Source organism: Thermobia domestica, chromosome 10, assembly GCF_964235325.1.
Source record: "Thermobia domestica chromosome 10, izTheDome1.hap1.1, whole genome shotgun sequence".
NCBI classification, from domain to species: Eukaryota; Metazoa; Arthropoda; class Insecta; order Zygentoma; family Lepismatidae; genus Thermobia; species Thermobia domestica.
Window position 1 is genome coordinate 243,321,352 of NC_137463.1, and position 64,345 is coordinate 243,385,696.

The following is a 64,345-nucleotide window of genomic DNA, read 5'->3' on the forward strand; positions in this document are numbered from 1 at the left end:
TCTTCTTAACAAAAATGTTCATTAATTTAAGGTTAACATTAATTGAAATAATGATATGCGTATTGCCGACGCAGTAAGATATCATATACAGTACTATTATACTTGTGTCCTACTTTTCGATTGTTAGAATGTGGTCATCCTACGATGGGCACGAGTGAGTACGAGCGAGTATTCTTTGAAACTCGATTCGACTAAAAACAGACATCTTTGAACGCGATTCGAAAAATTTCCTCCAACTCGACTCGAATTCGGGTCGAGTCGAACCAAATCTGGTTTGTAGTTTCGAGTATTCTCTTCAAGTATCTTGCATAGACAATATAGGTTATCAATGATACTAGTACTACTACTAGTACAACTTTTATTATTATTATTATTAATAATAAATAATAATTATAATTATAACAACACTGTGTTTAAACATGAAAGAAACACGGTCTGTGTTTGAATACTAAAAAACTAGTTGATTGCTAACCTCGGTAGTCGTGAATTCTAGGAGTCAAGGATATTGTTCACGAGCTTGTGAATTTGGGTTGAGGGTTTAGGTTGAGTATTCGGGCTCGAGCCAAACATTGTTAAAAGTTATAGGGCACTGGCCAAATATCTTCAAAACTGTTCGGCCCGGGTTTACAATTGTAAACAACTTGAGCAGCTGGGCTCACAGCTCACTCACTATGGACCCGAACCGAGAAGTGAGCCGAGCCAACAGCTCACCGAACCGTGTCAGCAAGAGCCTTCGGCCCAGATGAGCCGAACCGAGCAGATGGTTCATCCAACCAAGCCAGCTCGAGCCGATGGTTCACCCCAAGCGAACCGGCTCGAGCCATCGGCTCAGTTATTACTTCCCAACTGAGCTTCTTATTAAAAAAGTCTCTTGTGGTCTCGATATCGAGACGAGAAGACATGCGAGCATGTTTCCTCTAGTGAGCAACATTAAAAGTATTCCATATTACTACTTAGCTTACATTTCTCATGGCTTTCGCTTTCTAGTGGAATCAGGCCATGATTTCAAAACGAGTTAAAACGTAATAATAATAATAATAATAATAATAATAATAATAATAATAATAATAATAATAATAATAATAATAATAATAATAATAATAATAATAATAAATATAAGTATTCCATACATATAGAAATGCTTTTGACCAAGCACACAAGAAATTATATTTTGTCCATTTAGCACTATCATTCTTTTGTCACTCACAATTATTAATATTCATATAGTAAATATCTTATAATTCTTATATTTTAAAATCAATTGACAGGTCTCTGATGCTTTTATGAGAAATAAATATTTGGTTTTATAGATACTACGCAGTGGGGATGATCGTGCGTCGTTTCGGTCCTATGCCGTGTCGATCCTGTGCCGTGTCGATCCTGTGCCGTTTCGTTCCTATGCCGTGTCGATCCTGTGCCGTGTCGATCCTGTGCCGTTTCGATCGTACGTATTCTATGCATATAACTTGCACAGGCATAGAATCGACAGCAGTTTATAATTTGTAAGAGCAAAGATTAAACAGATAATAAAAATATTATTTTTTTAGGCACATGATTAAAAGTTAAATTATTTCAGAGCAGCGGCGTGAGAGCAAAACGGCACAGGATCGACACGGCATAGGATCGACACGGCATAGGATCGACACGGCATAGGACCGAAACGGCACAGGATCGACACGGCACAGGACCGAAACAGGTTTCTGAGCTGAATTGTCGGTCGTATGCCGTGTCGATCCTGTGCCGCATCCCCATCCGGGCATCATTTCGCTACAAGATCATTACCATACGTATTCTACACAGAAAAAAATCCGTTCTCCGGACAGCGGTATATTGTACAAATATACGGTATCCTCTTGCTTACTATAGAAATCAGTACGGAGCATACGTTATCCGTACGCTACATAGGCATTGCCCTTAGATGTTACATCATGCCGTTGCAGGATGTCTGACATCTAACAGTTTTCCGTATATCACATGCATATACTTAAGTTACCTTCGTCAGCTATATGATTTATACGTCCATTTGTATGTGAGATCCTGATCGCTTACATTGTTTCATCCGGAAAGTATGTATAGATGGAACACTTATACAGAAAGTATTATAAAACATGTGTTTTCAGTTATAGGTCTGTTGTACGTTAAGTTCAAAAACTACAGCAATTACGCATGTAACCAATCTTTTTAAGTACGCCACCTACATTTTTTTTTCTCAGTGTACCATTGACATATCAGTTAACTGCAAACGAGAAGCTTCCAAGCTCTACGACGTCATTAGATAGGATTTTTCTGTTTTGATATCGTCCATCAATTGTACTCTCCTCCGCCCTCTCCCTCTCTATTCTTCCACTATATCCTCCAGTACGTCCCTCATAATTCAGTTCCTTCTTAGCCAATGACCCAACCAGTTTCTCTTAATCTTCTTAACATTATCTAAAATTGTTCTTTTCTTCCTCACCATTTCTAACACCCTCTCATTCATTTTCCTCTCGACCCAACTAAATCTATCTATTCTTCTTCACATCCACATTTCGAAAGATTTCAATCGATTTTAATCGTTTTTTGCGTAAGTCTGTTTTTCTTCCCCATACAATACAATACTCCACACAAAGCATTTTATATCTTTTCCTCAATTCTTTTATTCAAGATCCTACAAAACAGACTTTTCTTCTTCCTAAAGGCTTGTTTCGACATTCCTAGTCTTGCTTTTATTTCACGTTCACACATCATATCATCACTAATAATGCTACTGAGTTCGGAAATTAGCACTTGTATTTAAATAGTATAATTAAGTTTTTTTTTGTTACAAAAATATGGGTTCACTCCGTGGACTGTGTAATATCAATTTCCCACTTTCTTGATCGCATTATGGATTCAACATTTAATAAGAAGTTCGTATAGACACATTCAAAACTAGCTACCATCTTTGGCGATCTGTAAAATGACAAAGTAAAAAATACATAAATAAATTGTAATTATTACTTATATACAGGGTGTTTGAAAAAGAATTCCCTAGTTTTAAGTATAAATTTAATTGGGAAATCGTATCATGAAAGACAATTCCTTCAAGTTTTGTTTAATGTTGGTAGACTTCAACGTGGGATCCATTTGTGGCCCTGCACACGTCGAGACGATATTCCACTTCTCGCTACGTATTCACCAACATTTCAGGTGTTACTGTCCCAACCGCTGCGACGATTCTTTCCCGTAAATGACGATTAACTGTTCTACTGACATGAAATGTAGCCTCATCAGAAAATAATATATATATATATATATATATATATATATATATATATATATATATATATATATATATATATATATATATATATATATATATAATTAAATGACATCATCATCAATTCTGTGTAGAAAGTCAGCAGCAAACTCATAGCTTTTGATTTTATTAGTAGGTTTAATTTCATGTAACAGTTGCAATTTGTAGGCGCACAACATCATACACAGTACCTTTAGGCACTCCTAATTGTAGACTACATTTGGCCAAGGACTTCTTCGGGCTCCGAACACAAGAAACACGGATCTGTTCAACAACATCTTCAGAAGTTCTAGGTCTGCCTGGTGATTTTACTTTCAAAACACTACCAGTTTCCTTGAAAGACTTTAGCCAATGACGGATAATTTTTGCTGTAGGTGGTTCACCACCATACTGGCGTCTAAAACTACGTTGCACTGTTATAACTGACTCGGTTTTCACAAGCCAAATAACACACTGCGCTTTCTGTTGCGGAGTACACATTGTTGCTGAGTTGCTCTGCACTGCATGCCTACCTGGACTGAACTGAGGAAACAGAGGGGAAAAAAAACAGCACTGGTGCCATCTCAAGGTCAAACAGACCTGCCCCAAACTTGGAGAGTTAATGAATCAAACACCACAAACTAGAATAGTGTATGCCACTTTGTACAAATTCTAGAACACATTGAAATTAGGGAGTTTCTTTTTTCAAACACACTGTACATATATATATATATATATATATATATATATATATATATATATATATATATATATATATATATATATATATGTTATAAAATTTATTGCGTCATTACTATTTGGCCTAGAGTCATGGTTCAAACGCCATTTTCTTCAGTATAACGAGCCCTAAATCAGAAATATCGGGAAAACCCGGAGATTTTTCTGAAAAAGTTTCCCCTCGAACCACTTGTGCCACTCGGGTCCGGCCCCGGTTTCACGTGGGGATCTCAAAATAAATTGAGAAATACCCAAAGATGCACACAATCCGTACGCAAAATTTCAATTGAAAACTAAAGTCGGGAAAAAATTTTGAAAATTGCCTTAAGAAAAAAAGTCACGCCCCTCCGTCCCCACTTGGCGCCTCTAACTTGATCATCCGGTTCCAAAACGCATCTGGATGTTTTTTGGTCCATCCTTGGCTTGATCAATAAAAAAACGGCTTAAATACCTGTTATAGAACCTAAATAAGCGTTCAAAGACGATACTACGCCATGGTAACAAAAGTTACCAAAAATCCTAAAAGGGTTAGCCCATGCAGGGCTCGTTCTATCATATGAGCAATACGTGTATTTCCACAGGGCAGGAAGTTTCGAGGGGTGTCAAAATCTGTCATAACTACATTATGTAAAATAAATATTTGTTGTTGGAAACAGACTTCATGATTATGGTAGTTAAATATACTAAGCTGATCTTCTATTCGAATACTACATTTATAAATCACGTTTAGGTCGCATTAGTTTAAGGTGACCTGGACAGTGCTAAAGCAAATGGTTAAACAAATCCCAGCTTGAATTACTTGATTGTTGTCAAATACAAGAACTCAATTCTCGATCAGTAGCGAACACCTATTCCATTTAGTTAGTTATCACAGTTTTGATGTGAAAACTAGTCTTGTCTTCGTCACAAACAAATTCTTTATCATTGAAAGTAGAAACATTTTTTTCTTAAATTTTTTAACGGATGTAGAAGGAAAATCAAGAAATAAACATAAAAGAGTTAGTTGCAAACTGATATATTAAGATTGAAACTCGATATTGAATTCTATGAAGAGGATTACCATCTTTCCTCTGCAGATGTGTTTGCTTTATGTTTCACTAACATAATTGAATATTACTTAAAGAAAAAAAAACAGATACAACGAGATTGTATTTGTAGTGTTTAGCCCTTTCTGAGTGCGATTGCTCTTTCCCTTTACTTCCTTGTTCATGATAGCGTAGCATACTTAAAAAATCGTGGCTTTTAAGATTTGTTCTTTCTGGAGAAAGGGGAACGGCAAATTATCTAGCGTCGGCCCTGAGCCTATGATCGAAGCAGGGACTCCTAGCACCAGAGACGAGCGCTTTTCTACTGAGCCACCATGTCTGCCTCAAAGATTGTTAAATAAATAAATGGATAAATAGAAATTCCGAATTTTTTAAATAAAAAGATTATGTAAAAGTTGCAATAATCATCTTAAGGAATTTAGAATAACTAGTCTCAAATTATTCTAATTGTAACTGTCACTTACAATTATATTGGCAGTTACATTAAACAATTGCCATATTTAAAAAATGTAAAGGTCTCTTATCATCTACTCAGGCAGATAAGGTGATTCCTTTTTTCGTTATCATCATCATTGTGATATGATGCATCATACAAACATAATTTTCTTATCTTCAGCGAATTATCTTGGGAAAGTGTTTTCAGTATTTCATCTGGGCTCTGTTCTACTTTACACACCATATGCTTATGAATGGGGAGACTGTGGTTAGCTTTTTATGTGGTAAACGTGTGGGTTTGAATAACGTATATCGACTACAATAGAAATATTTCAGTAAGAAGAGAAGAAAACGTTCAAAGACAGTTACGTAAGTATGCGTTTGTACAGATTTATTACTGTAGTAACGAAAATTTTGTACTTGATTATTTTAATCTGTAAGTTAGTATTCGTAGATTTTTCAGTACAGACTAGCTGAACCTGCGCTCTCTATACAGCGTATTATTCACATATGAGCATGAATCTTTTTGTAACTCCTCACAACATCTGTACATGTCCCTCTACAGACACAAGTGAAGGATGTCTTGATAAAAATTGGCAAAAGATATCATAAAGGGGGTATTTTTTCGATTATTTTTTCAATATTTCGCACCGTTTATAAGATTTGACCCTACTTCCGGTTAGAGTTTCTAATTCAGGTACGATCAGTGTTTTCTTTCTTTTTGCACGCAGTATGTAATGAGCAAATACTTTACACGCACAATTAATTATAATGTCAGTGATAAATGGTGTTCATTGGGAAAACACTCCAAACAATAAAGATTCATCTTACGTTAGACTGCAGAGATGGTTGTCCTTCGATTTTCACTATCATTTGGCTATGAAACAAACGCCGGAGAGATATACTAACCCTGTATACAAATGTATGGTGTTGGAATGTATAGCTCGTAGGATATGATACTCCACTTTTTTAAATTTTCAATACTTCCAGTGTACCCCTAAAAGTGTAATAAAGAAATAAGGGCTATTTTTAAATATTCAATTAAGAACTGAATAATCTATACAAAATTTACAATCGATAGGTGGAAACGGTATCCTTCTAGAGCTTGTGGTTTCTGAGATATAATTGTCAAGAAAATTGACCACAAACATATAAACTTTTCTTGACCACAAACATACCTAGCATTTTAATACATAGATCACATGCAATTTCTAATAAACGGACGGTAGGAGGAACATAATTCTAACGTTTTGTTTAGAAATCTTCAGTGCTTCATGAAAAACATAAAAATAGCATTTTCGAATTGTTCCTAGCACATAATAATAATAATAATAATAATAATAATAATAATAATAATAATAATAATAATAATAATAATAATAATAATAATTATTATTATTATTATTATTATTATTATTATTATTATTATTAGTAGTAGTAGTAGTAGTAGTAGTAGTATAGTAGTAGTAGTAGTAGTAGTAGTAGTAGTAGTAGTAGTAATAGTAGTGAAATGAAATGAAATGAAATATTTGAGTTTTACGTCCCACGGTTATGCCGATTAGGCTAAAGGAGACGGTGATGATGAGAAATGAATGAAATGGTGGAATGAAGAAAGTGGAAGGAAACGGGAGAACCCCGAGAAAACCCACGCACACGGTGTTTGTCCACCACAAAGTTCACTTGGTGGGGCTCAAATCGAACCCGGGACCCCAAGCACCAGAGGCGAACGCTCTACCACTGAACCACCGCGGCCCTATAGTAATAGTAGTACTAGTAGTAGTGATAGTAGTATAAGGGCACGGTGACTCAGTGGTAGAGCGTCGTTCGATCCCCGACCAAGTAACTTTGTGGTGGACAACATCGTATGTGTGGGTTTCCTCGCAGTTTTTCCCACATGCTCATTCCACCGATTCTTCTATTATTATTCACTTGTCTTCTTAATCATCTTCTCTCTTACCCTAAAGCAGTAGTTCTCAACTTTTGTGTCGCGACAAACTTATGTGTCACGCGGTCCCCTAAGGTGTGTCGCGAAATTTTAGAATTTAAAAATCACGGAGAATTTAATAATAATGAGTTAAAATCGAGACAGACTGTACTAGTCAACATCTCCAGTGCTAGCAATAATACTCACAGTCAGTGCTGTACAGAGTCATTATAAAAAACTAAGTGTAGACTGACTGTAAAATCCGTGCTAATTGCCAAAACGAAAATTTTGAGTAAACAGCCCAGATGTTACTTTAGAACTGATGTGACATATAGGCACGCGCATTCTTCTGGGGATTATTTGAACAACTTCCACAGTGAATACTAGATAGCCAGTTTTATACTGAGCAGTGTTAGGCACATAGGCCACATTTTTACATTAAATCGAACATTTCCATTTTTGGCACTTAGTACGGACTTTATATTCAGTCTACAATTGGTTTCACTATTATAATACATATTATTATTATTATTATTATTATTATTATTATTATTATTATTATTATTATTATTATTATTATTATTATTATTATTATTATTATTATTATTATTATTATTATTATTATTATTATTATTATAGTTTGGAAAGTCTTATGAATAGACAAAAAATTTCGACAGAGTATGCATGTAAAAAATACTAGATAACGTTTATATCAGTGAATATTGTTTACAAAACATAGGTTTTAAAGTACCAAATCATAGCATAAGAAATACCATGATTTTAGTTCCTCTGAATTGGAAATGTGAAATTTTAAAAAGATTGACATATTCTTTAAGATCGTTTTAGACTTACTGTATTAAACAATGTGAAAGTTTTATGTGATCTGACTGATAGTTTCCAATCAATGACGTTTAGAAACATTAAGCCAAATGTAATTTTATGACTGCTGTTCTTAGCTTCTTGTTGTTTTAGATGGATGGATTACTTGATATGTTTCGCTGCGTTGACAAGAAATTATTTCTACTTAACTGACTTTTATCTTCATTGTGTTTTATATTAGTATCATTCTTTTTTTTCTTACTTATTATTTATTTTTAGTAGTATTATTATTCCATCGCAATGTAATACTCTGATACCACGTGCTGTATTTTTTTGCCAAAAGCTGTTCGCGGCACTAAAATAAAGGTTATTATTATTATTATTATTATTATTATTATTATTATTATTATTAATAATAATAATAATAATTAATAATAATAATAATAATATAAATATCAAACAACTTGGACGTCCAGTAAAGAGTGTCGCCATTCATAAAAGGTTGAGAACCACTGGCCTAAAATGCATAATTCTGGTACGTTGAAACTGAAATATTTCATTTTTTTCAATAGTAGTAATAGTAGTACTCCGAACAACAACAACAACAACAACAAAACTAAGTCGATGTTTTGAGTTTTGATTTTAGAAACGAACGCACAGTTTAATACCTTGCATTCTACACTTATCAAACGACAAATGAATTCGTCTTCCGGTTGGTCTAGGTAGCCGCACTCGCACCTTTGGTACAACGGGGTCGATTCCTGGTGGGAGAACATTGAAATTTTACCATTTTACGGTGTTTCGGATTCCACCTCAAACTGTAGGTCCTGATCTCATGTAGCCTCACTGCTGAAACAGACACTAGAACCCATCAACCAATCAAACGATGGTGACTTTTAGTTCAGGCACCGATTAGGATGATCAAAAGGTGGGAGATATTAGCCTGTCCATTCCAAGATATGACAATCGTGTTCGAATCGCTCTCAGTGTACTGTCTTTTCACTGTTACTTTCATTATCCATTGTCTTCTTCAGTCTAAAGAGCAGAATCATCAGATGTAAAACTCAAAAACACAATAGCCAGGACCGGTTTTATCACACGTGACATTTGCACGGAAGAGCAAGTTTCGAGGGGCGACAAAATCTGGCATAACTATATTATTTAAAATAAATATTTCGTGTTGGAAACAGACAAGTAGTTAAATTTACTAAGCTGATCTTCTATTTGAATACTACATTCATAAATCATGTTTACGTCGCATTAGTTTAATGTCACATGGACGCTGCTAAAGCAAATGGTCAAACAAATCCCAGCAGGAATTGCTTGATTTTTGTCAAATACAAGAACTCAATTCTTGAACAGTAGCAAACACCTGTTCTATTTAGTTAGTTATCACAGTTTTGATATGAAAACTAGTCTTGTCTTTGTCATAAACAAGTTCCTTATCATTGAAGGTGGAAACAAGTTTTTTTTTTTTTTTTTAATTTAAGAGATATAGAAGGAAAAACTAAGAAATAAAGATAAAAGAGTTTCCACTGGAATAAAGATAAAAGAGAGCTAGTTTCACTGGAATTGAAAACTGATATGTTGAGATTGAAGTTCGATATTGAATTCTGTATAAAGGATTATCATCTTTCTTCTGCAGATGTGTTTACTTTATCTCTTACTAACATAATACATTATTGTTTAAAGAAAGAAAAGAAAACAGGCACAACGACATTGTATTTGCAGTGTTTATGCCTTTCTGAGAGCGACTGCCCTTTCTTTCCTCTTCGCTGTTCATGATAGGGTAGCATACTTCTTGGAAATCGTGGCTTTCAAGATTTATTCTTTCTGAAGAAAGGTTAGCCGGCAAATGATGTCATTTCATGGGGCGACAAATTGTCTAGGGCCAGCCCTGACAGTAGTTATTTAATCTCAGACTTTCTTTGATTTGTGAAGCGAGAGTTTATGGTGGGACCAGAAGTGTATATTTTTCCTTTTGGGATTCGAAATCAAATTTCCTGTTCTAAACAAAAGATTGCTAGCCATTTAGCGCGAGAGAGCTCATTTATGCTTAATATGTATTATCTCTATAATAAAGTTGATAGAATGAGAATGTGCAAGCAAACGGTAAAACTCGAGAATACACATTTATGTGATGATGTCCACGACAAATTCACAAGACCTGGAATTGAATGAAGGGGCCCAGTGCACCAGTGGCGACCATTCTATCACTGTGCCCCTATTATTATTATTATTATTATTATTATTATTATTATTATTATTATTATTATTATTATTATTATTATTATTATTATTATTATTATTATTGTATTACAGGGTGTTACTTGTGGCAAATTGAGGTACTTTCATTTTTGCATAGTGGTTATCTGTTTTAAAGCCAACCATCAATTGTCACCGTCTTCTCGTCTGTGGTTTTTCTTCTAATATATTCCTGTTGTGTTACTTATTACATAGAACGAGATGTACGTTAGAGCTATTATAGGAATAAGCAATTCTTTTTAGAAATTTAAATGTTGACAATTTTGTACGCCAATATTTTAGGAATACTCTTTTTTATTGAAATAAAAGAATAAAATTTGTGGGGGGGTTAATGTGTGTAATTTTTAGTTTAGTTGTTTATTTTTATTATTTTTTTAATTCTGACTCATGAGTAGGCATTGACAACGACGAAACAGGTAAATGCCTTTAGATCATTGATGTAGAGTTGATGTAGTAGGCCTACATTATCAGTAACAAGGTGTTTCTTTTGGTAATTTTTTGTTGCTACTACTATGACTCTGAAAAAGCTAAATGGTTTTGATGCTCGACTCGTGCTGAGCTTATGGAACTTCCAGTATTCGTGGTGTAATTCGTAAAGGACGTGTACTTGTGAATTTACTTTTTTCATCATAATTGTCAATGTATATTTTTACATGTTGACTTGCGAAAGCTAGTTGACCTCACGTCAGTGCTTGGCAACGATTTTAAAGACGGAATTACATAGCAGTTTTACAGATAAAGAGTTCATTAATTAAATACAATTTAATTTTGAAATATTCACAATTTCCTTTCGCTGTTCATTGAATATCCTTTGAAGAATATTGAACTAAAAGTACAATCACGGACAAAAGTTTAAGATGATATTGATGAGCGTCCGTGAAAATATTTTATATCAGATTAGCCATTCGGTCATTTGCGAACTTGCAACGGCCATTTTGTTACGTCGGGCACTTGTAACTGTAGGATTACTAATATATATATATATATATATATATATATATATATATATATATATATATATATATATATATCAGGGGCGGATCCAGCGGGGGCCGATCGGTGCGATTGCCCCCCAGAAGATGAAATTTTCTTATTTTATATATTAAATAAAACCCATCCCAAAAGTAATATATATCTTACTTAGTAGTTATGACCATGAATAAAATACAACGAATTTAATAAGCGATAGATAAGAAACACAAGCCACACCTGTCATAACAGACAAAACATCACATTACCCTCTTCTCGCAGCCTTTCAAAACAAGTAGAGACAATAATTTTGATTGCTCTATTGTCCACCTGTCCACGTAAATCGTCCTGAAACGGTAGGCATGGTGAATTTCTCGCCTCTTCGAGTCTTCATCACGTTGACCTCCTACTTTCCTACAGAAGAGACCCGGGTAATTCCGACAAAGTTGTAAACGATGGAATTATGAGCCGTTACATCACTCATCTACGTACAACTGGTGAATAGTAACTAACTAACTTTAGGATCTATGAAACCCAGAGGTTCAATGCTGTGTTCACGAAAGCTCTCCATTGACTTCTCTTCTTAGTTAACTGAATCCAGTTTCTACTTTGTATTCTTATTTCTACGAGACCCATCTTAATATTGTCCTACCATCTGGGCCTAAGTCTTCCTAATGATCGTTTTCTGGGTGGATTTTTAGTTAAGACTTTGAAAGCGTTCCTAATTTCTTCCATTCTGAGTACATGGCCTACCCAACTGAGCCTCCTAGATTTGATGACCCTAACAATGTTTGGTAAAGCGTATAAATTATTCAGTTTTTTGTTACGAAGTTTCCTCCATTCCCCATTTCTGTTCCTCTTGGGTCCGAATATTTATCTCAGGATCTTCTTCTCAAATACTTCCAGTTTTCGTTCTTCTCTCAGAGTAAGCAACCACGTCTCGCAACCATACAGAACAACAGGTATGATTGTCGTTTTATATATTTTAATCTTCAAATTCCTCGACAGAATTCGCGACGAAAAAAGATTTTGAACTGTATAATAACAAAAATCCCCTGCACTTTTAGTCGACATTTAATTTCTTCGTGAATATGGTTTTGGTCTCTTAATAATGATCCTAGATATGTTTGTATATTAATATTGTACATATCTTGCTATTCCGTTCCAATTGTCGCGATTGGAGTTTTGATTCCAAGTTGGCATCCCTGTCACTCTTACACGACACGGAACTCGACAATATGCTAGCGGACTTTTTGTCTTCTTTTGATGTCCCGAATCATCTCCCGGAGTTTGTGCACATCTTTCAGATTCACCCTGTATAATATGTATTCAGCCCAAAACAAGTTTAAGTATATAGGCCTACACGACTGCTTTCTTTAAATTTGATTCGTTTCAGCATATCCTTTAGATTTTTTTGAGAAAGCGCATACAAAGGAAACCTCAAATAAAACCAGTAATTCTGAGAACCCTGTCATGTGACTGACATCACTTGTAAACAGGGCCGTGCCCTTGGGGGGCGAGTGGGGCAACGACCCCGAGCCCCGAAGTAAGGGGGGCGAAAATTCGATAGAAAAAAGGAAAAAAGTAGGAAAAATTGCTTCGAATATATGTATGGGGCGCCGTCGTATACTTTTGCCCCGGGCGCTGATTTTCCACGACACTGCCCTGCTTGTAAACAAGAAAATTAGTTCGCAACTTTGCCGCATACACGAATAAACGAAACGAGTTATATTAATAAAACAAATATTATTAGAAAGAACGAGGAACAAAAAAAATATTAAACAAATATTCTTTTAAATACCTCACATAGGCAATGTGTGGTGTGATTTGATGTTAAAATTTCTTTCTCTTGTTCCTGATTGGTTCTATTTCCCTTATAATACCTTAACTCAAACTAAAGTATTTTGATACAAAATAAGTTGATTGGAGAACTGTGATCACTTTTGGGTGCTTCAGCCCAGTCTATCCCCTATAGACACCTAGACAGTAATTCACTGAAAAATGTCTAATTAAAGAATGTGAATCAATCAATCAATTTTTTGTTATAAATAAATAACAATTGCACAATATTACGTCTCTAGTATTATCAAATTCTTTGATAACAACCACTTCGCGGTATTGCTTTACATGATTTTTATCTTCTAGTGGTGCAAAATAATCTAATTAAATTTCTTACATAACCAACACTGCATTTTCAACAGATAATAACTTATTTTTCTACGAAGATGCGTGACGGAACCATTAACACTGTGGAAATATCATAGAAGAAACAAGAATTTTAAATTATCAAAAAAAGTACATCAAAAGATTGCGATCTTGGCCAATAATTATTTTTCGGATCAGAGGCCACAAAATTTTTGAACGGCCCTTAAATCGAGTTTTCCCTTTTTTTTGGTTTTGTTTACAGAATAAGCACATCATACTGATTTAAGTGATAGCTTGGGTTTGGCTACACTTAGGGATGCGCTCGAGTCGAGACAAGTCGAGACACACTCTGTAAAATTCGAGTCGAGTCGAGACTGCTCGTAAAAATCTCGACTCGACTCGAATGTCTCGAAAATCTTTCTATAATTTTTAACATTATTTTGAAGAAAGTACTTACTCAGAAACAGTCTTAAACTAATTCAAGTGAGCAGCCATGCATAGACGTAGCTTAGAGGGGAGCAAGGAAGGCAACTGCCCCCACATTTCACATTTTAGGATAGTCATCCAGTGTTATCTATAAACTGAGCTGAAGCGAATACAACACCATTTTGCTTAATTTTATGTTTTGTTTCACAGTATTAAGGTCTTTAGGCGACTAACGAGGCCAAGAGAAAGGAGGGGCAAGGAAGTGAAAAAACAGCGACCCTGGCCTGACAAAAGATACTAGGATAAACCTCAGTCACTCAGTCAGGATGGGCGATCGGAACAGAGTTCGTGGCCATGCTTCACCTTTAAAATGCTGCTTGTTAGGCATACACACTGCCCAGGGCTTAAAGTGGCTTCAGTGAAAAGCCACCTCACCAGAATGCTTATCCACAGTTATTTGCGAGAACGCAGTCAACAATGGAAGTAAATAATCCCTGATCCATGTTCCTGATCTGGTTTGATAGATCATATTAATAGTCGTTTCATAGACGGAACCAAAATATTAATTAAAAATTAATGCACAATGTTTGTAAAGTGACAATTGTTGTACACGAACTAAATTCTGACAACAGGCTGATTTGCCAGAACTTAGTGCCGAGCGTTCCGGCTCACTTTAAGCCTTGATACTGCCTCTCTACTACTAGCTGGGTAATTGTCCCTCACTTTCGATCCATGTGTTCTGAATTGATTCAAACCTCACTTTATTGCTTCTTTCGTTTTTAGACATTACATGTTCCTTTACGACGGTAATAATAATTTATAAACTGTACTGTCATGATTTCTTTATTTTTCTGTTACATCAGAAATGCTTGTAAATTGAATAAATATAGGACTTATTCAGAACATTTTTGGGGGGTGGGGGTGGAGGATCACAGAGGCAGTGTAAAATTCTGATTGAATATATCTTTAAAAAAAATGCTCATATTCAGAGATGTTCATATACCTTCTCCTTTACTGATTCTGGCTGTTTCTTAGGCAATGATCAGTTATTAAAAATTTTGTCTTACGGTATCTATGCTGATATTATTATAAAATGTTCGACTGTAAACTGTCTTTAAGTCTGAAAAAAGTTCTAGAATAACAACGGGAATGGAAGTTTGATTTTAACCATATGTGGTAATGTCTTGCAATAAATGTTTAGCCACATCCATCTTAATAAAGGTCAGTGAACTTTGAGCGTGCTGGAGAAAGGGGATGTGGTGTTCGTTGATGGTCAAAGGAAGAACAGGTCGGTCTGTTGTCTGGGATACAGGAAGTGTTTTATAAGGATAAGCAGAGACATTCAGAGCTCGGCTCTTTGTCGGAAATCTTGTGGTCCTAAATACAAAAGATATTTTACTGCTTTCCCTGTAAGTCACAAAAATAGCAACATCTGGTATTGTTGTAAAATGGAATGGGAGAATTGTAAGGTTAAAACAACGAGTCTTTTTTTTTAAATACTAATAGCCACCCTGGCACCCAAACCAAAAATAATACACTTGATTTATTCTGAAGTTTGTGTTTGCAATGAGCAAGGGCGCCGATTCTGGGGGGCCAGGGGACCGGGCCCCCAAAGCTCATATGGGCCCCCATGTATTTTTCTGAATATGTATTTTGTATTGTTATATGTATTTTTTTTATGAATATACAAACCCACGTCTGAATGCCCCCCCCCTTAAAGTTACAAAGAAATCGGCGCCCTTGGCAGTGAGCAGTTCGTTTGAAGGTTTTTTTTCGTATACAGTGGAGTCTCGTTAATTCGAAGTTGGATAATTCGAACAGAAGTCCATTCCCCTTGAAAATTGTATTGAAAACAATAGTAAAAAATCGTGGATAAATCGAACTTTTGAACCTATGTTTTGGATAATTCGAAGTAAATACAGTTGAAAATTTTTAATGTTGGACAGATGTAAAGAGAGAAATATAGTTTTAATGTGTTTTCAGTTATTCAGATGCAGCCATAGGGAAGAGCAACACAAAAGATAAATAGAAAATCTATGAAATGATAAAGATGACGGTGAGTTGGGGAAGAAGTAAAGATAGAGAACGTGTGCCAATCTCATCTTGTTTCAGAAAATTTAAGATGAATTATTGATAAAGTCAACCAAATGTTATTGATATCGTATTCCACGCAATACATGAAATTCAAGATTTATTGACCGTACAAAAACAATCAAATTTAAGCAGATGAGGTTTACGACTTCTTATAAGGAGAACAGAATATTCAAATTGTTACTGGTGTTTAATAGTTTGGGCTATTCAATGTATGTCGTAGTGTTGTACGTAAATATATTTTCCATTGTACATGTAGTTTGAATTATGTAGAGTCAGTGTCGTTTGTTAGTTTGCGTTATTCGATCACGCAAATAATAAGCTGCTTTAAAGGTAAAATCTACACCATATGAATATGTTTTAGATGCACAGTACTTTTGTTTGTTTGTTGTTATATAAGTGAAAATGAATGTTGTTGGATAATTCGAATTTTGGATAATTCGAAGTTTTTTCGTGTCCCCTTGGACTTCGAATTAAAAAGAGTCCACTGTATATAGCCTTCTCGTGTATCGGTGTATAGTGGTTTCATTTTTTATATTTTATCTGGGGTATTTGAACATTTCTCAAGTGTCACAGGAAGTAGTTGTGACTAATATGCAGTGCTCAAAAAAAAAAAAAAAAAAAAAAGGAACTTTGTTGCAATATTTTAGTAAGAAGCCGAAACTTAGCAATATTGACAGTGCCAGAGGAGATAATGAAATAGTGACTACACAATATACTTCTTGCGTTTCAGAAGATAAGAATTCAAGTGCTAGTGTGAAAACAGTGTCAGAAAATGAAGTCTCAGAAGATAAGAATTCAAATGACGGTATTACTTTGGAAACAGTGTCACAAGATGAAGTTTCAGAAGATCGTGATCCAGTCAAAGGTTGTGAAAAGGCAAAGACATTTCTGGCAGTAGGTCTAAGTCCCTTTCAACCGCAATTGAAAACGTACCCCAATAAAAATGGCCACCAGTTCCGATCTGAGTGGTATAGGCCAGTGTTCGAAGTGAAAAAAAAAAAAACAGAGGCGGTATGTTTTATTATGATTTTGATTTTCAACATACCGGCTATTTAAATATTGTCTTGATCACTGAAAAACCAGAGACGGTATGTCCTCATTACTGAAAAACCAGAGGCAGTATGGCATACCACCGCATACCGTCTCACTTCGACCACTGGTATAGGCAATTTAGTTGGTTAGAATATAACATTTCTCGAAATAGTGCTTTTTGCTTTTATTGTCGCGCATTCTCCGAAAATATTCCGAAATCTGAAGACACTTTTACTAAGGAGGGTTTCCGTAACAGGAAGAAGGTCGTAGATAAATTCGGTACTCATGAGGCAAGTAACGCTTATAAGACTTGTATTTCTACGGCTGCGGAATTCCGAAACGCACACTATTGCACGGATCAGTTGCGCGTAAATTAGATTTGCAGACGAACCAAATAGTTAACGGCAATAGAATATATTTGGAAGCACTTCTAAATAGTATTTTGTATTGTGCTCGCCAATGTGTTATCTTAGAGACCATAAGCAAAGTAACGAAAGTGAAACCAAGGGAATTTACTATAACTCTTATCGCTAAGATCCAAAGACAATGACGTGATTTTTCGGTATTATGTTAACAAAGACAAAACATTTAGATACGTTAGTCCCGAATACCAAAATCAATTTCTAGATTTAATATGCTGAGAAAAATAATCGATCGTGTGAAGACTGCAGGTATATATGGTGTCATCATGGATGAAACTCAAAGTTTGAAGCGACTGTTTTGCGATACTGTGATGAAGCATTAAACGTTCACGAAAGTTTTATCGGGTTTTACAATACAGAAAAATCACTGCGAAAGTTTGTCCAAACTGTTAACAAATGTGTTAATATCACTGGGTCTGAGCGTAGATAATATCCGAGGACAAAGTTACGATGGTGCAGCCACTATGCGTGGTCAGTACTCTGGCGTTGCAAAGAGGATCAGGGGTGTGCGGAAAACTGTCTACGATTCAAAACATGTTTGGTGTTCTGAGCAGTTGCATTCCTTCATAGAAGCGGCGTCAAAAAAGCACGCTATTTTTGAAAATGTTCAACGTCAAGGAGAAAACTTAAAGCATTCGGTAACATTAAAATCTTTGAGCTACACTAGATGGAACTGTAAATCGGAAGCTATTCGTGCAGTTTTAGAAAATTTTGGACCTGTAGTTGAAACTTTAGAGGAAATAGCACTATCAAATTTACGGTCCAGATGCGCATTCCCTGTTAAGAAATGTTCATGATTTTTAAATTTTTGTTTCGTCTTAAACTGATGAGACGTGTTCTTGAATACACGAATCAACTGTCCATGCACTTACAGAATACACGTACCAATTTTTCTACTGTGAAAAATTTGTCGCAAGAAAATATCTGCAGCCTTGAGTCCTTACGGAGTGTGAAAAGTTTCAAAACGCTGTGGACAGAAACAGAAGAAATTACAGAAACCATGAGATTCAGTGGACCGAACGTTCCGCGAAGACGAATCCCACGAGCATTGGATGGTGGTGATACTACTTCGAGTGTGAGACAGCAGCTGAATATTACAGACGCGAAGTGTATTATTCCGTTATTGACAATCTTGAGGGAGCAGATATTAGCAATAAAAGTTCAAAGAAAATGATATGCAGGTTCTCCATTCCTTGCACGAAGTGTTGAATCAACACAAGCCATCAGCAGAAAGTATCACAATTGTCAGCAACACCTACAAAATCCCTAAAGTTGAGCTGACATCAGAGTTAACAGTTTTCTCCAATTTGTATGCAGAGATAGACTGAAAATGATTTTTCATCGCTTCTAAATTTGTTTTAAAAATTGAACCTTTACGCATGCTTCCCAAACTTGAACCAAGTTCATAAGACTTTTCTAACCGTGCCTGTCAGTTCCGCAACCAGTGAACGTTTCTTTTCGTGCCTGAGACGGCTAAAAACATACGTTCGTAGCACTATGGTTCAAGAAAAATTTCGTAGTTTAGCTGTGTTGTGCATAGAAAGGTCTTACGACATGAACGTTTCTCAGATTATCGACAAATTTGATTCAGAAGCAACACTTCGAGGAAGGCGGCTGCGGCTCCATTTACAGTTCAAGTCCAGTTTCCATATCATTACATTTAGTAGTAAGTGAAATATTAACTTATTAAATCAAAATTATAAATGTGGTATTTACTGGCTAATATTTGGATTTCCTAATATTGTGATTTCCTTGTATTATTGATCAGCAGTATTTCTTTCAGAGGGTGAGCCGGGGCTTTCCCTTTATACACACACAGTCAAGTGCAAAATACGCTTCAGGCAAATTTTCAGGGAAAATCTGGATATCAGGAAACATTTGTTTAACTATAATTCCCCTCTTTACTTTTAAAATACCCTCTTTGGAGATTTTTTTCTGAAAGAAACACTATTAATGAGCTGGGGTAAATGAATATGTGGATGTTGTGCTGATAGGTTGTTCCAGGTAATTCCTTAACAACATTTAAGGCTCAGGTCAATATGAGGCATTGTGTAAAGGGTTCCGGGGCTTAAAATGGGCCGGAACGCACCAGTTCTGCGTTTCAGTAAGTCAGTATGTTGTCCGAATTCAGTTTCTGTGCTGTACTTGTCTCGCTCCAAATTTGTATATTTTAAGTTTATTATTGTCATATTTTTAAGCAGATTAATACCCTATTAAAGCACGATAAAGAACTAATCTAGAACTTTTCGATCTGCGTCATTGTGTTCCACGAAATTATTCTAGGGAAAGGCGTTCCGGCTATTGACTATAACAAATTTTAGCATAGAGGCAAAGGCTTAATTTTAGGTCTCATCCTTAAAAACTGACGTAAAGTTACGCTGGATATCTGCCTGAGTAGTATTTATATCATTCACACACTCCAACTACACAATGGTGATCCAAAATCAGAGAGGGTTTCTCGAAACTACGGTACTAAATATTTGGTTAAAACATTAGAAGCAAATGTATGGTTGGTTTCAAAAAGTGACAATTTAAGGTCGAAGACTTCCTACCCAAGTGGAAATTTGTGAATATATTTTTGTCGAAACAAAGAAAAGTTTAACGTACACAAGTGAGTAATGTATATTATATACTTCTAATTACAGCTTGTGAATCTTAAAGTCAATAAATAAAACTTGTTGTCTCTTAATAATGAAAGAAAAGAAGAATCGCAGTTCACACTCATGCCATGTAGCTGCCACCGCAAATTCAAACTTTATAATCGATTTTTATACCAAAAGCAATAATGTGAAATATGTTGCTGCTTCCAATCAAAAAGTAGGAATTAAAATCTACGCTTGGTTGAATTCACAACTTTCTGTGATAAGTTGTTAATGTATAATGCTCTTTCTTCCAAAGGGAGAGAGCATATACAACTCAAAGAAGCATAGAGAGATGTATGCTTGAAATAATCCGGAGAGATAGAAAAAGAAATACATGGATAAGGAAGATGACAGGAGTGACCGATATCATCGCGAAAATAAAAGGACTCAAGTGTCAGTGAGCTGGTCATATTGCAAGAAGAACTGACGATAGGTGGACAAAAGCAATCCTTGACTGCATCCTAAGGGAACGAAAACGATCCAGAAAACGTTGTAATACAATGTGGTGTGACGAAATTAGGAAGCAGTGTGGAGTAACGTGAAAACGAACTGCCAAAAATAGATACGTGTGAAAAAGAATTGGAGAAACCTTCATCCAGAAGTGGGTCGGCAAAGGTTGAGAATTATGTATATATATATATATATATATATATATATATATATATATATATATATATATATATATATATATATATATGTGTGTGTGTGTGTGTGTGTGTGTGTGTGTGTGTGTGTCCCCAACCACGAATGTCCCCCCCCCAACCATATGGGCCAAGGTTATGCTTATGCATCCATGTGTCTAGTGTAGCTCGAGTAAAGCACCATGACGGCTGAGGCGTATCGCACACTGCTTGCAGACTATGTTTACGCTTTCATGACGACCATGTTTCCCAATGGTAGTGGCATTTTTCGACAAGATAATGCACCATGTCACAAGGCCAGTAGTGTGATAGAGTGGTTCGAGGAACACAGGGAGGCGTTCCAAGTGATGTGTTGGCCCCCCAACTCGCCGGAGCTGAACCCAATCGAACACATCTGGGATGTGATTGAACGTGACGTCAGAGCGCATCGCCCCCTCCCCGGAATTTACGGAAATTAGGTGACCTGTGTGTGCACATGTGATGGCAACTCTCTCCAGCGACCTACAAAGGATCATTACGTCCATGCCAAGAGCATTCGCCGTTGTTATCCGTGCCAAAGGTAGACATACTGACAATTAGGTAGGTAGTCATAATGTTCTGGCTGATGTGTGCGTATATTTTAACTCGTATATTTTGTCTCGACTCGAATTTCGAGACGTCTCGACTCGAATTCGAGTCGAGTCGAGACAGAAACTGTCGAGTCGAGACAGAGACATATTTTCGAGTCGAGACACGAGTCGAGACAACATTTTCTCGAGTCGAGTCGAGACAGGCTTAAATCTCGACTCGACTCGACTCGTGCGCATCCCTAGCTACACTATATGTAGTTCTGCAGATATAAGGCATACAAGAAAATTTTTGATTGAAATATATTGGATATCTGATGCATTTTTCTTTCTATCAGGGGACACACAATTTTTGAACACTCCCTAAATCAAGTTTTCGTATTTTTTACGGAATAAGCACATCATACTGAGCACCTTAGGATTTTAAATGGCACAAAGAGGTATAAAATGCTGAGCTTGTTAAAATGAACCTTCTTTGTTTTTCTTCTGATTGGTACAAAAATAAAATAGACCACTCAAATTTATTCCTTCGATTATCTGAATAGCACAAAAAGGTATAAAATGCTGATTTAGTTAAAATGATCCTTCTTCGCCTTTTCTGGTCAGTACAAATTTATTCCTTTTGTTTACTTGATTAATTCTTTCCTTTTTTCTGCTTGGCACAAAACTAAATACTCCATCCAAATTTATTTCTTCGTTTATTTGAGTATTACAAAATTTATATAAAATTCTGAATTAGTTAAAATGGTTCTTGTTGCTACAAAAATTGAATAACCACTCAAATTTATCCCTTCGTTTGTTTAAATAGTACAACATGGTCTAGAAATTCTGAGCTAGTTAAAAATGGCATTTATTCGCTTTTTCTGGTTAGTACAAATTGATTCCTTTGTTTACTTGTGTAGCTTTTTTTCTGTTTGGTATAAATTTAACCCCTCGTTTGATTAAAGATTACAAAAGAGGTATAAAATTCTAAGCCAGTTAAAAATGATCCTTCACGTTGGTACAAAAGGAAATAGGACACCCGTATTTAAATGGCATAAAAAAGTTATAAAGTGCTGAGGTAGTTAAAATGGTCCTTCTTTCCTTTTCTTCTGATGGGTACAAAAATAAAATAGACTACTCAAATTTATTCCCTTGATTATTTGAATAGCACAAAAAGGTATAAAATGCTGAGTTAGTTAAAATAGACCTTCACTCCTTCGTTTATTTGAATAATACAAAAGCTATAATGATCCTTCACTTTTTCCAGTTGGTACATAAGGAAATAGTTCACTCAAATTTTATTCATTCTTCACTTTTTTCTGGTTCGTACAAAATGATATAAAATATGGCCCTTCTTCGCTTTTTTTCTTGCTACAAAATTAAAAAGTTATCCCTTCGTTTGCTTAAATAATACAAAATGGTATTGGAACTTCTGAGCCAGTTAAAATGGTCCTTTGTGGTTAGTAGAAATTTATTCCTTTGTTTATTTAGTAAAGAAGCAAACAAAATTTATTCATTCTTCAATTTTTTCTACTTGGTACAAAATTGAATAGGTCACTCAAATTTAACCCTTCGTTTATTTTAATAGCACAAAAAAGTACAAATTGCTGAGCTAGTTACCATTGACCTTCTTTGCTTAAGCAATTTAAATTTATTCTTTCGTTTGTTTGAGCTAGTTAAAGAATGGACCTTCTTCTGTTTTTCTCTGGTTGGTACAAAACTAATTAGGCCACCCAAATTTATTCCTTCGCTTATTTGATTAGTACAAAATGTTAGTTCTCTCCTTTTTCTGCTTGCTACAAAACTGAATAGGTCACACGAATTTAATCCATCGTTTATTTGAGTACTACAAAATGATATTCAATTTTGAGTTCTTCACTTTTTCTGGTTAGTACAAATTTATTCCTTTGTTTATTTAAATAGTACAAAAAGGTATAGAATTCTGAGCCAATTAAATATGACACTTCTCGTTGGTACACACTTTCATTTTTTCTCGTTAGTATAAAAAGTTGAGGACACAAGTTATTTCTTTCCTTCACTTGAATAGCACGAAAAAGTGCAGAAATTATGAACTTGTTAAAATGGTCCTTCTTAGGTTTTTTCTGGTTTGATACAAAAACAGAACATTCAAATTTGTTCTTTTGTTTATTTGAGTAGTACAAAAGGTACATAAATTCTGAGCTAGTTAAAATTGTCATTTTTCGTTTGTTTAAACAGTACATAATGATATAAAATTCTAAGATAGTTGAAGTGGCTCTTCTTCACTTTTCCAGTTGGTACAAAACAGAATAGACCTCCCAAATTTTTTTCATTCTTCACTTCTTTTTTCCTGGTTGCTACAAAACTAAATACTCTATTCAAATGTATTCCTTCGTTCATTTGAATGGCATTAAAATGCTATTTCTTTGCTTTTCCTCGGTGTACAAGTTTATTCTATGTTTATTTAAATAGTTAACATGGTCCTCCTTCGGTCTTTTTTCTAGTTGGTACAAAACTGAATACTTCATTAAAATTTATTCCTTCGTTTATTGGAGTAGTACAAAATGGTATAAAAGTCTGAGTTAGTTAAAATGGTCCTTTTTCGCTTTCCTTAGGTTAGTACAAATTTATTCCTTCGTTTATTGGAGTAGTACAAAATGGTATAAAAGTCTGAGTTAGTTAAAATGGTCCTTTTTCGCTTTCCTTAGGTTAGTACAAATTTATTCCTTCGTTTATTTGAGTAGTACAAAATGATATAAAATTCTAAGCTAGTTCAAAATGGCATTCCTCGTTGGTACAATTTTGAATAGGTCACTCAAATTTATCTCTTTTTTGTTTAAATCGTACAAGATTATATGCCATTTTAACTAGCTGAGAATTTTATATCTTTGGTTTCTTTCTCGTTAGTACAATAGCAAATAAGCCACTCAAATTTATTCATTCTTCACTTTTTTCTGCTTGGTACAAAACTGAATAGGTCACACAAATTTATCCGACGCGCTATTTACAAGTTATTCAGACTTAAATATTTGGCCTTTGACCTCGATCGTCAGTACTTTTTAACATGTACTAGTTGATGACCTATTACTAGATTTGGAAACAGCACCTCAATATGTGGATCCATTTTCGAGTTATTAGGTTTTAAGTATTTTGACCTTTGACCTCGATGATCATTATCTTGGAACTTGTAGTAGTTGATGACCAATTACTGAATGCGGAAACACCATCTCAATATGTGGATCCGTTTCCGAGTTATTAGGTTTTAAGTATTCTGACTTTTGATCTCGATGGTCATTATTTTGGAACTTGTAGTGGTTGATGACCAATTACTAAATGTGGAAACACCATCTCAATATGTGGCTCCGTTTTCGAGTTATTATTTTTTAAGTATTTTGACCTTTGACCTCGATGGTCATTATTTTGGAACTTGTAGTAGTTCATGACCAATTACTAGATGTGGAAACACCATCTCAATATGTGGCTCCGTTTTGAGTTATTGGGTTTTAAGTACTTCGACCTTTGACCTCGATGGTCATTATTTTGGAACTTGTAGTAGTTGATGACCAATTACTAAATGTGGAAACACCATCTCAATATGTGGCTCCGTTTCCGATTTTGACCTTTGACCTCGATGGTCAACCCCTTTGGGACATGTCTTCTTTGATGACCTATTACTAAATGTTACTCCGTTTTTGAGTTTGACCTCTGTTCTCGACGGTCAGTAGTTTGGGGACATGCTTGTGTCATTTCCGCTATGTTAAATAAGGGGTTGGGAACGAATGTTTTTATGTAATCAGTGCTATGTTAAATAGTTGTGTGTTCACAGCCCCTTTGCTATGTTACATAGGTATTCATTGTCTGCTATGTTTATAGTTAAAAATAGGGGTTGAAAAAGTGATCATAAAAGGGAATGAATACACCCCTGCTATGTTTCGTAGTCTTATATATTCTCTGCCCTGCTATGTTAAAATAGGGGTTGGAAAATAAGCCATACTCTTTTACTAGTTCTGCTATGTTAAAATAAGGGTTGGAAACGAATACATCCCTGCTATATGTTCGTATTCTCTGCTATAGTAAAATAAGGGTGGAAAAAGTGATCATAAAAGAGAACGAATACACCCCTAAAAATGCTCATAAAAGGAAATGAACACATACCTGCTATGTTACGTAGTCTTATGTGTTCGTAGTCTCTGCTATGGTAAAATGTTCAAATAGGGGTTGAAAAAGTGATCATAAAAGGGAACGAGTCCACCCCCTTATTATCTGCTCTGCTATGTGTTAAATAGTGGTTATTAGCTCTGCTATGTTCATAGGGGTTGAACGAGTACAGCCCTGCTATGTTATATAGTTGTGTGTTCCTATGTGTTCGTATTCTCTGCTACGTTAAAATAGGGGTTGAAAAAGTGATCATAAAAGAGAACGAATACACTCCTGCTATGTTACGTAGTCTTATGCTCTGCTATGTGTTCGTAGTCTCTGCTATGGGGTTGAAAAAGTGATCATAAAAGGGAACGAACACTACTAACTCTAACTAACTCTATGGCCTATGGAACCCGGAGGTTCAGTACCGCGTTCACAAAAGCTCTCCACTGACTTCTATCCTTAGCTAATTGCATCCAGTTTCTACTTTGTATTCCTATCTCTGCGAGATCCATCTTAATATTATCCTCCCATGTGCGCCTAGGTCTTCCTAATGGTCGTTTTCCTATGGGTCTACCAGTCAAGACTTTGAAAGCGTTTCTACTTTCTTCCATTCTAGCTACATGACCTGCCCACCTAAGCCTCCTAGACTTGACGACCCTAACAATGTTGGGTAAACCGTATAAACTATGAAGTTCCTCGTTATGAAGCTTCCGCCATTCCCCATTCTCGTTCCTCTTGGGTCCGAATATTCTTCTCAGGATCCTGTTCTCAAATACTTTCAGTCTATGTTCTTCCCTCAGAGTAAGCGACCATGTTTCGCAACCATACAAAACAACAGGCATGATTATCGTTTTATATATTTTAAGCTTCAAATTCCTCGACAGAATTCGCGACGACAAGAGATTTTGAACCAAATAGTAACACGAATTCCCTGCTTTTAGTCGAAATTTAATTTCTTCGTGAATATGATTTTCGTCTGTTAATATTGTTCCTAAATATTTGAAAGTATCCACTTTATCAAAAGTATTATTTAATATTTTAACGCCTCCACAATTTGCAGTATTACGGTCCCGACGCACTTCCATGTATTTAGTTTTCTCTGCATTTACTTCTAAACCCATGTCCCTGCAAGCGTTTAGTAAGATCTCTGCATTTATTTCTACTGTTCTCCTATCATCCCCTATTAAATTTACATCATCAGCATATGCCATAACCTGGTGAATACCGTTCAACTCTAGGCCCTGGTTGCTATCTTTGATTTTCCTTATGGCGTATTCCAGCACAAAGTTAAATAATAATGGCGACAACGCATCTCCTTGTTTCAGGCCATTTTCGACGTGGAAGCTCGTGGACAAAAATTTTCCTACCCGGACTTTACTTTGGGATTCACTTAAACATATCTTAATTAATCTAATTAGCTTTCTCGGTATTCCAAGTTGTGTAAGAACGTTGTATAAGGGAACGAATACACGCCTAAAAAATGCTCATAAAAGGGAATGAATGCAGCCCTGCTATGTTTCGTAGTCTTATGTGTTATCTGCTCTGCTAAGTGTTCGTAATTTCTGTTATGTTAAAATAGGGGTTGAAAAAGTGATCATAAAAGGGAACGAGTCCACCCCTAAAAAATGCTCATGAAAGGGAATGAGTCTTATGTATTTTCTGCTCTTCTATGTATTCGTAGTCTTCAGTAATTTCTGCTATGTTAAAATAGGGGTTGAAAAATAAGTCATACTCTTGTATTAGCTCTGCTATGTTACATAGTCTTATGCTAAGGGGTTGAAAAAGTGATCATAAAACGGAACGAGTAAACCCCTGCTATGTTTCGTAGTCTTATGTGTTATCTGCTCTGCTATGTGTTCGTAATTTCTGCTATGTTAAAATAGGGGTTGGAAAATATGCTCATAAAAGAGAACGAATCCACCCCTAAAAAGTGCTCATAAAAGAGAACGAGTACACCCCCTAAAAAGTGCTCATAAAAGGGAACAAGTACACTTATAAAATGGAGGTCGTAAAAGACCATGGGTGGACGGTGCGTGGGTCATAGCGTATCGTGAGACACTGGAAAATTGAGTCCTTGCTCTCAGGAGATTTTTCGTCGATTTTTCAGCTACCTGGTGTCAGGTGCCGCCCTCCTACTATTGTAAATAGCCATAGGCGTAACTAAAAGAGAGCCATGACACCAATATATATATATATATATATATATATATATATATATATATATATATATATATATACGCCCTTTCCCTAGAATACCATTGGACCACAGTTAACATTCTTTCAATTGTGAGAATTGAATTGTGAGACCAGCCCCCGCCACCCTAGCATAATGTAATTAGTTCAATGGTCATTACCAAGTGCGCTTTATTTATAAATTCACAGATTATTTCCGTCAGTAGCTTTTTCGTCCGTTGATTATCCTTTACCGCAGTGATCGTCAAACCATTAAACGCGAGCTACTAGTAGCTCGCGGGGACATTTTCTGTAGATCGTGTTAACGCTCCGGTTGACTAACCTTGATCAGTGTTGCAAATTTGGGGTAAAAGTCGCTAAATCTAGGGAATCTAGTCCGCTGACTTCCAGAATAGCTACAAAAATAATATTTGTTGTGTATTATTGTTATTTATTATTTCAGTTTCTTTTTGTTATATACAGTTGAATTAAAATTAATTTCATATTTACTAGAAATGTAAGTTTATAGGCAATAAACAAATGTAAGTTTTTTTTTAAGAGTTGGTAGTTCTTTTGGTTGGTAACTCGCAGTAGGATTTAAAACCGGTGGCTCAGAAGCTTCGTAAGTTTGGCGACCACTGCTTTACCGTCAGTTGCTTAATAGGGGAGGATGCTCCAGGGGTGTAATTATCTCCTCTCAAATTTTATATATATTTTTAATTAATAGGGCAATAGTATACCAGAGGCCGTGATTACTGTGTTAAAGCACTCAACTCTGACACGTGGGGTCCCTGAATCGATCCTAGTTCCCACCAAATGGGCTTTGTGGTGGACAAACACCGTGTGCCGTGATTTTTATCCGGTTTCTCCCGTTTCCTCCTAGTTTCATATTTCCACCATTTTCAACTTGTCGTCATTACCATCTTCCTTAGCCTTAGTACATAATTATGGGACGATAAACTCAATAATAATAATAATAATAATAATAATAATAATAATAATAATAATAATAATAATAATAATAATAATAATAATAATAATAATAATAATAATAATAAAGAACCTACCAATGAACAATCGTGAAAATCTACTTGTATCGGAGGATCTTGCCATCCGACCCCCAAGCATAATCTGAAATAACACTGCTTGAGTACAACAATGAGCAATCTATAGTACAAGGTGGAACAGAGGAGACGCGTTTTTAAACCACTAGTACTCGGCGGGATATTGAGTTTGGCAGGCAGCTCAGATAATGCAGTTTTAGTCGCTATGGGGCGTTGGAACGTAAAACATCGTGTGTTCGCGGTCGAGCAGTTCTTTAGAAACAATAATTCTGTGTCACGGTTCAACGTCTTTTCCGTTGAAAGTTTAATGTCAAACATCAAGGTACAGTCCCAGATCAAAACACTATATACTCCGATGGGTTGCAGCATTCAGAAGTACTGGATCTGTTACGAAAAAGAAAATTTTAGATCATCATATAAGATGCGATGAAGCGAACGATGTGACAGACCCAGCGATACAGCCTGTCACCTAACGGATCGTTTCGGACTAGCAAGAACTGCCCTTTTCACTCTGTCTACGTTTTCCGGAGTTCGAACTGAACGGGGAAGATCAGATGGTTTCTTTGTCATGACAAATCCAGTACTTCTGGACGCTACAACCCATCGGAGTATAGTGTTTCGATCTGGGATTAAAATTTTGACGGAAAAGACGTTGAGCCGTGACCACAAAATCATTGTTTCTAAAGAACTGCTCGACTGCGAATACACGATGCTCTACGCTCCAACGCTCCATAACGACCAAGGATGTTATAAATAGAGGATCTGCTCATATGTATCTTCATCCTATTAAATCGATGAAGCCAAAAAAAACAAAAAAAAACAGAGCATCGACACGTCTGATTGGGTACTCTTGTTTCTGCCATCGTCTGATTGGCTCTTTCTTTTCTGCCACGATTGTTGGCTCAAAACATTGCAATCCTATTGGGCGGAGTGGGCAGAGTAGGGATGGCGAAACTGTGACGTATGGCTTCAAGATTTTGTTATAAGGGCAGATTCTCTCTTTTATAAGATCCTTCATAACGACTGAAACTGCATTGTCTGAGCTGCCTGCCAACGGTCGCTCAAAATCAATATTCCTACCCGTCGCCGAGTACTAGTGGTTTAAAAAATAAATGCGTTTCCTCTACTCCACCCTATATCTAAACGTGGAAATACAAAACCAGACTACTTACTTGTTGTTTACCCTGTATTTTCTGATGACAAAGGTGAAAACCATTAACCTAAGTTCACTGTTAAACAGGGAAAAGTATTGTTCATTAGTCATTCCTTCACTAAAAAAAGTAAAATAATGTGAATTTCTTGGAGAAAAAAAGTCTGATTTTCTACTTTATAGAAAAATAAAATATAATTCTGTTTTATCAAGAAGCGGGCAAATTTCGTGGAAAAGTGGTAATAGGCTTATCGGGACTCAAAAGAAATAAAAACGGTCAACTCATAATAACACAATAGATGATAATTAATGAAAATGTTATTTTAAATATACTTTATTTATCACCGTCCATCAATTAGTTCCCTTATCATTAATCAGATGCAATCAGTCACTGCCAAGATTATTGTGATAAGTTATGACGCAGGAAAGATAATGAGGAAACAATGCAATGGGAAAATATGGCAATATTCTGTGTTTAAGGAAATTTTGTTATGAATCGCTTTTCTAATATCTAACGAATATCTCGTAAGATGGGGACTCATGGCTATTCCCCTTTGTAGTGATTCTCTATTCGTTAATTTTATGGCTTTACTCCCTCAAAAATAATATTATTATTGCCTTTCTCCAAAACAATAACTGAACTTCCTCAAGAGCACAAAATCAATCACGTTTCAGTAAGAAGATACACTTCCAAGTACAAAATATTTTATTCATAACTAGCTGAAATACCCATTCTTCGCATGGGGGCTGTATTTGGAAATTAACGCCTGTGGGAGTACCACCATTCATCTCAACGACTGCGAAAACTATGGATTTGACACTAATATAGGTCATTTTGGATTATTTTTACATATCTGGGTATCCTCCCGGTGACCCCCAACCCACAGCCGAATAGGGTGAATTTGGAAGTTAATGCGATCGGGACTGAAGGAGACTGCTACATTGATCTCAGCGACCGCGAAAACTATGGATTCGACACAAATATAAGTCATTTTCTACTACATTTACATGTCCCGGTAGTGCCTCTCCCCCCCCCCCCCCTGAGACCCCTCTGGTTCGAAATGTGAAGAAAACTCTTCGTCTTGGTCTGGGGCCTTGACCAAGGTACCCCAGACTCAAATTTGGTAACTCTTGGTCCTGCACACAGGTAGACAGACAGTCACAAGACAAACTCTCTATTTTATTTAGATTAGATTAGGCTATAATTATTCTTGTGTTACTACCTATAAATGTGGGTGTGGTGATGAATGGAGAGAATTAGCTGGATCGAGCGGAAAACGAATGAGAATGTATTAGAAATGGTGGGGAAGAAAATAACAATTTTAGATATTATTAAGAAGAGGATGGGACATTGGCTAAGAAGGAACTATATCATGAGGGACATGCTAGATATAATGGTGGAAAGAAAGGGAGGGAGGGGGTGAAGTTGACTACAATTAATGGACGATGTCGAAACAGAAATATCGTACGTGAAGATATCGAGGTTAGCGGAAGGCCGCGGAGCATGAAAGCTTCTCAGCAAGTGACTTCCCAATAATGGTAGAATGCCTATGATGATGATGATGATGATGATGATGATATATTAATATGAAGCCAGTCTATGAACTATGGTTTGTAGTTAAACTACTTAGTAACATATAAACATATAATTGTCTAGGTAGTAGACTTGCGAATATAAACCACTACATCCTAAAATTGAAAACAAAAATTACTAATATACTGCACGATAGTACTCAATAAATCACATCATCATCATCATGATCATCATCATCATCATCATAAGCAATGGTGTATTTAAGGGGGAGCTTCCGGGCTTGATCTCCCGCGAAATTTTGTTTACTGTACTATTTTGAAGTAAATAAAATACCTTGCAGAATTTTCACATTTCCAGGAATAAACTTAGTAAAGCCTCTCCCGAAACGAAATCGTAAATACGCCACTGATCATAATTATTCTGTCATTATTAATAGGTCACCTGCCGCAACTAAGAAGCTTCCATGCTTCACGGTCTTCCGATAAACTTTTCGGCTTCACGTACAATGTTTCTCTTTTAATATCGTCCATTAATTGTAGTCTCCTTCACCTCCTCCCTCTCTCTCCTGCCACCATACCCTTTAGGACATCCCTTATGACACAGTTCCTTCTTAGCCAATGTCCAAACCAGTTTCTCTTCCTCTTCTTAATACTATCTAAAATTGTTTTTTTCTCCTCCATCATTTTTAACACCCTCTCATTCGTTTCCTGCTCGGCCCAGCTAATTATTTCCATTGTTCTCCACATCCACATTTCGAAATCTTCCAGTCCTTTTTCATCGCTTTTGCGTAATGTCCTTGTTTCTGTCCCATACAGTACAATAAAGAGCTGGAAATAATATAGATCTCTTTCTACATTTCTACAAATCTTTGTCACAGCTTTTAAGAACAAGTGTATAAACAGAAGCGCAAATACTGGAAAAACTTATTATTAAGGTGGATCACTAGTTGTTCTCGGTGCTATGCTAAACACTGCTTGAATAGTGCGGCGTTGCCAGGTAGTGTCGAGTGCCAGATAATAAAGGAAGTAATCGTGCAATTCTGTTTGGATACTTACTGGAGAAATTAGTTTTCGACCTTTACTGCAATTCACAGCTAAGTTACGGTTTTCGAACTGCAACGCTAGAATCCAGGAGTTAAACGTACAAATTTGGCAAAAACGCATTATGGCGTTCTGCGCAAGTTTCTTCTCAAAATCTATTTCCTTAAATGTAAATTAATATTTAAATAAAATGTGAATCATAACAAGAAAACCAGTCAAACAATATATTTACTTTTTAATAAGATAATTACTTTAAAGCACTTTACAGTAATAAACATTTCATAAAATTGAGCACTTCTAGTAAGATCTAACAGCAAATGCCATCTTGTGTGCTCATTGTTAAACGAATCAAATATTTGATTTGATTTGTTACCTTTTTCCACATCAGAAGACACAACCAAATGAATCAGTGTCTTGTGTTGTAGCTGAAACATAACTTTATCTTATAGTACAATATTTATAATATGTAACGTTTCATTGCGCAGTAGTTAAGGGAATGAGCTAAAATATGTACTGACTTCCGGGTGGTAATCCACCTACATGAAACAGGATACGGATGAAAGATGTCAATGAATATTTGTTTTGTTTGTCCAAAACAGCTAATATTAGCAAATGCTTATTTCTGATTAGTCGAATGACTGCCCAGATTATTTAACGGGTACTCTTAAAACGCTTTTTGAAAATTGATTTTGTTAATAACTTTTAAAAGTTACTCAAAGTTGAAATATAATATTACTCTTTGTTTGTTAGTAACGTTGATTGATGTTGTTTAATTTCAGTTGTTCTAATTTTCTGAACATGACGTGGTTACTAAACTTTGTTAGAGTCATCAAATCTAAGACACTTAGGTGGACAGGTCATGTATCCAGAATGGAAGAAAGTAGAAATGCTTTCAAAGTATTAACTGGATGTTCAATCGAAAAAAAAGTCCATTAAGAAGAACTAGGCGCAAATGGGAGGACAATATTAAGATAGACCTCGCAGAAATAGGAGTACAAAGTAGAAACTGGATCCAATTGGCTAAGGAAAGAAGTCAATGAAGAGCTTTTCTGAACGGCATTGAACCTCCGGGTTTCATAAGCCATAGAGTGAGTGAGTGAGTGAGTTAGTTAGTTAGTTAGTTAGTTAGTTAGTTAGTTAGTTAACATGGTTTAAAATGTTTTTTCAAAAAAAAATCTTTTTCTTCATATCCTATAATGAACATTCTGCAGTTGGTGTAAGTATTAAGCAAAAATGTAATAAACACAACAACGAACCCGATTTGGTAATCAAGACATTATATGGTGTGGTCGGGTCCTACTTTGTCCCATGACTACGCCCCTGATGCGTAATTTTCGAGAAAATCGGACTTTGATGGCACTACAAAGTTTGGGGCGGTCGGGCTCCAATTTGCCCCATACTACACTCCTGATACGTAAGTTTCGAGAAAATCGAATTTTGATGGCGCTATGGGGTGGTCGGGCACCAATTTGTTCCCGTGACTATACCCCTGATGCGTAAGTTTCGAGAAAATCAAATTTTGATGTCGCTACAAAGTTTGTAGTTACTTGCCAATCTGATGTGATTGACAGTTTTTATTTTACAAAGGAGATTATTTATTTATTTATGAATGTGTACGAAAATATTTACTGTAGTTTAAATGCAATATTTTAAATATAACAGATTCTATTTATTGTTGTTTGACTCCTCCTAACAGTGACACACGTACTACTTGTAAGGAATGTTTTAAATGAAATAAGTAGTTTGCAATCTATGGAACAAGTAGCTTCCAATTTATGGAATAAGTAGCTTCCAATCGACGTAACAAAAGGTTTCCAATTTATGGAATAAGTAGCTTCCAATTTCTGGAATAGCTAGCTTCCAATCTATGAAATAAGTATATTTCAATCTTTGGAATAAGTAGTTTCTAATCTATGGAATAAGTAGCTTCCAATTTATGAAATAAGTAGATTTCAATCTTTGGAATAAGTAGTTTCTAATCTATGGAATAAGTAGCTTCCAATTTATGAAATAAGTAGCTTCCAATCTACAGAGTAAATAGCTTCCAATCTATGGAATAAATAGCTTCCAATCTATGGAATAAGTAGCTTCCAATCTATGGAATAAGTAGCTTCAAATCTATGGAATAAGTGGCTTCCAATCTTTGGAATAAGTAACTTCCAATCTACAGAATAAGTGGCTTCCAATCTTTGGAATAAGTAACTTCCAATCTACGGAATAAGTAACTTCCAATCTACGGAATAAGTAGCTTCCAATCTATGGAATAAGTAGCTTCCAATTTAAGGAATAAGTAGCTTCCAATCTATGGAATAAGTAACTTCAAATCTAAGGAATAAGTAGCTTCCAATCTATGAAATAAGTAGCCACTAATCTATGAAATAAGTAGCTTCTAATATATGGAGTAAGTAGCTTCCAATTTGTGGAATAAGTAGCTTCTAATCTATCGTATAAGTAGCTTCCAATTTATGGAATATGTAGCTTCTAATCTATCGAATAAGTAGTTTCCAATTTATAGAATAAGTAGCTTCCAATTTGTGGAATAAGTAGCTTCCAATTTATGAAATAACATTTTAAGATAACAAAAATTAATTTGATGATTCTGGAAAAGGCACTCTCTTCTATTTAATTATTATTTTCCTTTTCAGGAGGATATGGTGTTGTGTCTCTTTCTGTTACTTTTGTTTCATCCTTTACTACCAACGCTAGCTGAAGGTACGTATATAAAATTACTTTATGTTTCTACATTCAAGAATTTTATATAGGATAACTAACTTTGCCGATTTTCTAGCGATAGTCCTGGTTTCGGGAAAGAATGTTCCGCGTCCTAATATGAATCTGCCGGGACTTTAAAATGTCCCTACTTTCATTATTGGGGACACCGTAGCGTAGTTTTAGTGGTCAGAGCGGTGGACTCACGTCAGAATAGTCCTGCGTTCGATTCCCGACCGATGTTTCTCAATTTCCGGCGTCCACCCAGCTTTGTGAGATAAGCGAATAAAAGATGAGACAGCCATTAGGTCTAGAAAGCTCTTGATAAGTCTGTTCTACTAATGCCACATTGACTTGATCCCTAGTCTTCCGTTGTGAGCGCTGCTATCGTCGGCCACTCGCTTTCTCTCGCTTAGCAACAGCTGAATCCTTATTGGCTCAACGCGTGGGTATGTGAGGGTGTGGACTTTAGTTCGCATTTTTACCACGGCTCAAGACATTTTGGCAGCACAATAGAGACAGGGTGACACATAGCGCTGAGCATGGTTTGTTGCTAGGCTGGACATAATTCAGAGGGTCGCTAACAGATGGCGTTGCGGTAGCTCAGGCCTAGAAAGGCTATCACGCCAAGTAGTTGGTCTTTACTTTCATTATTATTTTTATAAAAGTATCGAGATACGTAAGCTATTCTCATTGTTTTATTTTGTATATTATTTCTTTGTTGAAGTTCACCGTCTCTTTTCAGAACCAAGTCTAACTGTGAGACGTGTTCTACAGTTTAAGGTGGATTCCGATTCACTGTGATGATTTCAAATTTCAATGCTCTCTCATCGTAAAAGCGAGCCCGGGACCACTTTAGAGATAGTACCGACACCGAGACTAGTCTCGAGTCTCGTTTTGTCTTGTCTCGGAATTTCGAGACGAGACGGAGATCAAGAGTAGACGGATCTTTATGAATCGAGAGGAGGCCGAGACTCAACATGTCGAAATTTGGTCGAGTCGAAACCAAGATCGACAGAGACACTTGTAATTTGAGACGAGACCAAGCCGAGTCTCGGTCTTCTCTTGAAAATTGACAAAATACTGAAATAATTTTTACTGAAAATTTATTGCATTTTAGTTTATTTCAGATAATGGAATGATCATAGTCATAACTGTATTCACAGGAAAGCAGGGAATGGGCCATTACCATATCTGAACTTTCTTTTTTTCTGAAAAAAAAAATGAAATTATTAAAACAAAAGAATTTATCTCTCTGTACGCGGGCTGTACTTCGAGATGCAACCCCAATATTTGTAGTAAAATTAAGTTTGGTTTAACTTCAGTTTATCGTCCCGTTCAGCGACGAGACTATACGAGACGTAGACCTACAGCTTAAGGTGGTACGCGAATCACATGAACTTCCTTCGAGAATCGAACCCAGGTCTCCCACGCCAAAGGCGCGCATGCTAACTGCTTAGCCAGAGGTAGCTCCATAGTAAAACTAGGGCTATTATGACTCTCCTAAACATAATAACTAAAATGCTCGTCTTATAATGACCCTACTTGTCCTAGCTACTCTTGCGTTAATAGCCAGGCGAGCTAGTGACTTTTAGCACTTTTTCCCCTTAATATCCCTAAATGTTCAACACAAAATTTAAAACAGTGGAGTCCATGTTTTGTAGCAGCCCTGTCTGTTAACATTTTCAAATTAAGTTAGCAGCTATAATCACACACAAAATTTAATGGTTGTAACATTTGTACTGTGAACGTAACTTCTGTCAAATTAAAGGAAAGAAATGAATTCGTGTTACTTCATTATCATTGAACAAACTTATCTATATTCATTAAATATTGAAAAGCGTTCCTGATGTTTATTCTATCCTTAATATTCATACTGATGCAATATTACGTAGTAAATTCTAATTACTATGAGTCGTTGTATGAATATCATTTTTTATTTTTTCCCTACAGAATTAATTTTTTAAATAATATTGTCATAATTTGTTGCGTGTTAATAATATTTGATCAATATTTACAATTTTCCCTTTATTTTAATCGGTTAGTCATGTTTTGATTTGACTAGCTTCTATTTTTGAATGATGGCTTCTATTAACTTATTACTTTCTCTCTTGGAATATTTTTAAGCAAATCAAACTTAGTTCTGGTAATAATTCAGTATTAATGAAAAGATTTCACTATGAATTATGTTGTAAGGATCCCTACCTTTCAGTGCGAGCACATGTTATCCATACAACACGTGCTACTGTTTACAATTATCAGTATAAAAGATGATAACACATAAAGTAAACAGGAAGACACGAAGCCAGCACGACGGGACCCGAGAAGGAACGAGTCATCCAGAAATCGCTTATAAAAATGGACCCGAAGAGGAAAGTAGCATCAGTTGATCACTGATCGCTTAACCTACACTGCTCCTGAGGTTGCCCTGGACGAAGGAGTATTACCTTGCCAAAATCCCTGGAGATTGCCATGAGCTCATACGATTCAAGCCCATAGCTCCTAGCCACAACCTAAACATCTGGAAGCTGCCATGAGCTAAAGGGTTCCGGTACAGAACATTTTCTTCCTTCACCTCATTTGTTATAAGGAAGATTCTGATATATTCTCTTTGTAGACACAAAGACTATTTTGAAATATTTATAAAATAAAGTAAAAATGAAATCTTTAAGTTTAACGTCCGATGCTTATGCTGGATAGGCTAAAGGAGACGGTGATGTGAGAAATGAATGAAATGGTGGAATGAAGAAAGTGGGAGGAAACGGGAGAACCCCGAGAAAACCCACGAACACGGTGTTTCTCCATCACAAAGCCCACTTGGCGCGAGCTGGGATCGAACCAAGGAACCACGCACCAGAGATCAACGTTCTACCACTGAGCCACCGTGCCCTCTAAAATAAATTAGATGAAGGGATAACCACCGAACTGAAGGAATAAATAGATTTGAACATAGTGACAAAGAAATTGTTGTTCCAGAAGGGCAACACTGTTTAAAAGATCTAATGATTATTTAGAATCTGTTTAAAAGATCTAATGATTATTTAGAATCTGAATCTATAAACATTACCTTATCAAAAATCGTTTGAAATATCGAATAAAAAGTGAATCAAGAAATGAAAATATAACAATGTAAAATATATAAGTTTTTCTTGGTTTTGGGCCTGAAAAACATCTAGAAAAGAGTAAAACATATTGGAGGCAAACTACCAATATTACATCCTTTCCACACAATAAATATTCACTATAATGAAGCTCATGGAATATTCGTTAAGTGACTATTTAGGATTTTGTTTCGGGGGGCCTATGCACAACACGTAAATAAGCACTTATATTTTTTCCTTTTCGGTACCGACAAATGTTAATTAAGTTGTGCATATAACAAATTTATTTCGGGGGGAAGGGCTTGAGCCCGATAGCCACTCCCTAAATACGTCACTGATGTACATATATAAACGTGAGTTAAAGAGTCATTTACAACAGATGCAGAGTTTAAGCATATACTTGTATGCAAACCTCATTATCCGTTACTTTTCCTCTAATTAGAGACAAGATTCGTGAAATTAAGATGAAAATAACAGATGAGCATAATTTGATTAATTTTGGCGGAGCAACTATAACCATGCCTTTTTTGTCTATAATAAATGCGTAGGCTTAAAAAATATTCAAAGTTATGAATTGCAAAGTCTTCCACTAAACAGACGGACATGCAATAATTTGACTGAGGCTTAGAATGACATAGAAGTTGGTGATGCGTTTATCCATCCTCATAAAACAGGTTGTTATATGAAATTTGAAGTTGGAGGTGCACAGGATGGAATGACATATGCTGGAAATGATACGATAAAACTTATAGATTATTATTTGTTTCCATTTTCTTCTGACAAGTAGAAATTAGAAAGGATGGAGTTATTATAGATTAAATTGAATTATCTGGAATAGCATCAACTGTAATTGGAACTTAAAAAATTGTCTAAACCTAAAGCTTCATTTTGATTACGAAAGAGATGTTAGAAAGTTAGAATTAAAAAAGGATTTTACTATTCTTTTTCCATTAAGACTGATACCCAACTTTTAAGACATTATAAAGATATAATGTAGAAGGGTAGATTGAGAAAACGGTTTCCAAAGCTAATAGTAATAATGATGTATTGCATAAATAGACTGTAACAGGGACTGGCGCAACTACATCTCATAATGGAAAATAATATTAAGCAGTATGGAAATAAGAATACCAATAATTAAATATGTGCTTAATTATTAGAGCAAGTGAAATTTAGAAATATTAGAACAGCGTTTCCCAACCGGTGTGCCGCGAGTGGGCCGCTGGTGTGCCGCCACGAAATTGAAACAAAATTATTAATTTTATAGCAATCACATTGCAAGACATAGGGATAAATGTATATTTGTATTTCACATTACTATGAATCTCTACTATGAATTTACAATTTTAAGTTTCATACTGACTTACTTTTCTGTGCATTTTTAATGTTGAAAAAAGTATTTGTTATCATTGTTATGACCATCATTGCTTCTTTATTGTTGCAGACAATTTCGTAACTTGAAATTTTAAAATATCATTCAATCCTTTCGACAAAGCAAACGTGCATACAAATTACCTACATTTGTGTTTTAAAAGTAAAAGAGATTTGTTTGTTCCTTCATTATTTAGTGATCTTCCTTCTTTGTGCAAGGTTGGATACAATTTTCGAAAAAGGAATTTTAGAAACCTGAGTCCTATATTTCATTGCAATTGTTGTCAAGTTTTAAATTAAAATGGAAAATATGCACAATGATATATCATGGGATAAAAAACAGTGATCGAACTTTCTTCTCTGTGAGGAGATCAGTAATCACAGAGAAAAATACCACTGTATTTTATATTTACAAATAATAATAATAATAATAATAATAATAATAATAATAATAATAATAATAATAATAATAATAATAATAATAATAATAATAATAATAATATCTATATGAGTGTGCCGCAAGAATTCAAGTGTGCCGCAAGTTGAAAAATGTTGGGAAACGCTGTATTAGAAGAACCGAAAATCATTTATTTATTTAACGTGTATCAATGTATTCAAAACGCAGTAACACGTTCATTCTTTGATGTAACTACACAATTTAATTCGAGACAATTCGAAATGCCAATTTTGTAATTGAATCGATGTTTGCAGATAGGGCCTACCTGAGTCACATTTTCTGAAATTTGGTTTATGAACCTTTCCATTTTGGAGAGTATACACAACTTTATGTATAGAGAGTGGAAGTGTAGAAGGTGTTACAACAGTGTAAACGCAAACTTGAACTATAGACCGAGTGCAATAAAAATCTGCATTCTTGAATTTTATTTATTTATTTTTTTTTTTTTCAGTATCTCAGAGCTAGGCAAAATGGACTTAAACTCTTTCTGCAATCACCGATTTAATTGTAACTTTCCAAACTGCTAGAAGTCAAGATCAGACTAAGGATGTTAATAAATTTTATCATTGTAAAATGAAAAATATTTATTTCAAAATTTGTCGAAATAAGGTATTTCTTATAGGAAATAGATATTTGGATATTCCTAATAATGGTTGTTTTAAGGTATGAAGATTATACAGCATTTAAGACAATAACATATTGAAACATAGAAATGTATTATGATCCAGATGAATTAATTAAAAAAATAAACCGATATATGTAATTAATTGTAGTAGAAGAAAAGCGTATCTGTAATAAAAGAATAAATATAAAAACTGTTGTAGATTTTACAAAAGCTGATACCATAATTTGTTAATCGATTTTAGTCAGTCAGATTAACTGTACATATGATTCAAAGAATGAGAAAGTGATTGAAGAATTTAGTGCCGTGCCGTGGAAAATCTGCGCCTGGAGCGAGAGTATACGACGGCGCCCCCATGCATATGAGTGAGATCGACAGACCAGCCGCGAAATGCCACCATGGTTGGTGCGAATCGTAAGAAAATTTTCAAAAACAAACCCTGCTTTTCTTTGATTTTGAACTTTTTATTGCTTTTTCCTTCCATTTTATATATGTGCACATGCAATTTCCTAACATGAGTAACACCGTAGGACCACTTCCTAAAACAGGAAGAGAATTTAAGTACATAGTAGTAAATTTTCCTCTCCCTTTTTTCTATCCTTCTTCCTCCCGAATTTTGCGCCCCTTATTTCGGCTCGCGGAGCCGTCGCCCCCCCCCCCCTCTTGGCACGATACTGGAAGAATTTTATTAAGTTGTAACGTATTATGAGTTGACTTTTACGGATATATTCCATAAAAGTCTTAAATGAAAATTTTCTATATAATGACATCTCTTAATTGATTAATGCTTTGCAGTTATTATAGTTCTTGTTAAATCAGGCCATTTATAGACCCGTCTCTCAGATGTGTTCGCGCTCTGATACCATTTTTATATACGAACATGATCTGTACAGTCTAGTTATATCGTCAAAACAACCCAACACTAACAAGTTTAGAAATAGAAGAAAGGTGTTTAGACTTCTTTAAAATATGCAACTACAAAATAAAGACAAGAATAAAAACTTAAATCAAGAGCTATAAAAACAAAGATTTCCTATATAATAATATAATATTATTATAAGATTTCCTATGTAATATTATTTTATATAATATGATAATATAATAATTCTAATTATAATATCACATTAATTTTATGAATAAAATAGGAAACCTATATATATAAAAATGGAAGTTCCTATGTTCGTGACTTAATACTTCTTGAACCTCTCGATCAAATTTTCAACATAGATGAGGTTCGGGTCTCGAATGGTTTTTATCATTTCATTATGACGATACAATGTAGGAAATATATATATACAGGGCGCAAAATTTCCGGTCACCAGGTCGTTGTTGTCGACTAGAAATTTAGAGCTGATGACCAGTGTTTAGTAGGAATGATTTCTGCCTAAACTCAACTGCTTCGCAATTTTAGTGAAAAAGTGGACCTTGTCTTATTGTTAGCAGAGTGGGCAGAATATAAACTTGTTTTCTACATCGATGTTGAATCAGACACTGAAAAAAAGATTTACAGTGAAAACTCCATTACGAGATTGCCAAATTTGCTTCGAATTGTCACATTTTGTGCAGTTTTACCTGTTGAGTACTGTTTCATTTGAGAAAGGCTTCAGCAGTCTCAACAAAGTTAAGACTGCCTACAGGAATTTACTGAAGACTGACACATGGGATGATTTGCTGACAATTTCCATCAATGGCCCTTGACTTAACGTGAAATCTTAAGATAAGATATTTTTTAACATGTATATAAATTGTCCAATTCAAAATTGTCAATTTTGAATCTAATTGCCGTCAAACCGAAGACCTAGGGGGGGGGAGGAGGAGTGGACTTCTCGCAATTTGTACGTGAGAGCTGCTGGCGACTATCATTTCTGGATTGGCGAGTGCGTCTCACATTGAAATTTTGAATAACTCTTGAATCACGAGGCCGATCTCTATAAAATTTTCAACATAGATGAGGTTCAGGCATGGGATGTTTTTAGCATTTCACTTTGACGGTGCAAGTTAGGGGAGGGAAGGGGGAGATGTTTAAAAATTATCGAACATGGCCTATATTAGTGTCGAATCCATAGCTATCGGGGTCGCTGAGATGAAGGGTAACACTTCCGATACCGTTTAAACCCAAATTCAGCCGCGCAACTTGGGGAGGATATATATATATATATATATATATATATATATATATTCAATCATAAATGACCGATATTAATGCCGAATCCACAGTTTTCGGTGTCGCTGAGAAGAACAGTGGCACTTCCGATAACGTACAAATCGAAATTCACCCGTGCGAAGAACGAGATTGAGAAAAGGCTAGTTATTAATTCGATAAAATTAGAACTAAATAAAGATTATAAAATTGAGAAATTGGAGAGAATAGAACTACGTTTAGGGAAAGCATTTTAGCATTAAAATGTTTCTTCTTCCTCTATTTACTAAACATACTGCAGATAAAATGATGGATGAGAGCTAAAAAGGGGTGCTGTATCAGCTACGTTACTGTATGTGATATTGAAGTTGGGCTTACTTCACCCGACACATTTGAGTTTACTTAGTTTACTTACGTAAAATGTTCGCTATCTTCTGTAACTCGGAACCAAGATTATACGGCATTACTTTCCTATATTTTAGTCCATCACAACTAAAATCTATAGTTTTTAGTATCAGTTTGGATAAGATTAGAGAAACGAGTTGTATACTTTCAATGTATGTATTTATAGAATAGTGTTACGTTTATATTTAATGAAAACCACAAAACCTGATTAATCAAAATGGTCACCATCTGCTACCACACACTTTTCGCACCACCCTAACAGTAAAGAATTGAATGAGATTTTAATGAAAGAACAATATTATTGTTCAAAATGTTATATTCTACAAAATGTATTACACTAGAAATAAAGTATTTTTATTCATTTAATAGATTGGAGTAATGGCGCTGTTAATGCTCCAGTGCCGAACAATGCGAACATCGTAATATCTCTTCAAGCCACAAATGTAATTGGAATAGAATTAGATGAGGGATATGCCGGAGTTATAGCTGTGTTGACCTATGATGGTAAGTACCTTATATACAATTTCTTTGATTACGTTTATATTTAATTTTCAATTAAATTTTTATCTAAAAAAATAATATAAATGTTTGTTTTCTTTAGAAAGAATTCAACGTTTATGTAACATTTAAGTACATATTTCTTTTCTTATTCTTTCTTAATTTTTTTACATACATGTGCATTTTTCCATAAATGAAGATTCCGTAATCCGGAAAATATTACACCATATCATAAGAGAGAATTATGTGTAAGTTGTTGTAATTGAAAATAACAGCTCAGCGTTCAATTCTCATGTTCCTAATTTAAAAATCGAGAAAATTAAGGAAGGTAAGGAAACATACGGTGATGATGAATAACACTTAAAACTACATTAGTTCGATTCCAGACTTAGGTCTCGACTTCTAACTATCTCCAATTTAAAACTGGGGTAAAATTTCACCCTGGATCACTCAAAATGAGTTTTCAAACTTTATAATTCTTACTTCCATTCCAGAAGTTAATATGGAATGCATCTATTAACCAAACAAGTACAGAGTGACGAACATCACAGTGAAAAAGATGGGGCAGGGACGTACAGTTCAGGGTGTGGGTTCTGAGATCCAGACCTCCCCGAAAGTCCCGACTTTTTTGTAAATTTAGTCTAATTTTAGGAGTGATTTTACAAATTTTAATTTAATTTATCCCGATATTGAATTTGGACCTCTCCCGAAATAAATTCCTGTGTACGTTGGATTAAGGGACCAATATCAATTATGGGAATTGAGCTGAGTAACAACTTGGGATAACTATCGGATCCTGTGTCAGTGTTGCAAAAATGGTGACACAAACAGTTGCTAAATGAGAGATCAAATTACTCCAATTTTTGGTGAAAAAAATCGTTAAAAATTGGAGCCATTATACTTCCTGCACAATCAACACGATAAAATACTTTCGTTATACGATTTTTGAAAATTCATAAAAATTAAAATTCCATAAAGAGAAAATCCAATACGCACCTCATTTTAACTTTGGAGAAGGGGTTGCTTCTTTCCTCCATGCACCTAACCTTCTTCCTATTGGTTCTGTATTACTTAACCCATTAGTAGTTGGAATTGTTTTTTGTTAGGGGGAAAGGGGTAACAGAAAACAGTGCGAGGTTGTGGAGGTATGGTATGCTTATATTTGAAAAAATCATTGTCGCTTGCGCTTATAAAGAAAAAAAGGAAAAAGACATATATTTATTTATTTCATTTATATATACACATTTCTGGGTTCCTTAAGCCCGTCACGTCGAGGGATGACGTCCCTCGGAGAGCACTATCTGGGGAAGGGGAAAGGAAGGAAGTGACTTGGGACGTGTATATTAATAGGTAACATTCCGGCATTATGAGAGCCTGGAAAGGGTGTCTGATATCTGACAAGAACGAAATACTATGAACAGGTGAAGATATGTCGAACTGGCCTGATCTACCACCAATTTTTTTATCCGTAACTACCAGCTGTCCAGACTAGAATTTTCAATTGCTCGGTGAAACGCATACGTTTAACTAATGATCTGGACAAACATGGAGGGTCATGACCAACAAGCTTGAACAGACGCTGATTTTCTTTTTTAAATAGCTAGAAATTTCTTGTAGCAATCGTGACAGGATAAACCAAGGTTTTCATTTTCCGGAAGTCGAATTGGACCTGGGTAAGACAGCGTTCAGAATCACATGTAGAAAAAGGGCTTTAGGAATACTTAGAGTTACAGACTATATTGCTATTTAAAACTGATCATTGCTATATATAATCAAAATTTCTGTCATCGAAAGCAAGAGCTTTGAAAAATCAACTAGAGCATCATTAGATTTGGCCAAATAAAAAGAAAAGGAGATGATGAACTAATGGAGATGAAGTACGTTCACCTTTCCTAAAGTGACAAGGCTGGTGGTGATGGATTTCTTATCAGCGGAAAATTGAAAAGCAATATCTTGGAAGTGGTTTGTATAGCGAATAGAGAACAGCAAGGCCATGTTATGAAACTCTCCGGTATATATCGAAGGTGCTCGAAAAATGTTCTTCTAACTTATACGCCAATTCCGAAAACTAGACGAATACTCAATAATTCAATTTGATACCTATTTTATATTTTTGGCTTAAATTATCTAAGCACCAGATTCGTATTTTCAGTTGCCATGGAAACCTGGTGCTCAGGAATTTTCGAGCTCTATGTATGAGAATAATGCGTATCAAGAATCAACTAAGTTTGCCCGTCACTTACTTCCTCGTGAATCCGTGAATCCACCATTGCGTATATGATTGAAGCTAAACATTATAAAAAGTGTATTTGGCTTTTATTATTCTGTGACGTAAATAAAAATACAGACAGTCCTTAACTTACGTAAATAGATCATTCTAGGGCTCTTTGTGTATGTTGAAATCTACGTAAGTCGATTTTTTTACTATAACCTGAACTTTGTTGCAAACACTGTACGACAAAATAAGAAGAAAAAACTTTAAAAAAACACTATATAATAACACTGCAATGTAAAAGCTCAATGACATAATATGCTTTACAAATACGAAGGATCCATAAGCTTATATTCTTACAATGTTGATGGTTTAAAAAATTAAAACTAACTAATTAATATAATTTTAATAATAGTTAATTCTTACTAGATCTCTCCCAAAATAGAATTTGAAAATGTAATAGTATTTCTTACTTTAGACGTAAGTAACTTACCATTTGTAAGACTTACTGATTTTTTTTAACGAAAGTTTGAATTTACCTATGTCGAATTTACGTAACTCGAGGACTGTCTATACAGTAAAACTAGGAGGTGATTCCACTTGCTGATGGACACCATTTACAGAAGTTTAACAGTGTCTTTCTACCAGAGTTCTCTCAGGTAAAATGGCATAAATACTATAATGTCAATTATGTGGCTAGATCATTGAAAAACCTCCTTATTAGAATTAACAGAAGTGCAATCGGTTCTTGCGAACTTTGCGAGGTGAATGATGAGATGCAATTACCCAACATATCCTTAGCGGTAAATGTAGAAAATTAATGTTCTACAAGTGAAGTATGAATAATATAATTTTATGTTGCGTCTTGAATAATAGTTTTATTTGTATTTATACAATTGCAGGCACTGGAGATCTTAAAATTACCAGTTCTACTGGTGCTGATGTTCAACCAATTCTTACAAAAGTAGAAGATAGTTATCAGCTAGAGATTAAAACAGAACTAGATTTTGAATCAAGCAGCCAAAGAGATGGACAACTTTCATTGAATAATAACGCTTTGATTCTTTCTATAAGTGCAAGAGACATTAACGATAACCCACCATCAATAAGCTACGTAACACCGAATTGTGTTATCAAGGTAAACAAACACCCTAATTATTATTATTATTATTATTTAACTAGAGATTTCAATATTTTATATCGTGTATCTTTATTGTTTTCTAATTTTAGGTATAACTAGCAGAATACTTGTGCTTTGCACGGGGAGAATACGTTTTATTTTGGACAAAAAGGGCTAATTTGTATTTAAACTGCATCGGAAATGTCACTCTTCGTCTCAGTGACCTCAAAAACTATGGATTTGTTATGAATATCGGTAATTTTTGATCATTCTTAAATATCTCCCTTTCTTCTAAGTTGCACCGTTAAAGGAAACGATAAAAAAACATCCCAATTCCGAACTTCATCTATGTTGAAAATTTGATCGAGGTTGGTCGTGTAATTCAATAGTTATTAATCTTTGTATATCTCTCTCTCCTCTTCACCTCCCCTAAGTTCTACAGTCAAAGTGAAATGAACAAAAACTTCCCAGGCCCAGACCTCATCTATATTAAAAATTTGATAGAGATTGGTTGGGTTTTTCAAGAGTTATTAAGTTACATAGTCGCATTCTTTTTTATATATATTGATTTTTATATATCTCACCGCCCTCTATCTCCCCTACGTTGCAACGTAAAAATGAAATGATGAAAAACATCCTAGATTCGAACCTCATCTATGTGAAAGTTTGATCGAGATCGGCCGGGTGGTTCAAGGGTTACGAAGTTACAAACATAGCCACTTTCAATTTTTCATATAATAGAAAATTACAATCCTTTTGTCATCAAGGCACTATCTTCCTACAGAAGAGGGTGGAGCTGAAAGTGAAGCTTCATTTATAATGCAATAAATTATCGTTCCAACTGTATGCTCTTTGTTCATCTCCTCAGTCATGAATACCAATATGGACTTCCTTGTGTTTGGTATTAGTCTGGGAAGATGATAATCAGTGGACATCTTCTTCCAAGTGAGGTAGTGAGGATTCACCCAAGCCTACTGGTATGGGCCTATCTGGCAAGGGGATGACGAGAACAAGATATAATGCTTGAAAGTCGAATGAATTTACATCAAAATCGAAAGATTTTTTTTAGATATTCTGTAATTGCGGGACAGCGGGTTTCAGTTTCTATATTTACCAATAAAACTCATCACCATAATTATCTGCTATTACTGGTATGAAACATGCTACGAATGAAGGCTTGCATGTACCACAGACCTCAGTTGATCTTTTCTTCTTGTCATAAACTTTTAATATTGTACTAGCCGTTAGTTTTCTGATTCTTTATCTTCCTTATTTTCCTCCTTCCATGCCTTTACTAAATTACACAAAGGAACAAATGATATTTACATCTATTTTTAATTGCTGGTATCTCTAATTATATTGTTTCCCCCTAGTATTCCTCATGGCTCTCGTTTATTTTCCATTCTAATCGTAGTAAGTTTCTCCATTACCGGATTTCCGGAGAACTTCAATATATCTTATCTCTTTTCCGTAATGTATAAGCTTCTGCTCCGCACACTGCAGTGTTCAACATATGAATCATTTTCCGTAATGCTATGACGACCCTATGTGTCTCCGTAATTCTATGATGACTCTATGTGTCTCCGTAATTCTATGACAACTCTGTCTCCGTAATTCTATGATGACTCTATGTGTCTCCGTAATTCTATGACAACTCTGTCTCCGTAATTCTATGATAACTCTATGTGTCTCTATAATTCTATGACGACTCTATGTGTCTCCGTAATTCTGTGATGATCCTATGTGTCTCCGTAATTCTATGACGACCCTATGTGTCTCCGTAATTCTATGACGACCCTATGTGTCTCTGTAATTTTATGACGACCCTATGTGTCTCCGTAATTCTATGACGACTCTATGTGTCTCCGTAAGCTTGCGGGTAATCAGAAAAAACAGCATGTGTTCGCATTTGACATACAGGATTCAAATTTGACATTCTAATATGCGGGCAATGATCTATATACCGCACTCACCCATGGTCTTCATTTAGTGTCGTATATTTGTGATGTCGTAGACACTGTGTTCTGAGCTTATCTGTGCACTTTACAGTTAAACGACCTGAGCTTCCAACAGAATATCGCGTATTCTCATACCACCAAAGTAACGGCGTACTTTACTCAGTATACTCCTCCTACCTAGGCCTACTAAGTCTCTAGATCTAGGATCTAACGATACTGTTTGGTAAACGGTGGAATGTTCCGTGACCCCCAGGTGAGCTCCACCAACAGTCATTGTGCAGCAAGGGTGAGATAACATACTTCTAAACAGACTTTCGGCACCTCTACGACCAGCTATAAGCCCAGGCATCTGCTTGTTTAGCTGCTAATGGTAACCCACTGTTAAAACTATTATAATAGAAATATATACAATTTTCGACACGAGACATTACTTTTGACGACACATTTTCGAGACATTTATCTGATAAGTTTCCTCAAGTTTTAAGAAGTATTCTGAAGAAATATCTGAGTGATCAGTGCCACGACGACGATGATGAGGTCAAAACAGCCGTGTTGCACCGGTTGTCAAATCAAGCGGCAGACTTATATGAGGATAAAATTTAAAAGCATGTTATACGATATGATAAGTACCTTAATATTGGTAGGAACTATGTAGGAAAGTACGTTAAGGTACAGGCTTTCATGTAACAATAAAAGTGTTACGTAAAGTATACTTGCTTCTTTATTTAAAAATGGTACTTATTTTAAAATCTTGCCTCGTACATTCTTCAATTTAGAGAACGTTCATGGTACCATTTGGCTTTACGGAATTTTAAAAGATCTTTGTGGTTATATATCTGAATTAATGGTAAATAACTACTGCTAATATCAATGGTAAAAATGGATATATTTTTAATTGCTAATTTTGTACTAATTTGAGGACACTGAATCCAATGTAACTGTTGTTAAATATAGCTCTTTCTTTAATTTTAGGTACACTCATGTCCAACATGATTGTCGCATATCTATAACTGTCTTCTTATAAGAATATAATTTGATAATGATTTTGCAGGATACTTTTAATACTGATACTATGTGTATAATCGGGAAATGTATATTTGTGGTAAATATCATAGGAAAAGTATTGTAAATACGAAAATTAGAATGAGTAAAACAAAATGTTGCTAAATGGACAAGAAAATTTTATTTTTGTTTTTTTGTCCCTGTTTACTGCTCTTTTGACATAAAATTTGCCACATACATGTCTTTGTCGATTATACATATATTACTAACATTATAAGAAATACTGGGCGATTTCGTTATCAAATTACAGTATATTCCTATAACAACATATTTATAGACATGCGACAATAATTTTGGACATGACTGTAGATTACACAATCTAGCATGTAAAGTGATGGTAGAGTTAGTATATTTAAGTTTGTAAATAATGGTTAAGAAACTAGAGCCTGTCTATTTCAGCTGTGCCTTCGGAAAATATGTGAAACATACTTCGGTCCAACATCGCACCTCGCTGCTGCCATCTTGCGGAGGAAATCTTCCATTTGCTTTGGGGAAAGAAATGAATGATCTCGGCTGTGTTGCCAATTTGACATTTATTCGTTTTGTCTTGGCGAGTGAATATCATAAGCTACTTAGAATGACTAACAAGACAGTGCACAGCGAAGGCTGGGAAATAATTCGAAATGGCAACCCTATCCGCATCCAACTATAGAAGGATCTCGGCCATGACAACTTGTCCCTCCTCTTTTGAGGGGGTACTGGAAAACACACATCGACAGCAGCGCCAGTAAGGGCATACTTGAAACTGAAAGGCTCTAGCCGGCCGTGTCAAGTTCTAGTTTGATTTGAGTTCTCTACTTTCAATTAGTTTGTTTCCTTTCACAAACTTCGTTGATTTTTCTTTGTGATTTACATTTAATTCTTGTAGCTACTAAGTCGGTGCCTAACTATAATGTGTAGACAGTAATATTCTGCTTTCCTACTTAACAAATGGTTGTATTCTTTCTATTTGCAGGAAAACACTGAGGGAAAATCTGACTGCGAAGTTCGTGTCACAGATCTAGACCAACAAGTTGACCAAACGTTCACCTTTACAATTAGTTATGCGGTATAGTTTTGGTTCCAATCCTAAATAAGAATTCTAATCTACATGAATAAATAGGGTAGCCCATAATTATGTATATTATGTTCGACTGACTGTAGTATTTGTAATTCTGGACAAAAAGTTTCGATATGGCAACACTGTGTAGCCTGAAAGTGAGGATAACGGTCACTGGATTTAGAACCGTTAGTGTATGCCAGACAAAAATGGCGGAACAGTTGTCTCTGGAACAGCGTTCTTATGGGGTGTTTTACAGGACAAAGTGTATCGACATCGCATACGCAATTTGGCCGAACTACGGGAAGTTATCACAAATGAGTTTTATGGGATACCAGTACAGGTCTGTCAGGTAGAGACCTACACGGGCCGAATTTTTCGGCCCGAGCCCAATCTAACCCGAATGTACCTAGGCCCGGCCCAACCCGGGTCCAAAAAGCTTTGGAGATTTTCGGCCTGAGCCCAATCTAACCCGAATGTACCTAGGCCCGGCCCAACCCGGGTCCAAAAAGCTTTGGAGATTTTCGGCCCGAGCCCGGCCCAGCCCGATGAGTTTTTTAAAATTCTTGGTCCAAGCCCGGCCCGGGCCCCATAAATTTTAAAAAGTTTTTGGCCCGACCCCGGTCCGATAAATTAAAAAAATATATATCTGGAACCGCAATCTTTCTCAAAATTTAGTATTAAACTTGACCTAACCCTCAGAAACATTTTGTAAATTCTGGTTCACAACCTGATGCTTGCCTCCCGAATGGTATCATTACCTCCTAGTACTTTGCCTGTCATCGACAGAACAAAAGCTCCATTTCCTGTAACAAAAATCTAACTTAATTGATTTTTAGCATAAAGTGAAGATGACAATATTGTTTAGCGACAGGCAAAACTTTCCCACCCCTTCTTGTCATATTTTGGGGTCAGTGAAGGTAAAGGTCACAGCTTAATTTACCGCGCTCAATTTACTGAATTTACTGCAATCCTCTATAGTGAAAGTAGAGCCGCTAAGCAACACAAACTGTAAATAGCTATTGCATTCCTTGTAACATTTTTCACGGGCATATTTCTTCAACGTTTGGCTTTATTCCAATTATCGTTTAACGAAAGTCAATAATTATTAAAGAATTGCAATTAATCGGCCCCAGCCCGGCCCGACCTGAAGAGAAATCAGTGTCGTCCCGCCCAAGCCCGGCCCGTGCAGGTCTCTATTATCAGGCTGCTTGTGACAGCGTTGTTCTTCGTCTCCAGGCGTGCATCAATTGGAATGGTGTATTTGTGGACCATGCCATGGAGAACAGAGTTCAAAATTCTTGCAAGGAAAGGCATGAGAGTAATGTATTTATGTTCAAGTTATGTTGCTAGTTTCTTCACCACAGTCTTTGAAACATCATGTACATTATTATGGGCAATCCTGTATAATATATAAAGTACATCGGGCAAGATATTAGTCAATCACTCACTCTAGAACTACCATTAGTCTCTTTAAGAGTCTTCATCCCGACGAAATTAAAATACCGCTAATTTTACAGTAATTATGTGATATCTTCAAATAGATATTTTTATAAAAAGGCCTTGTGTCCATCTTAAACACAAATTAAACATAACTTTCTTACAAGGCTGTCTGTATTCTTTATTATAAATTAACGAGAAATGTTACAGTTTCCGAAGTATATCACTTCCTTCTTCAGACTACTATTTCAACTGAAATCATAGATAACATAACATAATTTGTTACCTCTACCAATTTCTCGTTAATTTATAATAAAGAATACAGACAGCCTTGTAAGAAAGTTATGTTTAATTTATCTTCAAATAGATTAAAGATAATTGAAATATGAAACAAGAGCGCCCTAGACAATATTATTTTGCGTGAGGTATCGTTATCACAAGTCACCTAGTGGCTTTCCGCTTTCAGCTGTTTAGAAACGCGAAAATAAATGCCGATTTTCAAAATGGCTCGAAATCGAAAGCAGATAAGTGAGTCGTGATAACAGTTTCTCATGTAAAATAATATTGTCTAGGGCGCTCTTGTTCCACATTTCGATTATCTTTTATCTATTTGAAGATATCACATAATTACTGTAAAATTAGCGGTATTTTAATTTCGCCGGGATGGAGACTCTTAACGGCATTTTACTAGAATTGCATAGCTAAATGATCCATCACTACTGACACACGATCGTTTCCTGTGAACTGGAATGAATGTACCGGTCAGTTGTTTGAAAGAAAGCAGCTCGTTAATATTTGTCAATGTAAAGAAGACAGAATGATTTTTTTAAAAAAAACAGCCATTGTGTTTGCACGTATCCAGGGCACATATAGTAAATGAAGTTGCCCAATTTGTTACTGCGGATTGTTGAACATGTTTTACAACGAATATTCTAACACGCATGCAGTGTTTCTTCCAGACATGTTTTTGGGGGGACACTGCCCCCCGGAGCTCTGAGAGTGCCCCCCGGACGAGACCAAAATAATACGTCTATAATATAATAATAAATAAAATAGTTCCAGAAGTGCCCCCCGGAATACTACGTGTGCCCCCGGAACATTTTTTCTGAAAGAACGACTGCACGCATGTGAACACAAAACGTCGTAAAAGTTGTGTTTTCACAAAATGATTATCTCAGGTTGACAGCTTACGATTTTCAGATCTGGTAGGCAAAATAGTTTTCAAATTTTACAGCAATTTTTCCAGTCCATGAATGGAAGTCCATCTGAGCCAATCTGCAGAATAATATTGCTGAAGAAAATTCATATACAGTGGCGGCTCCAGGAGTTGCGATTGGGTAAAAAGAGTAATCATTTTAGACTGAAAGAAATACAAAAGTATGAACTAATACAAAAAGTTATTATAAGCAAAATTGGGTAAATCTTACTTTTAAAACGTTGGATTTAGTTTACTTAAACTTACTTAAAAAAAAAAAGAAAAAATCGTACTTCACGAGTGAACTGAACTACACTTATAATATTTTTCAAGTTTGGAATTTTCTTCAGGCTGTCGAAAAACTCATTGCAGCTTAAAGTCGAAGAGTTGATTGCTACTATAAATTCAGTTTTCATCATCTGGGTAGAACACCTATTTCTCATGTCAGTCCATTTCAAACTCATATGTGACAAAACTCTTTCACACAAATGAATTTGGCAGTGGGATGCTTAGGAAAACGGAGACGACCTTAAGTAAATTTGGCAACTCAGAGCTTTTCTGAAATAGCATTTGCCCTTTACTGCCCACACTCATGACGACTCATTCAGAATTGCTGGTTTTAAAGTAATTGTCTGAGGTAAATTTGGCATTTGGGCAAAATACGCGACTTTTGCCGTCCCATATCGAAGCTCCAGGGGACGCGGAAAAAAATTATAAAATAAGGGACTGTGTCTTAAAATCCGGGACATTTGAGAACCCTGGTGGAAATGGTAGTGTGTGCAGAAATATTAATATTTCGAAAAATCTCCCGGTTTTATCCGATTTTCCCGTTTCTGGTGTATAATACGTACAGTCAGCGACTGTAAAAAGTGGAGGTTGGATACATAAGAAATGATAGCTTTTTCCAGTAGCAGAATAGTTTCACTGTATGTCTGATAGTTGGACAACCAACATGACAGCAAATACATGCCCGAAAACATAACATGCCAGGATATTCCTCCATTTGGAGGAAAAAGTATTACTATCTGAGAGCATCACTTAGAGAAACAACCACGAAATAAATCTGCAGAAATTCCATTCACTTTAAGATCAAAGAGATAGGAATTAAAGCAAAGGAAACGAAAAGAATAATACGCATCATGTAGAGACCGAAAAAGTATGGAAAGCTAAACAAAATGAGAAAAGAAGGAAAGCGAGAAAGGAAAGAGCAAAAGACATGGGAATGAATTAAATTTTAACACTTAAGGATAAACAATCTCGGTCTTTCCCCCTGCCCCCTGTATTGTCTTGTTTTTCTCCCTTCATAGGATAAATCTCTTTCAGTATCAAACGCGAACATCATTTATATTGTTTATTTCCTTGAAAAAAAGTGCAAGTCAGTCTAGGCTGAGACTCGAACACAGAATCCTGAGAACGACAGTCACACACGGTACCCACTTATCTACATAGGCTCTATCAAGTGTGTTTATAATTCAACCATTACACGCGCTGTCATCAAGCGTGTTAAATCAGCTATTGACGGTGAGTTACTCCAGTTACACTTGAAGTTAGAATTTCATTTACGGCCTTTAGCTATCTACGGCAACAGGCCCCATGTTTTCATTAAAAGCATTTGTGCTGTAGATTAACATCAAGAATAAAATTAATCTATTATGAATTAATCTCTTGGGTGCACCAACACACACACATACATCGTATATACGTATATAGAGATAATCGGATTGATTAAGGATTAAATGAGTTATTTCGTAAATTTACGAAACGGGTCTTGAAGGACAGTAATGACATCTAGTAGCGTTGTTACGTAATACACGTAATATAAATAAAGCTTCAAAGGCAAAAGTTACAAGTTCTGCCGTGGCTAAGTCGGTAGAACGTCTGTTTCTTGAGTGGAGCAACGCGGGTTCAAATCTCGGCTGGTTCATTTTGATTTTTCTTTTTCTCAAAATACATTCCTATATGTTTGTATTTGTCAATAATAATTGCTTTATTGCATTTTTTGTAGATTAACTTAAATTAGGAAGGCTAAGATAAATATATGACTGCTTTATACGTGTGTGCAGTCCAGAGATGGAGTGAGTCAGTGGGTCAATTGCGTCAAGATTTGTAAGTGGGTCATGGGTCAACAGGATGTGACTCACTGCGATATACAACCCACCGTGACTCACTCTGACCCAACTACCCATTCTGATCCATACTGACCCACTGATCCACTCTGACTTACGAACCCATTCTGCTCAGTGCATTGTAGACAGTTTCTTCTGAGCACTGGTGAATTTGTCTACCTTTTACTTTCAAGGCCTCCCTTTTTCTTCTTTTTTCATTTGTCTCTATTGAAGAAAGAATTTCAGGCACTCTTGCAGAACTTCAGGCAATTGACCATATTTGGAATTGTAATAATAGCAATAGGACTTACTTCTTGACTTTTCAAACACATCCTGCGAGTTTTTAGAGGAGCTAACTACTGGAGAAAAAAATGTGAATTACCTATAATGTACGAATAATTATATAAAACATTGAATATAACTATGTGTGTGTGATCGTCATGATCAAATTGCAAAGTCAACTGAAATGACATTTGGTATATACATAGTTAGGCCATGATCTCAATATCATTTTTAAAACTCTTTTATTGGGAGGGAGCATTTTCTATATATAGGGTTGATTTCTAAAAATAATCGAAAACGATCAATATTACTTCAGAAACAAATTGAAAAGCAATTATTGAGAAATAAAAACTAGAGTTTTATGCATTTTACATCTACTGCTTTTTATTATAATAACTGCTGAAACTTGTGTTTATGTATGGAGCGTTACAGCATAAGGATATCACGTCATAAAGTTGTGAGGAAAATTTACATAAAATTTGTACTGCAAGCTTAATTACCTGGGAATTTTAAATTTGTACGGGATGCTTAATTATATGGCCAATTTTAGACTTCTCTTTACTTTGGTCTACTTTACCTTAATTTGAGACTTTCAAATTTCATCCTATTTTCCACTGAAAATGTCTGTAAGTCAACAAAGAAATAATTATATATGATAATTAAAGTTAAATTCATCGCAATTTGGCCCATGACAAACACTTTATCATTGTGTATCGTAAAGATCAAATCCACCCGTATTGTAACAGAGCGGTGCTTGAGCGTTGAACCGTGGAAATTCAAACTCCGATTAGTGATAATTTCATAGCCTTGTTTTATTACAATTGTAAACTTTATTTAGTTTTAAAGAGAGCGTGGATCATGGGTCAGAGTTGATGACGATGGGTTTTGGCGGGTCGGAGTTGGTCACAAAGGTTCAGAGTGGGTCATAGTGGGTGGTGGGTCGCAGTGGGTCACATGCTGTTGACCTACTTGACCCACTCCAACTCTGATTAACGCTTCGACATCTGGAGTAAATAAGTTCTGCCAGGGGACCCTTTTCCTTTCAAAATATATTTTGATATGCTCATATTTATTATTATTAATTACTTTCTTGCATTTTTTCCTACATTATCTTAGATTAATGACCGTGGTTTAGGATAGATTATATAAAGTGAAATACGGTTATGTATGTTTACACTTTCGTTTCTTTCTTTCAAAATACATTCCTATCTATTCACGTAGTCCAAAAGTAGGCATACACCTCTTCATTGATCAAGTATAACATTCTAGTTTATGAGTTTATTTGCTTCAGCTCTTCCGAGCTTAAGATGTAAGTAAAACACATTAAGAACAAATAATAAAGAAACTAAGTCTATCTGATGGATAACAATAAGAAATTATATAAAATGCAATGAACTGATCAGTACGGCACTGTAAACTTATTTTTGGGCCACCCTGTATATTACTAATAATTTATTTCGTGCATTTGTTAATAACTAGCTGAAATACACACTTTTCGCATGGGTGAGATAAAATATCTATGCAAACAAACTGAACAACGAAACGAAAAGATATCGGTCATTTTCTAATACTTTTACATATCCTGGTAAACGCCCCGTGAGACCCCTGGTTCGAAATTTAAAAGAACGCCTCTCGCCCGCAGGCGATTGGCCTGTATTTGAAAGTCAACGCCTCTGGAAGAATCAACATTCATCTCAGCGACCGTGAAAACTAAGTATTTGACACTAATATTGGTCATTTTGGAATATATTTTTATATATTTCGGTACCCCACCCCCAGGGTGACACCGACCCGCATACAATAGTAGCCTATTTTCAAAGTCATCGCTAATGAAAGTGTCACCATTGTTCTCAGCGACGGCGCTAACTATAAATTCAACACAAAAACCGGTCATTTTCTAATGTTTTTACATGTCTCGGTAAACGCTCCCTTCCCCTGAGAAACTGGTTCGAATTGAAAAAAACGCTTCGTTCTGGTCTGGAGCCTGGATAAAGTATCCGTGACCAAAGTTTAGTAACTTTCGGTCAACTCGTCTGATTCCCAGGCCGCACACAGACAGACACACAAACAAACTCGTGTTTCATACACAACAACAGATAACACAACCCAGAGCATTTTTTCTTTTTTACATAGCACAGCGTTCTTTGTCATAGAACATTGCTATGTTGCTTCCACGCAGTCAAACCTTCTAGTAAGTGCCTGAGGCAATTAGTCTTTTATACATAAACACGTGCGTTTGCCTCTTCTGTCGAAGTAATGGGTCGCGTGTACTGCTAGTACAGCTATTTGGTTGATGTATTGACCTTGAAGAACCAACAAATGGATTTCCATTAAGCCACGAGTCGCTTTTGTCCGTGAAGTTGATATACAGTAGAAATGACCTATTCATTATTAACCCGATGTAAAATACTAAGATTATATTGGTTTTACCTGAACACCCACAAATTGATGTAGCAAGAGGCCTTCCCACAACTGCTTCCAATCCGGCATAAATTTCACGGTTAACTTTTTGAATTATACACAAGAGTATCATTGATATGTTAGTGTTAATAATATTTATGGAACTAGACAAGTGTTTAACTTCCAAACTGTGCCGTGCATAAAAGTCGGAAGTCTCATAGAGTGGTTTCATCCGTGTGTGTGACAGATACCAGAGCAAAGATAGAAGTCATATCGGGAAGTGATTTTCTGCCATTGATTCTGCATCCAAAGAATAGGCCAGTCTCATCCGTTAACTCCATATTCAAGCCAGAAGTGGTCCAAATTAGCTATTTTTCGTGTCTCGTCTCGTCTCGTAAACGAGACGAGACAGAAATCTTTGGGACAAGACGAGGCAGACTAATTGTCTCGTCTCGTTTTCGAGACGAGACGAGACGTCTATTGAAATGTCTCGTCTCGTCTCCTGTCTCGAAATTGAAAACACAGTTTTTGAATTTAAAGCACACACACAGCAAACGTAACGTTTCCGATGTTACTCGGATGACACATTAAGGTGTTAGAACATTGAAACCGTTACGTTTGCTCTGCTTTTTTTTAAAAATAAAGTTAAGTGTGATAGCCTTGTTAGCTGATTTTTATTAAATTATTTCTTCATGTTTAATTTTTCGGTTGTTTCTAGTGATCACTCCTTAATTTCCTACAGTAATTTGAGTCCGACATTTATAATTGAATTTAAGTTTTGGTTCCATCGCATTTTATTGTCAATGTTAAAGTTGCCTTACAACACATTTAATTTTGACTGAGGAAATGAAATTTCTTCACGTATTTGTGAATTCGAACCCCTGCCCTGGATGACTTTTGTATGTGTCCTTAACCTTACTTTTTACAACGTATGTCCTGCACAGTAAAAAAATATCTGTGTTGATTCAACACCATTGGCGGAGCTATGGGGGGATGGAGGGTATTGTCCCCCCAACTTTTAGACAAAAAATGAGTTATTCATATTAATTCCACACTCGTCTAGGTAGTATTCCACAGGTCGAGACCGACCAAAAGGTCTGTCCCCCCAGCAGGCAATCCTAACTCCGCCCATGTTCAAGACAATGCGGTGACCCAACGTGACTACCACTTTTTGTGTTAAATCAACACAACACACGGTGTTGATTTCGGTAGTGGGAGAAAAAAAGGTTAGCTGCAGGGAGATTTGAACATGGATTAGTCAGTTAGAAGTCGAGCGTCTTACCTAATTGGCTAACTCATCAGACAGAAACAAAAACACTTAAAACATTATAGAGATAAAAAAAATGTTGCTGAACACTGAACACAAAGTTACTCTCACGACATATACCATGATTTAATTACTAACAATGGTCAACTAACAAGCACATTTCCCTATTCCTTTCAGTACCCTTTCTGTAGTTTTATTTTTTTAAGCCACTACACGACCTGGCGACGCGACGGCCAAAACATTTTCTTTCATCGCGCTTTTGTTATTATCTCTGGATCCAATCATAGCATCGCTATTACTAGCGTCAAGTCATAATAGTAAATACGGTCGTAATTGGAATACCCATCAAGTTCCTTTTTTTTTTTTTTTTTTTTTTTTTTTTACACTTTCACTGTCAAAAACATTCTTATATGGCTATTATCATATCTAATGTAAGTGTGTTAGGACTTGGAAACGATTAGTGAAATTTAGGAAAATCACGCCGCCATTTTAAACCTGTCTTAAGACCGCCTTTACTATTATGATTGTCGTGTGCAATTACTAACTCCAGTATCGCAGTAGACATGCCTATCTGACTTGACTCGCGGTTTTAGAGAGTAAGGTAGGTTGTACGGAATACTATTTAAAAAAAAATCTTAGTGAGTCGGTATTGAAATCTTGAACACGTTCAGGAAGGCCTGTTTCAATTCAGTTTGGCATTTTACTTCGTAGGAGCTTTTATTTTCAGTTGTTTGCCACCCTCTAAACGTGCCGCCTTACTCGCTCCTAACAATCAGTATCGTCTGGGGCCAGTGCAGTCACATCGAACTTTACTTGTCGTGTTAACATTACTTGACATTAATGTCTTCGTTTTCGACGTATCTATGAGCAATATATATTCGTGTATTCGTGCCGGTAAAACAAATTTCAATGTTTCAGAATGTTAAAAAAAAAGTTCAGGGTCGAGGAGCCTCAAACCAGCAGCGGCGCAAATCTGTCTTCAACATTGGGGGGGGGAAGGGGGACGAGTAAGACCGTTTCCGTATTTATTCCACATACCGTATTATCCGACATATCATTGCAGGTAAAAAGTAGGATCAATCGGCAAGAAGAACTGCAGGTTGTGTCTGTTTTTGATGCTCTGGACTCTATCGCCTAGCACGCCCGTCTACACCATGACTCATACGTCTATCATTCAGTGCAGGCACGTTATCAAGTTTTCTTTTCGGATGGGGCAAAACACGAATCCTCCTAAGCACTTAATTCTAATGTTTCAAAATTATCGATATTATTATTATTATTATTATTATTATTATTATTATTATTATTAATAATAATAATAATAATAATAATAATAATAATAATAATAATAATAATAATAATAATAATAATAATAATAATAATAATGCAACAGTTCTGTATTTTTCTTAAACTTTTTCTTACTTTTCATTTATAAACCGCTTTACTTTAAACAAACTGCATTGTAGCACAAACAAAATCAAAAAATATTTTTGAGACACATGTAAGGAAAACTGTCTGCTACGTATATCACATAAAAGTAGCAAATGGCAGTAAGTGTATCGTCCTAATATATTAACGTCATAAACAGAACGGAATCGAAATTGTAATCCCATTTAAAAATTTTCTTTAACTTCACCTGGTATCAATGGCATTACGGTATGTTCTTAGAATTATAACAACATATTGCCCACTGTTTGGACACTGCCTCAAAGTAATCTGATATAAAAGAACCCAGTGTGCGAATTAGATAATTCATATTGGGTGGATAAAATTAGGCAACAGGACGTAGAGTTTGAAGGTAAAATAATTCAAAATAAGACAATAATGCAGGGTGCGAAATCATTTGAAAATGGTGGGGGGGAAGAAGTTCAGCGATCCACACTAATGCTTCGTGGAGCCTCCAAAAAGTTGAAATTTTAATGTATTATTATTATTATTAATAATAATAATAATAATAATAATAATAATAATAATAATAATAATAATAATAATAATAATAATAATAATAATAATAATAATAATAATAATATTCAAACTAGTCGACATTATTATTTAAAAATGCTTTAATGTTATTTATTCATTTAACCAAAATTGATAACATATCTACTGCGTTTAATATACACTTCGGTGCGTATGGTCCAGGGTTAGAGTCCCGTGGGATCACAGTACCCTTGTGTTTACCATCATATTGAAGACTGCATTCACGAAAATGCGGTAGAGATCTATAAGCCAGAAATAATAGTCCCTGAGAACCGATGTCCTAACCAAACATTAGAACTACTAACTTGAAGCGCTTTACCTGGCCAGCCATAGATCCCCATGAGCAGTAGAGTCAAGAGCATAGTTTTTATTATTTATGAAATTCCCCTTTCTTCGCTAAGTATTTAGTGTTTCAGTTTGGTCGCTCAGATATCCGGTCACTTATGTAAGTCTAAATAATACTATGTATTTATATTGTATTATTAGCAAGAATATATTATTATAAATAACAGATATGATTTTAATACAAATACTTGATAGACAACAAAAAACCGTGCTGTCTCAGTGGTTGAGCGCTCACCTCAGGTGCGTGGAATCCCTGGCTGGATCCTAGCTCGCGCCAAATTCTGCTTGTGGTATACAAACAATTGTGTGTGGGTTTTCTCGGGGTCCTCCCGCCTCCTTCCACTATCTTAATCCACCATTATTATCTATCTCATCCTTAGTTTTACTGAATATTCGTAGGACGTTAAACCTTAGAAAATGAAAGCACAAATACAACAATACGATTGATTTGCTTATTTAAATTTAGTGTCCCTTTTCAGCAGCGAAGCTATGAGATGTGGACTTACAGTTCAAGGTGGAATCGTTCAAATTTTTGTAAGGCGCTTCCACCGGGAATCGAACCCGGGACCCCGTGCACCGAAGATGGTGCGCGAATGCTAGCCAGTAGACCAGCGGAGAGAGCCACAATAATACGAGTAATGAATGATTGTGTTACTGTATTTATAGACCTAAAATATAGTTTGCAATAACGTATCTTACCTTAGAGAAAAAAATGTAAGATTAAACTTCACTTTCTTTCCGTGTGTAACGAGAGTTGAACATGTGACGGCCAGAAGAAGCCCACGTATGAACAGCAGTAACAGCATCCCATAATTTTAAAGGAGATCCACTGAGTTTAATTGTTAATAAAGATTGAAAGGTACCCGCCAACATACGGGTTCTTTCGAAACTTTTAATATGAACAACACTGAATCCACGTTCACAGGCAGCAGTTGATAATGGCACAGTACGAACTTTCCGCGTTAAGTCTTTAAGAACTTGAAAATCATTTACCGACTTAGAACTTGACTTGTACTCTCTCCATTCTGACACTGTAGAACCCCCGTTTGGTCTAGTGGCTAGCACGCTTGACTTCGGTGAACGTGGTCCTGGTTCGATTCCCGGTGGTATACAGTTGAACGACCAAAGTGGTCGGATTCCATTATAATCAGTAGGTCCACGTCTCCTTTAGCCTAGCAGGCATAATCGTGGGACGTTAAACTAAATCAAACCAAGCCATTCTAACACTGCAGTATCAGGATTTAATCCAAACAATTGAGCTTCTTTATATAAGTCTATGTTACCGTATAAACCACTCATGTTATTACGATCTTTATTTTCAAACACTCAAAAGCACTTTAGGACATCATTAGAAGGAACCCTTTTTTCCACGTCTTCTACTAAACCCTGGATTACCTGCCCCCTTATTTGATCAAACTCACTATCATCACTCCCTGTATCAGACGCTTGTCTGCAGTGCACTAATACAAAGACTTTGGTAGACATCATCTTTCATACGCATTTCTCTCAGAGCTTGGATTAAAGATTCAATTCTTGCTCTATTTCATTGTACGAAACTGGTTCCTTTTGCATCGTTTTACTAATATTAGACAGAATGGACGCAATATTCAGAAGAAAACCGAGCAATAGAATGTTCTTTTTCTCCAACAGATTTTTTTTTTTTTTTTTTTTTTTTTTTTTGTAAATACCACTCAGTTTAAAACTATCTCTGTTGAAATGGTCAGCATTTTCATACCCCAAAAGTAGGAATTGCATTATACAAGAAAAATATGTAAAGACTGCAAATAATACATGCTCCACATTTGAAATCCAACGTATGTGAAACAATCTTCTGATTTTTAGCATTCCTGCGGCATCTGTGACTGTCGCGATACTTTTAAGTTTTGCAGCTGTATGAAGTTCGCCTAACAAATATTCAAAGTTGTGAATAGCATTCACAACATAAAAAACTCTTTCAGATACAAGATCCATTTGATGTGCCATGTAGGGTTACCAGACCGTGAAAGTGAAAAAAGAGTACACTTAGCAATGACTCTTGAAAAAAAAACAATATAAATGACTAAAGTGTAACTGAAATTTCACTGTAATAATAATAATAATAATAATAATAATAATAATAATAATAATAATAATAATAATAATAATAATAATAA

The 64,345-nt window shown here is 35.6% G+C and overlaps 1 protein-coding gene across 1 annotated transcript; it reads left to right on the forward strand.

The window, feature by feature from the left end:
- Nucleotides 1–5,711: 5,711 nt before the first annotated feature.
- On the forward strand, nucleotides 5,712–51,193 carry LOC145661880 (uncharacterized). The gene is made up of 5 exons (XM_081727222.1): nucleotides 5,712–5,844; nucleotides 35,130–35,196; nucleotides 43,659–43,793; nucleotides 46,902–47,137; nucleotides 51,095–51,193. The coding sequence occupies exons 2-5, from the start codon at nucleotides 35,136–35,138 to the stop codon at nucleotides 51,191–51,193; spliced, it is 531 nt and encodes a 176-aa protein (XP_081583348.1). The 5' UTR covers nucleotides 5,712–5,844; nucleotides 35,130–35,135.
- Nucleotides 51,194–64,345: the final 13,152 nt, after the last annotated feature.

Bases quoted from the DNA above. Each gene is read 5' to 3' on its own strand.
- LOC145661880 (XM_081727222.1), top strand. From the start codon at position 35,136: ATGGTGTTGTGTCTCTTTCTGTTACTTTTGTTTCATCCTTTACTACCA. The intron at 35,197-43,658 runs GTACGTATATAA...TTCATTTAATAG, and splicing joins ACTACCAACGCTAGCTGAAG to ATTGGAGTAATGGCGCTGTT. The intron at 43,794-46,901 runs GTAAGTACCTTA...ATACAATTGCAG, and splicing joins AGCTGTGTTGACCTATGATG to GCACTGGAGATCTTAAAATT.